This window comes from Gadus morhua, chromosome 7 (assembly GCF_902167405.1).
Source record: "Gadus morhua chromosome 7, gadMor3.0, whole genome shotgun sequence".
In the NCBI taxonomy this organism is placed as follows: domain Eukaryota; kingdom Metazoa; phylum Chordata; class Actinopteri; order Gadiformes; family Gadidae; genus Gadus; species Gadus morhua.
This window is the reverse complement of record NC_044054.1, coordinates 7,083,271-7,155,359: the sequence shown is the minus strand read 5'-3', so window position 1 is coordinate 7,155,359 and position 72,089 is coordinate 7,083,271. Positions and strand designations below refer to the sequence as shown.

The 72,089-nt window shown below is 42.5% G+C and overlaps 2 protein-coding genes and 1 long non-coding RNA gene across 3 annotated transcripts; 2 read left to right on the top strand and 1 right to left on the bottom strand.

Annotated features, from left to right (window-relative positions):
• Window positions 1-29,754: 29,754 nt before the first annotated feature.
• On the bottom strand, window positions 29,755-31,110 carry LOC115547397 (uncharacterized). Its single transcript, XR_003977356.1, has 3 exons — window positions 30,580-31,110; window positions 30,400-30,509; window positions 29,755-29,957 (listed from the first exon to the last, which is right to left on the bottom strand). It is a non-coding gene; the product is annotated as an uncharacterized LOC115547397 (long non-coding RNA).
• A 5,044-nt stretch (window positions 31,111-36,154) lies between these two features.
• On the top strand, window positions 36,155-39,631 carry LOC115546443 (BEN domain-containing protein 6-like). The gene is made up of 7 exons (XM_030359925.1): window positions 36,155-36,652; window positions 36,979-37,142; window positions 37,513-37,596; window positions 37,847-37,920; window positions 38,302-38,521; window positions 38,714-38,897; window positions 39,133-39,631. The coding sequence occupies exons 1-7, from the start codon at window positions 36,481-36,483 to the stop codon at window positions 39,249-39,251; spliced, it is 1,017 nt and encodes a 338-aa protein (XP_030215785.1). The 5' UTR covers window positions 36,155-36,480; the 3' UTR covers window positions 39,252-39,631.
• An 11,397-nt stretch (window positions 39,632-51,028) lies between these two features.
• LOC115546724 (protein ANTAGONIST OF LIKE HETEROCHROMATIN PROTEIN 1-like) lies at window positions 51,029-53,667 on the top strand. The gene is made up of 3 exons (XM_030360424.1): window positions 51,029-51,078; window positions 51,842-52,147; window positions 52,739-53,667. The coding sequence occupies exons 1-3, from the start codon at window positions 51,029-51,031 to the stop codon at window positions 53,631-53,633; spliced, it is 1,251 nt and encodes a 416-aa protein (XP_030216284.1). The 3' UTR covers window positions 53,634-53,667.
• Window positions 53,668-72,089: the final 18,422 nt, after the last annotated feature.

Sequence of the window (72,089 nt, the reverse complement as noted above, 5' to 3'; positions counted from 1 at the left end):
GGCATTGCCGATCGAAGCCGGGCGAGTTACATCCACCCTATAAAACCTTGTGAACTTGCATGGCGTAGACCATGAGGCCGCTGCACAGATGTCGTCAGCTGGCACTCCCCTGAGGGCAGGCCAGGACGTTTCCATACTTCTGGTTGAATGAGCCCTTATACCAGGCGGGATGCTTGCTCTGTAGGCATGGGAAATAACATCTACCAACCAATGGGACAGCCTCTGCTCGAAAGAGGTAAGCCCCTCTTTGCTGCCCCGTAGTAGACGAAAAGTTGGGAGTGTGCTCCCCTTAGTGGCGTTGTTTGGGTCAGTGTAACGGGTTCACGGAGTCAGGACACAGTTCTTTGTGGAAATGGAGCGACCTCCCGTTTATTTCCACTTCGATTAAACAAACTCAAAGACACACGAAGAAAAGGACAATGTTTCAATGTTCAATCCGTCCGTCTCCTGGTCTTACAACGCTCTCTCTGGCTGGCAGAGAGCGTCTTTCTCCTCTCTCTCTCTCTCAACCCCTGACTGAAAGACAAGCAGGCACATAAATACACACTTCCTGATTGGGTCAGATTGCAGACACCTGTCCGCAATCAGACCCCATCACCCCAGCAGACCCGGTGCTCCATACTCCCCCTGCAGGCCAGACGCCGCCCCACCTCCACAGTCAGGTAAGCTCTCCAGGCCCTCACTGGGCACAAAGTGAGCAACGTCTCCTTTTATGCCTGTGAGGCAGAGGCGGGCTGAAACGCATCCGCCTCCAAAACCTCCATATCCATACTCTGGCACCAGCCTGAGAAAATTCTCCATCTAAGCGCATAGCTGGCTCTTGTAGATGGAGCCCTAGCGTTGTTGAGTGACTCCAGAACAGACACATCTAAACGCTCAGTGACGGGCTCTGTACTGGCCACATCCAAAGGCGCAGGGCGACAGGGTTCGGATGCCATATCTGCCCACCTGCTTGTGCCAGCAGGTCTGCCCTGCTCGGCAACTGCAGTAGCTGGAGCAGATCTGAAAACCAGGGTCTCGCTGGCCAACGTGGGGCAACCAGCAGGACTGTGTGCTGGCCCTCCTTGGTCCTCTGCAGAACCTGAGGGATGAGAGGGATCGGAGGAAAAGCATACAACAAGCCCGTCGGCCACTCTTGTGATAGAGCATCCAGGCCCAAACTGCCCCCCTGCCCCCTGAGTGAGTACCACTCTGGGCAGTGGGTTGTCTCTGCTGACGCAAACAGATCCACTTGCGCAACCTCGTAGCGCATCCAGATCTGTTTGACAATTGCAAAAGCTCTTCAACAAAGGATGGAGCCAGATAACACATGGATCACCTACAGCGGCGTGACTGATTACATGTCGTGAGTATAGTACAACCCATATGAAAATTAACGGAAAACTTGTATGATACACACTACAATTTACTCTTGAAAGTGGCCCATTTTTCATTTCTGTCATACATAATATACATACATTTAGGTATAGTATAAGATGTATAGGTTTTGCATCAGCCAAAATGTATGTATATGATGTATACAGGGTGCGATTTGTGAAAAAAACGGGGGGATAATTTTGAGAGACATTTTCTTCAGGAAAAATAACCAGTAGTAATAACCAACAGTGTGAAAACTTATGAAAACAGTTGATCTTGTGACCTTCTGTATCTAAACCTTATACTTAGGCTTCATAACGTAGGCGGTAGGCCTATTTTGAACGTGAACTTAACCACTGCATTTGAAGAAATATTTTCTCATAGCTAATATTGTTTTTAAATGTGCCAAATAAAAAAAAAGATTTTTTTCCCGATATCAGTTCAACAGAAAATATGAAATACCACAATGTGCTGTCAAGACGTTTTTTTAAATTTTTTATGGGTTAATCGGGTAGACCATAGGTCAGACTACGAAAACAGTCTGCTCTGATGACGCACTTCAGCCTCTTTTTTTTGCTTTCCTGTTGGCGGATCGATAGCAGCGTGGTGACCCTGCTTCAACAACATCTCTGCAAATCTGCGGGCCGGGAAGGAGGCAACATCTGGTGCATTTACAGAGATGAAAAGCAGATTGTGCAGTGTGGACACATTCATTCTGTTTCTGCCATCTGTAAGAATGTGGTTCATGGCGCTGAAACCTCTTTCACACTCGGCTGTGGACACTAGGAGCGTGGAGACAGCGGTGAGAACTTTGCGCATGCTCTCTCCTGTGACACCGTGACATTTAAACTCATGGAACTCCTTCAGGAGTATGGGACTGGTTGCGGCCTCAACAGCAAGAGTTTTGTGTATGGCGAGAAGTTTTTCATCGCCTTAGAGGATGCGCTCGTCTTCATCAGATGGCCAGTTTGATGGATTTAGAGCGGCGGCGGCAGAGATTATCCCGTTGTCATCCAGCCTGCGCTCACACGCGACGCCTCTGACTCGCTCCTGGTAGATCAAAATCACAGCACAATCAAAATGAAGACGGACCCTGTGTATTTTGGTTAATTATTACGATGTAATGGTGAAAATACTTTGGGTGGGGGGGATAATTTTTATCCCCACCGAGGATAAAAATAATTCAGCAGAGGGTAGGACGTGTAAACCAGAGGGGGGGATAATCCCCACCATCCCCACCGGCAAATCACACCCTGGATGTATACTAGATGTATGACAGATGTGTGACAGAAATGAGAAATGGGCTTGCTGACTGGAAACTTCTCAAGTACTAGTGACTTAAGAGCTAGATGGGAAAATGCTGTTGCTTTCTTCTGCATTCTCCAGAAACGTATGAAGAAGCTAGACGAGGAGAACACAAGTACAACTCAACCATGTGTGCAACCACTGAAATCGAATCTGAGGAGGAAAAAGAACGTGAAAAAAGAAAAACAAAGTAAGTGATGTGCACTGAAAGTTACTTCCGTCCCCTCACAATTGTACTAGTTATCTATTATTATTCATTATAATTAATAATAAGGAGGTCACAGCAGCATTATTTTATTTTGACTTTGGCCTGATATAAAATGGATTGATTTTTATTCAGGCAAAATCCACTGTATATGGACTCGGACTCTGATGAGCAGTCTGGTGAACCTAAGAATCTACGTCTTTCACGCCCGCCTGATGTGAGAGCTCCAGTAGCATGGTCCTCACAACTGGCAAGAAATGGTAAGTCACATGTATTGTATGCCCCTTTTGCAGATATATTTGCAGGTGCCAGTGCAGCAAAACAAACGGCACATGAGCAATTTCACCATGGTAAGCTCTCAAATGATGGTCAGTAGTCACATAAGCCTCTGTATGTCTTTTGTAAAATAATTTCATTCACTGACTTTTACATTTCTCATTATGTGATTCAGAAATGATGGCAGCATCCGCCGGCGGCGCTGGGCCGTACCACCAGCTGCAGGTCCCACAGAGAGAGGGTATGATGCCATACCTCCAGCAACACTTTTAGTACAGCCGTGGAAACAGAACTCCATAATGAAACTGACACATTAGCGTGACATAAAATTACTCAATAACATATTTTTGTTATGACCTCCTTTGGTAGCTGACAACACAATCTGCCCTCTCAAAGTTTTGTTGATGCTTCCAAATACATAACTCTTATCTTTGTTTTTGCAGGTACCAGTATATTACCATATGGTTCTGTGCACACCCCATTTCGTGAAAAAAAAAAAAGATCTGGGGACTTATAATACTTATAGTTTAATTTAATATTATGGAAACAATGATTAAAGCCTATTTTTTGTGTTTTTTCCAGCCAGAACCGTATTTATTTAAAAAAATATATATTCTGTATACATGTTGCTAATGTCAAGAGATTATAATCATTATATGCATACTGTCTCTATATCTATATCTATTCATAAATACATATACAGGTGCTGGTCATATTATTAGAATATCATGAAAAAGTTGATTTATTTCATTAATTCCATTTAGAAAGTCAAACCTGTAGAATGTATACATTCATTCCAAACAGACTGATACATTATAAGTGTTTTTTTGCCAAAAAGAAGATGATTATAGCTGACAACCAATGAAAACCCTAAATTCAACATCTCAGAAAATTAGAATATGGTGAAAAGGTCAGATATTGAAGACACCTGGTGCCACACTCTAATTAGCTAACTAACTCAAAACACCTGGAAAAGCCTTTAAATGGTCTCTCGTTTTGATTCTGTATGACACACAATCATGGGGAAGACTGCTGACATGAATATAATTACTGAAATAAATCAACTTTTTCATGATATTCTAATAATTTGACCAGCACCTGTATATATACATAATTTCTTCACACTGCTTCGACTCATTTTATGAGCCATATAAAATAGTGGCAACCTTAGAAAGTTCACACCTTTTTATTCCACTCTATTACTCTTCTACTTTGAATGATCAACAACGGTAGGTATACATGTTGTAGGAGTGGAAAATAGTGTGGTAGACTCTTGAATAGGCTGTCTTCATCAAAGAACATCTCAGTCATTTATGCAAGGTAGCCATCACGCACCACATTAAAGATTGCATCGTGACCTGATTGAAACATTCAGGAAACATGTTTCTTGTTCATAGCAACGGTCAATAGAGTTTATGCAAGCCTCTTCAAATAAAATTACACCAAAATAAAGTTTAAATTTAAAGACGCAGCCTTTTTCATCCTGTAGCCCTACTAGCTGGCTGTAGGGCTAGGATAGGCTACTAGCTGGCTAAAATAAGTCTCTGCATATTTATGACAGTGTAGCGTCTTAAATAAACAGTCAAATTAAATTGCTACTCTGTAGTTCTAAACGGGCTACCAACTACATTTGGGCTGATACTATACATTTTTGTGGCACAGGTCTTAGTCCTACAGGGCTCCAGACCAGGGCTCCGAACCGGTTCAAGGAACGAAAACCGAAAACGAACGGAATTTTACGAGGAACGGAAACGAAAACCAAATGGTCTTCAACTGTTCCGGAACAGAAACGTTATTCTGAAATCCCCAAAACCGGTTAATAACGTTTTTTTTCGTTCTCTATATAGCCTATAAAATTTCTCAAAAGCATTTCATGAAAAAATAAAAATATTTCTGGTTGCACTTCGCCGCCCGCTAAGCTCAGTTGTCACAAATTCCCACCACCACCCTGGCGAGAGGCGATTTGGAAGCAACAGTTGCACTGAGCTCTATCTTCGACAAAGGTAACGTGAGCTAAATTAACCGAGTCCACTATATACCGCCTTTGCATTGTTTCTTGTTGGTGGGCGTGCCCTGAACCTGCGTCCGCGTCCAAATTTTATTGAAATTATCAGACAGACCGCCCGCTCCCTGATGACAGCCCACACTGCTGTCTACACACTAGTGGTGAAACGGATCAGTGTGTCCACGGTTCGGTTCAGATAACCGTTTTGGGCCTCGGTTTCGGATACGGTTCGGATTAGGTTTGAATGGTCTTTGAAGATGAGCCCAGATCTTTTCTAGCTGTTCCACTCACATTAATAGTTGGGTGGCTGCGGCGAAGGTGTCCTGCCATATTCGAAGTGCTACCCGAGGAGTAAACGAAGGACGAGAAACAGTGTTTGCATACTGTCCTTTGCTTGTCAACTGTCTTTTTCCCCTGATCATCGCACTCCACACTAAAACCGAAATGATCCCACACGGCTGACTTTAATGAGGCTGGTGCTTCCTCAAATTTCCTCTTATTGTCATTTCCATTCATCTTTTCCATTCATACATTTTCATGGACCGCTTAAAGTTTAAAGCCCAGTTTGTTTTGAACGCTGACAGGCTGAAGGGAGGGGCGGGAAAAGTCTCATTGGCTCGGGCAGCACTGGAGAGAATGCATTCCGCTGGGTCCTAAACACCCTTTGTATCGGACGTAGGCTACAGTAGGCAAAATACGCTACATAAGGCAATGCCTTCATGAAACCGAAATCCGCGGATCTCCAGAATGCTCCGAACTGTGGTAAACGAACCGAACGGATTCGGATACAATTCGAATCCGCTGCAGGCCTACTACACACAGCTATTTGATAAATGGCAGATTATAAAACACTTATTTCAAAAATCGAGTCTGACTATCAATAACAATTAGGGCTGGCCCGTGGTTTTTCCGAGCGAATATTCGAATACTCATTCCAGAAAAATACACAATCAAAAATCCCTATATACTCCCTGGAACCGATTTTGACAGTATCTGCATATTTTGTTGAAGATTTAATAGCTTTTGAACGTTAATTAGTAGGCCTAAGTAAGTTGGAGTTACTTAGTTTTCCCCTTGGAAGCAAACAGCTGTTGTTCCGTGCCAAATCAGCTGTCCTCTGCCATCTCTGCCCTTGCGGGAGCTTTTCTATTCATTCTGGAACGTGCATCTTTTCAGGGAATTTGTACAATAAATCCATAACAAATACCGAATATTGATTGTCTTATGTGTCCATATTATATTCATTATATTGGCCGGGTATTCGCAAGACGCTCTGCAGCAAGCCAGTCACAGTTGATTTGTGCGGCGCCGGCGCTATACAGCGAACGTAAACAAACAACTAAGCTAAGGTTAGCATTTCACTAAGCATTTATTTTCCTCCCGAGATCCCGCTAATGTTGTTATAAAGTAAAGTAACGTCACGTAGGCCCTACGTGAAACAACGAAGCTCCGAATACTGATTTAAGCTTTAAATACTAATTTTCCCAACGAGTATTTGAATATTCGAATAATTCGGGCCAGCCCTAATAACAATGCGGGACAACGTCTTAATTTGTGGGACGTTTACAAAGTAATGGAAATACGGGACTGTCCCGCACAAAGCGACACATCTGGTCACCCTTTTATCGACCTCAAAAATAGACTATGCCCAATAACACTGCCGGAATGTTAAGAACGAACGTTATTGTACGTTCCGAACCGGTTCAGGAACGATATGTTGGTGGCGGAACGCAAGAACGAGAACGTTAAATATACCGGTTCCGTTCGGAGCGGAACGAAATATTTCGTTTTCAAGCCCTGCTCCAGACTAACTTTTTTCAGTAGCACTGTAGCCTCTAACTGCAACTTTTAGGGGCACAACCAGACATTTTAGGGGCACTTACCGTTAATCAACATGCCAACAAAATATTCACATTTCTACTAATCATACATGATTTTTCATTAAATTATTGAAATCCACCCTCTTTCTGATATTTATCATATTATCATTTCATTTTATTTAGAACATTGTCTGTAGGCTGACGTAGGCTATGACGCACAACGCAGAACAATGCTATGCGTGGCGGGAAAATTCAAAAAGTCAAGCTTGTGTGCAACATGTCGTGCAACATGTCGCCGAAAAGATGTATTTCAGATTTTTGTCATCCGATTCCCTGTCAGCAGCCCGCTGTCTCCCCAGCACCCCTGAGGAAGAGAGTTCATGTTCACAGACGCTATTGCTGCAAGACGGTGCCGGCAACAATGGTGCTAATGGTGCCCTCCGGTCGAGTCTAATATAGAATGCGCCGGCAACAATGATGCTAACCCCCGTCCGGTCAATCCTAATATCTTTGCTTTGGCTAACGTGCAACTGCCGGCAGTCACAAGAACTAGTAATTCTGTTGGTGAAGAGCCATGCCAGCCAAAGGAGTTTCACTTCCATCGGTCAAGTGAGATATTTAGCCGGTCATTTAAGGTTGGTTGGTTTGGCCAGTGGACGTGGCTACACTACGTGAGGGAAACCGACACCGCGTTATGCTTCGTGTGCTGCTCTGCAATAGAGAAAAAGCTTGTCAGGGCAGGCGGGATAATTAATGCGGGCAACTTCATTAAAGGAGGGTTTGGCAATTGGCGGAAGGCAGGTGAAAAGTTTCGGGAGCACGAAAAATCTCATTTCCATACAGAAGCCTTGAGCAAGCTGGCGGCTTTGAAAATGACCCCGACTTATGTGCTTAGGTCAAAAGCAGTAGCTAAGGAGCATATGACTGCGCAGACTGTTTTGGAGCTGGCCATTCAATCTTTTTTTTAGCCTGCGAGGGGCTACCGCAGCGAGGCCAGGGGGGTATACCGCTGAACATACCCAGGCTTTCTTGGGAAAGCCTGGCTCAACAGAGACGCAACTCGCAATCAGAGTTAAATGGTACCACAACGCTCACTTTAGATTAAATTAGTTGAACCAGGTTTTCCGCTTTAGGTTCAATGCGCGTTCACATAAAAGGGGCGTTTATCGCGTCATTTGACTCACCCTTATGCAAAATGAATCGAGCGAGAGCGGTGTATTTCACCCAAGGCAAGCAGTGTATTATTATGAACTCCTACGAGGGAAGTTCAAATCACAGCCTAGGGGAACACGGTTGCTCATAATATGGCTAGGGTGGCGTGCTGGCAAAAAATAGCCGTCCGTGTTAATACGTAAGTGGACAGATTCTGCATATTGTATAAAAAATATCATGTATCATCATGCTTTTTACCCCCATAGATGTGGTGCCAGCAAGCTCCTACGAACATGGGGTCAAGTCAAAAATAAATATACAAATATTATTCAATGTGGTAAGTTGTACGCATCCATTTGAATAATTTCAGGTGAATCTAGCCTATGATTTGCAATGGCCTAGGCTCCAACCTTTAATCTCATGTTGATTACCTGTAGCAAATAAAAATAAAACCCAAATGAATACGACTGGGAGGGGGACCGCTCGACCGCCCGTCTCTACGTTCACTTTGTGTGGGACCTTGTCGCCCTGTCGCGTTTGGTGTGAATGCAGTTATTTATTATTTTATTTAGGTTATTATATTATTGAGGTGCCTAAAACGCTGCTTTAACATGTGTAACGCATCTACGCGCCTAAACCAATGGTTCCCTGTGCAAAAATGACAATTTTCTACGCCTCTAATGCGCGTAACGCGTTCAGTGTGGCCGTACCTTTATTGCTCAAAGATGCCGACCAGAAGCCAACCCTAAGGTTGACTTTTGGACATGCTCGTCACAGAAGAGGACCGAGAAGAGCAATTATCGGCTTCTATAAGCAGCCTAATGTTGATTGGACCCGTCCTTTTGAAGTCCAACTCAAGGGTATTGTGGCAACCCGGCCCCAAACCCCTAACCCGCCAGGCGGCCAGAGGGAGAGGTGTTGGATGGCGTATACCGCCGATATCCACCAGCCGGAGCCAAAGAGCAGCCCTTGCGTAACCTCAATCAAGGTAATGGAGAACACCTGCGGCAGAAGATCAGGTACCCTTTAAAAGGCTGTTTGTTGCTCTCCCAGGGAAGGAGACCGGGAGACCAAGCTGAGCGGATTACCTCCAGGACCCGTTACGGACGGGCAGACTCGTGGATATAACGCCAGGACGACGCACGGCGACAAGGCGCGCACCACCAGGACGGCCTCACCGACGAGAGTGACCTCCCCCTCCAGGGACGAGACCGGCCCGCCGGAGAGACAATTCCCCTGGACACCACCGTGGCTCACGGAGTCGCACGTATGATTTTTGCTTTTCCCGCGTTGGGCACCGACCACGCAGGTTTTTTTATTTAATGAATAAACGCCCTACCGGGCTTTGAACGACTTGGCGTGTGTTGATTTCGGCGTGAGAGAGACATTCCTGGGGCCGGGTCGCCACAGTGTGTAAAAAGCATGTATGCATCCTCACATGCGACTACCTTTCCTATATACCACCTGTTTACCACAAGTTAGCCTCCCCTTAATGAGCAAAACATGCACATTATGGTACATCTACTACAACTAGTAACACACCTAAAAGGTGCACTCCTCAAGAATTTTGCATTGTTTTATATATGACAGGAGACTGAATAAGGTCCAAACAGGCCTACATTTACACCTTGGTAACAATGTTAAGTTTATGTAACGTTTCTCAATATATGCAGATATAAGGATGTGCTGATAGCTCAGTTCTTGGTTTATCTCCTTAAGACTACAGTGGTGGGAAAACAATCCTGTTCACTGGAGCGGCAGACCACTTGGTCCATCCACCTCCTTGCCATTGCTCCAGGGGGATCTGTTCCGCCTGGCAGGGAGAATAATCGGACATCCTTTCCTAAATCGGGGTCCACTTTTGACTGGGATGGGCCAGTGCCTTTTCCCTCTGCTGGCCAGCAAGGACATGGGGGGCCATAGATGCTGCAGTTAGAAGTTTGCCCAGATTTGGACATTGTGGAGATTGTCAGCCTTGCAAGTCTAACAATTGAATTTGTTCTGCCTCTTTTCATCTGCCTATGTGTTTGGTAATTGTTGACCGGTGTTGTATACAATTAGAACTGCTTTCTAACAGCTTGAAAGCCAGACTGTCCTGACCTCCGAAAATGTAGACCAGGTGAACAACTTGGCCCTCAGCTGGGACCTTCCCACTCTTACAGAGAACAAAAGGAGGTTGTTGTCACAACAAATCCTCCATCATGGGGTATGAGAATGCCCAATCAGCTATTTACACGTACAGTAAAAGTGTTCTTGGATAGAGTATGCGGCTAAATATTGTTTCTGGTGCCATCTCCTTTCTAAAGGTAATTGTCAGACGAGAGAGGCAAATGGTGCAGTTGCGGCTAAAGGACACTCGCATCCTGAAAGTGTTAAAAGAGCGGCCTGAACTGGCATCTGTCCTGTTCCTCAGATCTGCAGAGGCAGAGCTGGACCCAGAGGTAAGCTGTCGTGCCTACAGACCATGTACAGGAGTTGCATGGTCATGATTTTATAATTCAAGTTTCAGATGATAATAGAACGAATTGTGTGGCCAGAACCAGACAGTGATCTTCTTCTGTCGTATGTCCTTAGACCACGCTCGCCGTTCGGGGGCCGGTGTTGGTTAGGATGTGTCCACAGTTTGTATGGGGTCTCCAGACTCGCATTAGGCACTGTCTGTGTTGCCCCACTTCAGCATTGCTACCCCGAAGCGTCCCACACATGTCCTCAGGCGGTTAAAGGGGTGTCCACTGCGTTCGGGGTAGGTGCTGGACAGGAACGTCTGTGGGATCTTTGATGTAATGTTGTAGGCGAGAAGGTTCCGCTGACCTCCACTGCTCCCTCCATGTCGCCTCCTGGTATTTTCTTGGGCGTCTATTGCAAAGGGGCGCCGGGACTTGAGGTGCATTTGCTGAGGTGTCTCGGTGGTGGTTTTGTGGAGAAGGTGCGATTCACTCGCCTGCGCCTTTCGGGCAAGAGCCAGCATCGCTCCTTCTCGCCTGGCTTCTGCAGGGGCGATTCCTCCGAGGACGGGCAGATGGTTGGTTAGAGTGTCTCGTAGGCATCTGTACAGTCCGTAGGGCGGTGTTTAGCGCAGTGTCCAGTTTGTGGACGTGGGGCCTATGGCACCACACCGGGGCACAGTATTCTGTGCTTTAGAACACCACGGCCTCGGTGGAAATGCGCAGCATCTGTGTGGAGGCACCCCATGTGGTGCCGGATAGACGCCGTATCAGCGACAAGTTCCACGCCAAGGTATGTGGGGAAGGGCTGGAACTGTTGCTGGGTGTTGTCAACCATGATGTTCATTTTGCATGATGTTCATTTTGAACTCCAATCTCACAGCCACGCTGGTTAGGGTCAAGTGGGCGTGGCCTATGTGGAGTAGGCGTGGCCGGTGTGACGTATTAGCTCCACCCACCTTGCCTGTCTATAGGTGCTGCCATCTGTGGCTGGAGTAGTTATTGCAGCTTATGTATTCGATCCTGCTTCCTAGTGGCTATGTGGGGGCAGCTTATGTGCTTAAAATACGTAACAATCCCTCCTTAGTCATCTCAGATGACCATACTATATGATTTTAAGCCATAAACACCATTAACCACACCGAAAACATAGTCAAAGTAGGAAAAAAATCAAACACCACCGACCGAAGCGGAAAAACTCCATAGTGGAGATAAACCACAACGCGTTCCCCTAATACTGAAACGGCATTCACCTAGGTGGGTCTCATAGAAAATACAAGTCATTGTCAACAATACAATAATAAGCATATAACCTGGTCGTCATACAATAACAAAGTCAAAAGGCACATAGATAAAAGCATTCATAGAAATCCAAACTAATACTTCTGGTTATATGTGACAAAGTTATACAATTTTCAGCATGCATAAAACAATTCTATAGAGTATAGGCTTCGCCTTTTAAGGCTATCGCTATTGGGTTTTCCCTAGGCGCGAGCCGTAGCACTGAAAAATTTGTAATCCCCGCCCACCAACAGCGTGGGCCTTAATCACGTCCGCAGTCCACACATATAAGTCTGCACTTAAAAGGCTGCGCATATACTTATAGAATCTAGACGTTACGGGGTCGGCTTAGCTCAGGAGGTAGAGCAGTTGTCTTGTAACCGAAAGGTTGCTAGTTCGAGCTGTCGCCTTGCATGGTTGACTCTGCCGTCGGTGTGTCAATGTGTGTATTAACTGATGTAAGTCGCTTTGGATAAAAGCGTGTGCTATATGCCCTAAATGTAAATGTTATAAGACGTAACTAACATTCTATGTCGTATAGTCTTCGCCTTTTGAGGTTATCGCTATTGGGTTAAAGCGCGAAGCATGATGTGGTCTATACCTCATTGGTCCCGATCAGTACCAGAAACGCAGCTACATACGCGCCCAGTATAATACGTCAGACGTAGCATAACATACGTCATACGTCATGCGTCTAACGGCAAGTCTTCAACGAGCAACTCTAATGTGTCTGATAAGACAAAAGAGCACTCAGCATGAATATATGACTCCACGTCACATTGTGTTAATATGCAAGGGAATTAGTCACACAATGACACTCACTCTGACAAAGCACCTAGTACTGAGTGTGTCATAGAGAGGCGCGACATGTCTCTTAGGTAAAACCTAATAAAAGAGCATGGGGAAGCCCACGAGGCTGCTAATCCTCTAGTCGAGTGAACTCTGATAGTCTCAGGCGGCTCTGCCCCCGCTGACACATAAGCCTGTGTGATAGCTTCACACAGCCAATGTGACAGCCGTCGTTTCGTCAGGGGGATGCCCTGGGAATGTTCTCTAATGCACAAATAACTGTTGAGATTTGCGCAGAGCCTCCGTGCGCTTCACATAACAGGCAAGCGCACGTACGGGGCACAAGAGATTGGCTGTTGCTTCCTCCTCAGATTGATGAGGAGGGATAGAGAAACCATTGAGTGTTATTAGATCTAAACAAGCTAGTAATACTCTTTGGTGTAAAAGCGAGAAGCCCCTGACTGCAGCCCGCAGACGGAGCCCACATTGAGGGGCATGCACTCAGTCCACATTGAGGGGCGGGTACTCAGTCCACATTGAGGATTGAGCAGATTTCCGCTGCCGCCGTAGGCTAAAGGTAAGGCCACACTGCACGCACGTTGGCGTTGATAATCGGCATTTTTGCATAGGGAACCATTGGTGTAGGCGCGTAGACGCGTTAAAGCGGCGCGTAGACGCGTTAAAGCGGCACGTTAGTGGCGTTAGACGTGGCATACGCACGTAATGACGCGCCTACGCGTGACGCTTAGCCGCGATAGCCAACCAGCGTGGAGCTTGACCCGACGTCACTGAGATTAAGACATTGAGTGTGTGTGCATGTGCGTGCGTGCTCACGTAAATTGTCCCTCTGCAAGTTTTGAGCAAAAGGTAATAAAAAAAGATAATTATCCTACAATCAAATTGATTTACTTTATATAACAGGGATACAACCTAAATACATAGAATGAAACGTGATACATTAAGTTCACCTTTTTATTTGCTTGTGATAGTTAATTAAACCTGAAAATGTAAATGTAAGGTTAGATGCTGCAGTGTAAGCCTAGGCTAGTTAAATATTTCTAGAGAAATGCATTATCTTGCCGTGCCATGCAAACAAAATACAATACAGCAAAAATTAATGACTATTGTTTGAGAGAAGGGACCAAAACGAATGGGCCAACAAGTTCTGGGTCATTTTCCAGAGAGCCTATATTCAATAGCATAGCCAAGTCTATTTTACACGGAAGTAATTTTAATTTTTTTGAATATGTCCTTTAAAGGTGGGGTATGGAATTCTCTTTTTTGGCAATTTTTGCAAAATTACATGAAATCCTTATCATAACCCACTTACAGCCACTGGCATGAAAATTAAACAAGTCAAACATCTGTGGAACGGTTGGGCAGGGCTCGAATAACTCCAGCCAATTACTTCCAGACCCACCGAGTGGTATTGGACAGTAAGTACGTCAATCAAATGGTCATACTGCACGCGTGACCCCTTCGTGCACGTACTCAAAGCTCATGACCCAGAGCAAGCTTCTGTTTGTTGTTATCCTGCGGTAGCTACTGGAGCTAGCTGACTAGCTAATCCACATTTGGACCTAGCACTTGAAGACAATTTCCATGGTAGACAAGACGCCGCCACCAGCACTACCACCACCAGCAAACGGAAGGAAAACTATTTTTGAGAGAGCAATTGATAATAAAAACACTGAAAGAGAAAAACAAAAATCAAGAGTAATCCTAGGAGCTGCTTTCCAATGTTGGCGGCAACTGAAGGATGAGAAAGGTCTAAAAGCCGATGCTTGTGTGGCATTTTTCCTGCTGGACAGGTGAGAAGCCGATAATTGCTGAATTATTACATGTCATGGAGTATTTTTTTCATTTACACGACAGTAAAACCACAAGGCTAACGTGTCTTTATGGGATCTAGCCGTTAGCATATGGATCTGGCTAACACAAACAATTACAGTGTTGTGGTCCTTGCGATTGGCTTGTAATCTTTCATAGTTCATAAGTCTGTATTTCCCTATGTAATTTAAAATCAAGCGCCTTCGGGCATTTGTGAAAGTTCTAGGGCTGAACGATTTCAGGAAAAGATCGAATTGCGATTTTCTTCACGATTTCCTTCATATCAAGCTTCAGTGCAATATTCACAATGTACAGTAATATTTACAAACATGACATCATACCATTAAAACATTACATGCCATTACTGTAATGTAAGAATGAAAACTAAAGTTAATGATTGATTTCAAATGTATTTATTAAGAAACTTGCATGTAAACTAAAGTCCTTGACCAACTGCAGTTGTTACAACTGAAGAACTAAGAGACATCTTTGACTGTCTTAACTTAGAAAAGTACTACTTTTTAGTTTTTTTTTTAAGACAGTCAAAGATGGCTCTTTTAGTTAGGGGAGAGCTGGGTCGATTGAAACACAGCGATTTCCTCGAAAACCAAATCTTTCACGTCAAATTTCATCACTACATTCAGCACGCAAGACTGACCAACCCCACGAAATTTCGTGTAATGACGTCCCACCGTTCAAATTTTAACCCCCAAACCTGTTTTCGAGAGAGCTAACTCCTTCCTGCGGTAGTTGTTTCGTAATAAATAGTTGTGTTTTTTGTTTCATGCCATAATAATATGACTATACAACAGATGAATTAGTACTTAAACCTGTGTTAAATTGTGCAATGTCCGATTTTTGAAGTTTAGAGGTAAAAAAGGTTTAAGTGTCGGTAGTCGCTGTCGGGACGATTGAAACACTTGTTTCAAACGCAAGAGGAGTCATGTAATCCGGTTGACGTGGTCGTTTTTGTTTAAAATAAATAAAAGGATGTTCAACTGTGTATCCCTAAACATGACTTAGGACAGGGAAATAAGTAAATTTAATGCAAATTTAGTCGTCCAAAGGAAGGAAGGCGAGTTTTAATCGAAATGTGCCCTTGACAATTGAGTGCTTGAGACGAAGAACAATATAAGTCCATATTTTCAAATTTCAAATAATAACTTTTTTTTATTATTTGGCCTGTGAACATTATATAATATATGTCTTTTTACTTGAAGATAGACAACAAAAGCTTCCCAATTCTATTGAGATAACATTTTTCAGTGTCAATCTTAAAAACAAACAGTTACAGCAATTTACATTTATGGAATGTGGAAGAACGGTATATGTCCAGTTAATGTGGAATAACAGTATAAGTCCAATTCATCATATCAATTCAAACCACTGGAGATCTAATTCCTTTATCTTAGTTTTAATACAGTAACAGAGCCTTCAAGAAAATAACGACTTCATTCTTTCATTCTTTTTATTTAACACCAACCTCACTTAGAGAGCGCATAAATACTCACACCATTCATTCATTTAATAAATAAATACATACATCCAGATCCATACATAAATACCTATATTATTATTATTATTATTATTATTATTATTATTATACATAAATAAATACCTATAATTTTATTATTATTATGCATACCTATATTATTATAATTATAAATATTATCATAATAATAATTATTATTATATATCAGATCGCGAGTCTGGGGATGCTTTCTACTCTTCACATTCTAATTTTTCATTAAATGATTTGGCCTCCGCTGGCATGTAGGCTAGCATTGTCATGAGGTCATGGTGCTTCTCCTTTTTGACAGGGAGAGGGTCCTCGTATGCGCGAGCGTATGTGGTGGAAAACAAGGGAGCTTGAGGTGGTTGTTTCTTCCTCTGCTTGGTGATCAGCGAAGTCTTCCATCCCTCATAGTGGCTGTGGCTGCCTTTTGTGTGGACACACCATGGATCAGCAGCTGAAATCATCATTCAACAAGAAATTCAATTAAGATTACCCAACATATCCCCAACACTGATAATCTCAGAAACCCAACTCATTAGTTTTTACCTGTCACTTTCAACCACATCATGGATGTGATTAGGAAGCCAGTCAGTTTCGTTCTCAGTGGGTGCTGGTCTCCGCCAGGGCTGCGCCTTGTCACCAATCCTGTTTGTGATATACATGGACAGGATATCGAGGCGTAGTCGTGGTGGGGAGGGGTTGCAGTTCGGTGGTCTGAGGATCTCGTCACTGCTTTTTGCAGATGATGTGGTCCTCATTGGATCATCGGCCTGTGACCTTCAGCACTCACTGGATCGGCTGGCGGCCGAGTGTGAAGCGGCTGGGATGAGGATCAGCACCGCTAAATCTGAGGCCATGACTCTTAGCAGGAAACCGGTGGATTGCTTACTCCGGGTAGGAAATGAGTCCTTAGCCCAAGTGAAGGAGTTCAAGTACCTCGGGGTCTTGTTCGCGAGTGAGGGTACTATGAAGCGTGAGATTGGCCGGAGAATCGGAGCAGCAGGGGCGGTATTGCGTTCGCTTTACCGCACCGTTGTAACGAAAAGAGAGCTGAGCCGCAAGGCAAAGCTCTCGATCTACCGGTCGATCTTCGTTCCTATCCTCACCTATGGTCATGAGGGCTGGGTGATGACCGAAATGACGAGATCGCGGGTACAAGCGGCCGAGATGAGTTTTCTCAGAAGGGCGTCTCCCTTAGGGATAGGGTGAGAAGCTCAGCCATCCGTGAGGAACTCGGATTAGAGCCGCTGCTCCTTTACTTGGAAAGGAGTCAGCTGAGGTGGTTCGGGCATCTGGTAAGGATGCCCACTGGGCGCCTTCCTTGGGAGGTGTTTCAGGCACGTCCAGTGGGGAGGAGACCTCGGGGAAGACCCAGGACTAGGTGGAGAGATTATATCTCAACACTGGCCTGGGAACGCCTCGGGATCCCCCCGTCAGAGCTGGTCAATGTGGCCCGGGAAAGGGAAGTCTGGGGCCCCCTGCTTGAGCTGCTCCCCCCGCGACCCGACCCCGGATATGCGGATGAGGATGAGGAGGAGGTGGACGCTTTAGAGTAGCATCAGGGAGCTGTCTGAAGTCTGCACACTGCATTTCTATCACGCTGAATGGCTGCTGCCTGGCTCCCCGGATCATCACGGTGACATCGCTGGGGGTGTAGAGCGTGGAGACCTTACGCCTCTTCTCCAGCGTGGCAAAGGAGCGGTCACAGGGAAGGAAGGAGTGACCAGATACCATGAACTTCTGCTCTATCTGGCTGAAGTACCCTCTAGATACGAGCAGGACTATGAGGTTAAGTACTCTCCAGTTATTGTTCTGCCCACAGCATCGGTCACTATAGATGATAAGTTTCCTTTCCTTCGCCTGGACAAGGGGAGCAAAAGATGCTTCTGCCCACTTCAAAAGGCAGCTTGCCACCTCTATTGAACCTCTGCGCGCAATGCCCTCATGCCAGAGGCACATTGTAGGAGGACTGCCGGTGCCCATCTCCTGGATGCAGAAGTTATAGTTCGCCAGCTGTCGTTGGTAGTACACGTTGGCGTGTGTCAGGTTTGGCGTGTACACTACCCCCTGCATGTCAATACAAATTACATGGCAGTCGTTATTGGCTTTGGCCCACTCTGTGTCAGCCTGCAACTGGGAGTATGCTTTTTCAGCCTTGCGATGGTGAAGCTCACTCTCAGCTGCAATCTTTGATCTTTCTCCGTCGGTTGTAGCCGCTGTTAATTTGGAGAACAGGGCGTCACATTTCCCACAAGTATCACTTCTTGGCTGCCCAAAACAGAGGTTCTGCTGCTTGAAGATGTCCCTATAGAGCCAGAACTTTGCAGTGGATGTTGGATTGTTTTCCTTGTACAGGCGGTACATGCGGAGCAGGTTTAAATCAGGGCTCAGGTACTCCCTCTCCACATCTCCCTTCATCCGTGAGTAGTGGTTCGGTTGCCGTGGGAAACTCAGGATATGCTGTCTTATCTCCCCTCTCACTGCAGGATGAATGCTATGAGGCCTAAAAAAAACACAACTCATGAACAAGGGAAATATAATAAACTATGCTGGTCTGTTTTGCACAATTGATTGTTTCTGTGACCATATGTGTAATTCTAACATAGGATTTTGTTTTAACATACAATCATTAAGATCCACATGTTGAAACGATACAAAGAATAATCATACTTTATAATTGCATAGCACTTCACTTCTGATATCGATCTCAAAGCGCAAAAATATGTTTCCTGACAGCATGAAGTCTTTCACGATAACACTTAGACTAGGCTTGGATAATAACTTACCTGTTCTTGGGCTTTCCTCTTAACTCCTCTAATGGAGATCTGACTTCAGCTACCTGCTCTGTTCCCTCAGTCTGACTGCCTAACTTTTCTTGAATAACCTCTTCAAATATAAGTAACTTTAAGTAAATATGTTATGGAAAATGTATCTCATTAAAAGCATGCATGTAATGAAAAGTTAAATGGAAAACATAAGGCTACATAAAACTTGCCTGTAGGCGACTGTTGGTCAGTTGAAAGACTGACATAAATGTGAGCTTACAAACGCTCAGTCTTTTGCCTCCTTGTTGGACATGGTACTTAAAGGTGTACCTCCTCTTTGGAACTTCAGTGTCAGGCCCACGTGGTCGTCTGCGGCTCACCTCGTGCTAGAGGTAAAAGTAAAGTAAAAAGATATTTACCATAGTGTCGCATGCTAGCGGTTGTGTAGAGCTGTCAAGTTAAGGCAATTACCGTAATTTTCGGACTATAAGCCGCGCCTTTTTCCCCATTTTTCGAGTCTGCGGCTTATATAACGGTGCGGCTAATCTATGGATTTTACAGGTTACAGACGAGTCCACCGACTTTAACTCTATCGGTGCGGCCACACCAAACGCGTTACTCGCGTTGGATAACGCGAGTAACGCGCCTAACCTGACGCATGATCATTGTGTGGTGGTTCAACGCTTCCAACGCGTCAATGCGCCAACGCAGCTAGATGAGTCCATGTCCATGCAAGTGAACGGAGCGTTCCCTCTTCGTCATAACTATCAAACCAAACATCCTTCACATTCACAGAGCGAACATTATGAAAGTAAAATGCACATTTCTCACTAAAAATGTTTCCATAAACGCATTTAATGGCGTAACTATGTTACTATTTCCACCCAGAATAAAGATAGTCGTCGGCCGTGGCTGCGCTGGAGTCCGAGGTAGGAACCCCAAACGCCGCCGTGTTTGGGTGATAGAGCTTAGATCGGGTTAGATTAAATAATCTCTGATATAAATAACAATAATCGGGTTAAATAACTTCACATGGCGTGTCTGGTGTGTTTCCAGCAGAGAAATAGTCCGCCAAGACGTTGAGGTTGCTTAGCATCCAGACACTCTGTCCATGCAAGTGAACGGAGCGTTCTCTCTTCGTCATAACTTTCAAACCAAACATCCTTCACATTCACCGAGCGAACATTATGAAAGTAAAATGCACATTTCTCACTAAAAATGTTTCCATAAACGCATTAAATGGCGTAACAATGTTACTATTTCCACCCAGAATAAAGATAGTTGTCGGCCGTGGCTGCGCTGGAGTCCGAGGTAGGAAACCCTAACGCCGCCGCGTTTGGGTGAAGAGTTTAGAATAGAATAGAATAGAATAGAATAGACTTTATTTGTCATTGTGCATTGGATACACAACGAAATTTGTTTGTGCAACAACTAACAAAAGTGCAGTTGTGCTGGGTGGAGGGTAGGAGTGAGTGTAGTGTGATTATTAAGTTCTGTGATGGCCCTGGGGATGAAACTGTTCTGCAGTCTGGAGGTGCGGGCTGTAGTGGCCCGGTAGCGCCTGCCAGAGGGTAGCAGGGTGAAGATCGGGTTAGATTAAATAATCTCTGATATAAATAACAATAATCGGGTTAAATAACTTCACATGATGTGTCTGGTGTGTTTCCAGCATTCGTAGTGTTGATCAGCAGAGAAATAGTCCGCCAAGACATTGAGGTTGCTTAGCATCCAGACACTCTGTCCATGCAAGTGAACGGAGCGTACCCTCTTCGTCATAACTATAAAACCAAACATCCTTCACATTCACCGAGCGAACATTATGAAAGTAAAATGCACATTTCTCGCTAAAAATGTTTCCATAAACGTATTTAATAGCGTAACTATGTTCCTATTTCCACCCAGAATAAAGAAAGATGACGCGACGCTTCAACGCATGTAACGCGTCTACGCGCCTATACCAATGGTTCCCTATGCAAAAATGCCGAGTTTGGACGCCCCTAACGTAACGCGGTTGGTGTGGCCGTACCGTATGGGCTCTATGACCGGTCAGCGCCCCGCCACCAGTGGCGGGGCGCGGACCGGAGGAGTGCAGAGGTAGTGGGGACAGAAAATGCAGCTGCAATAGTTTGCTGACCTGCAATAGGTTTCATCTTTTTCTTTGGTGGCATTTTTGCGTTCTCTCTTCTCTGCCTGTTTCTCGAGAAAAACGGGATCTTGTTGGAAGCGCGATGTATGCGCAGGCGCCGTTTGGGCATAACAATATGGCGGCTGCCGCTCAATGTAGTTTTCATCACCACCACTGGATTATGTTTCATATATTTCATTACAGCACGTCCCCTAAAACGTTACAACATAATCGACACGAATGAGCACAGCATCGAGCAGTGGAAACGTGGGTTTATTTACTATGAAGTTCGTATTTTTAATTGTTGAAATGAAATCAGCGGTGACGAGTTGTTTTGGTAGCGGCTAAATTAGCATGTCGCGATACTTTGTACAGGGGATCACGTCTGCGCCGAGTAGATGCGCAGAGGGTTGAAACAGCGCTTGTCCGGTCTGCTCACAAGAAGGTTTCTTTGGCCAGTTACTGTGATTAAACACGAGTTGTTTAATGTTCACAATGTATCGTTTTTCATGGGGAAAATGAGATGCGTCCCTGGAACGCATGGATAGTGAGTTTAGTGCGTCCTTTCAGATTTTAATGCGTCAGGGACGCAGGACGCGTACCTAGCAACATCACTGCACCCGCGGCTTATAGTCCAGTGCGGCTTATCTATGTACACATTATTCAATTTAGCTGCTGCAGCTTATACTCAGGTGCGCCTTATAGTGCGGAAAATACGGTAAGTATGTTTTGGTTGGGAGAATGAATAACCAATGTGTGTGCCTTTTAGGGCCTAGGCCTACATGATGCCCATCATCCATCATCCATCCTCACAAAATGTAACATTTACAGTGATCAGGCATATGTGCAGTCTTAGTGAACTGAAAATGCAAAAAAGCTAGATATTTATTGGACAACCGCCACAAAATCGTCATAACCGGGGAATCCCGACTTCTATGGGAATGAATGATACAGCTGCACTCTTTTTGATTGACAGCATGTGTCGCGATTGGAGAGTTTCAAGTTCAAGGATGTTAACGTTCGTCTTGGCAATGACAGGTGAAGTCGAGAGGCAAGGGAAGTTGCAGCTCAAATTATCATATATTTGTGAGCAATAGCCTACAGTAGGTTTCTATTCGTTTTTGTACATATCCTACTGTAATTAAAATCGTAATGTGCAGTTACGTTACAGAGTTAGTGTCTTGCTTTTGTTTCAATTCTGTATTTAGGCTAAGTTGTAGCCAGATAGCTCGCTATAACTTATCAGAGCTTCCCCTATACCAAAGAGGAGCAACTTGTGTATATAGGCTAAGTCTTAAGGGCCGGTTGCTTCTCTTTTATGTAACACGTTTGTTATTTCATGGACCTATTTGCGTTGCATCGTGTAGTTTGCTTACCTGCTCCAAACCAGAAAGAATGATAGCCTGCTGCCTCTCGTAAGAGACAGCATAAAACTCTGTAAAGAGCTGAAGCTTTCTTTGCTCTGTTAGACTTGAACACAGTCTGGAACACGTCTCCTTGCACACCTTGCCCTTAACAGAAACAAAGTCACTTTAACGTTTTTAGCTATAAAACACTGTAGAGCTAATAGCAGCCTTTATTAAATTTACAAGCTAGAATATAACACTTTACACAATCAATGAATGGTAATTAGGCTACTATGCTAGCCTACGTGACACAGCTGGGCTGGCGTTCGGAGACATCAAACACACCTAATACGTTTCGATTAATTTCTCCGTGATTATAAGAAGTAGATACATGCTTTAAACATCCACTGAATCCTCATTTTCTCAGCTTTAATTTTGACCCATTCATGACTTGATCCGTTAAACAGACTGAGCTGTATGAACAGTAGTAGACGTTCAGTACACGCCCCTCTGACTGTAACCGCTAACGTTAAGTAGATACTTTGTACATAAACGGTTCTTCCACTCACCTCTTTCGGTGGACTTTTCCCTCGTTTCAGGACTCCTCTTCGGTTCACGTATGGTTTCCCAGCATCCCTCAAAGTCTTCCTGGCTCTGTCCTTCCATTCATTTATGTGTGCTTTCCTTTTTTTGCCAAGGTTTTGCCTTTTAATGTCTGCAGCGGACACGAACGTTGCCGGCGTCTCCATTTTCATCAGTGGACATAAACGTTTTTTCCGCGTGAGACTATTTTAAAGTTTAAAATACTAGTATTTATCGCGCGACCACCACCCCCAAACTGCTTCTGTATACAACGTGTCACACATACATTCATGTTATATGGTTATCTCGTTTTTTTTATTTTTTGGACTTATACGGTTTTTCGTCGCATGGGTTCAATTACGCACAGGCCAAAAATATATTTTGACCTATTTATATTATGCGGAATTATGTGAAATTTTAGCAATGACGAGTACACTACTATGTTGTCCGGTATATTGCATAAAAACAAGAGTAAGTTCAATAGTTTATTTTTAAAATATGCTGTCTAATTCGTCCCGCATGTGTGTTTCAAACGTCCCGACTAGGTGGGGTGTTTGAAACAGATGTGAACTTACTTTCAAAGTGAAACACAGCGATTTACTCGAAAACCACGCAAGGCTTTCATGTCAAAATTCGTTACTACGTTCAGCAAGCAAGACTGACCAACCCCGGGAAATTTCGTGCAATGACGTCACGCCGTTCAGATGTTATCCCGCAAACCTGTTTACGAGAGCTGTAAGTAAAATGTAAGTGTCAGTAGTCGCTGTCGGGACAATTGAAACACCTGTTTCAAACGTCCCGCACATATGCGTAATTACGCGAACATTGCACGATCATTACCTGTATAAATCACAGAATTAATAAATGTTTTGCAATGAATAACTACTGCTTTGAATTAATAACATATTTTGAATGAACAAAACGTGTTAATCACATGCATCAACAGATTATTACTGAGTGAAAAATGCCGTGCGTGAGAAGGAGAACCACCTCCCGTGGGCTGGTTCCTGCATGGGTGTATGCCAGGGCCTGCAGCGAGGTCAATTCTGGGAGCTCTGAGGCAGGCAGCGTTGGCAAACATAAATCATGTGACGTTGTCACGCTACCTCAAGCGGAGGGCAGTGAAGCGGCTAGGTCCCCTGGCTATAACCCGCACAATAGGGTTTTTAACGCAGCGCAGGAGGGAAAGGTCAGGGACTTCCCGAAGAGGGCAGCAGCCATTTATTTTGAGAAGGGTCCAGCTGCAGGCTTGGGCGTTCCCGTCATGACACAAAAACGCCCATCGGGCGTTCCCGTCATGACACAAAAATGCCCATCAGGCGTTCCTGTAGCGTTTCATCGATCAATCAAGAAGAGGTGAGTGAGTTTCGCAAGGCATGCTGGGTATGCTACCCTTCCTTTTTTGGCGGTTTTACCTCGTAGTAACTTTCCAGAAAAACGAAAGGGTTATGATGAGAGATTATGTCAGTAAGTATGACATTGTTTATTTGACAACATTGGCTGTGAAGTATTCTCATTTAAATCACTGATTTAGCTGTGGTATCGTTGTATCCGAATTCGAATCCGATATAAATACTCGTGACAAGCATGGTTCGGTAGCAGCGAATGCTATGCTATCGTCCATAAACGTTGCATACTATTCAGAAATCAGCAACGTTTAAGACGGTTTGTAGGTAGAGGGTATAGTTTGCAGCAAAGGCTTTGCCGATTATTTTACTGTGAGGTTAACATTACCAAAGTACATTGTTAAGTTGGATGTTAAGGTGTCAGCTGGCATGGTAAAAGGCATGAAATCGCGGCCACTCTGCTTCGTTGTGGTGACACACGCATCGGATTAAACTGTGCATGTAAACGTACTAGTACGTCTAAACTAACTAGTATGTTTACATGCATGGCATATCAGAGAATTCTGTCAGTTCGGTCGCGGCGCAACAAATGAATAAAGATCGTTAGCACTCTGAAAAACAGATGACAGATGTGCCCTTAGTTACTACTTTATTACGTCTTTATTTCGTTGATGACCAACGTTTAGGAAAACATGTACTTTTAATTCACCCTTGGGTGAAATCGAAGCGTAGTGTGTACTGAATGCGTGTTGATGATGATGCATATGAATTGCAACTTACACGTCTTCCAAACCTTTTCAGTACCCTGGCACATGCTTTGTCCAATGGACCATGGAAGGGACTTTACTTGGCTGACGAGGTAAAACGTGTGGCTGGCGCACGATTCATTGCATCTCGTAGAGTAGCATTCAATGGTAGACAGGCAGGCCTCTAGATTGTTTATTATGATTTAATGAAGCGTTCCTATGTGACGCTGATGGGCCCTGGTTGCTGCTAAATGCTTGTTGAAAGTGCATTGTGCACTTTTTGTATGTAGCTACAAAATGAGGGTGGATATCACTTTATAGTTTATAGGCATTATATACTAATAAGAATCATTGACAAATCACATTCCCCTTTTACCACCACAGGACGCACCTCACCAGTATCAGAGCAACAGCTGAGGGGTGTTTATGCTGATGGTGAGATGCATTATTTTCAGAAATGATGACTGATGACTAGTTTGCAAAACAACTAACTCATTTGTATGTTAATTTCAGTACGCAATGTATTCTACCCTCAAAAGCAATATGATTTCAGTGAGGTGAGTTCTTTCAAATCTCAATCAGATGTGTAGCATGAAATATAAGGCTTTTAATAATTTAGTCATCCTTACTGGAGGCTACAATTAACATGCATCATAGGTCATACACATTACTTTGTCTTCAGGTACTGCACTTACTGGAGGAGATGGCTACATCTTCACAATAATTTACACTGCCATAGTACACTGCTAAACAGTACTGTAACATGGATTTGTATTAGGCTATGAAGTCATTTAAAGCATAACTTTACTTTTCAGGGGGACATGCTCTCTATCAGGAGGTGGTGGTTGGACTGCTGTTGGAGACCTTTATGCTTGAAAGGTTCATATACTGTGTCCATGTTGCTATTTACTTATTTTTGGTGCTCAAGAAGATCGTAGCCAATACACTTGTCTCTCTGTCTCTAGCCCTGCAGAACTAGCTGGCTCCTTCTCACCCTCTCCATCTCCCCATCTCAGTCACACCTTCCAATCACTAAGCAGTGAAAGGTATTACATACCATTTCCATACTTTTCTATTTACGTATATTCTCTCTTGCTCTTTCTCAGACTTTTGTTTAATGGTGTGGGTAGTGTTGGTCTGGGCTTGTGTGATTGAATTGAAAGTTGATTATAATCCCTGTTTCTCTCCCTCTCTCTCGCTCTCCTTCACTCTTTTTCGGCTCTCTCGCTCTCTCTAGCCCTGCAGGACTAGCTGGCACACCAAGCTCACCCTCTCCATCTCCCCATCTCAGCCACACGCTCCAATCTGGCACAACAGAGGACAGGCCATTCTTACCACCCGAAGTCCTTCAGCAAATTGTACAAGAGACGCTGAGACTGGACATGGCGATGCTTGGCGTGTTCAACAGGGTTTCAAACACATTCCGAGAACTAATCAAGCCTCTCCATCCTTCAATATATAAATGACAGTTTGGCAGGGGACATTAAGCTTAATAAAGACAATCTCATATACATAACGGTTAGAAAGATTTACAACAATGCAGGCTGTGGCAGTGGCCTTGCGCTACGCCTCAAAGGCTTCTTAAAAAAGAAGAATTGGCCAAGCGCACCCTGGTACTGAGGCACGTTGCATATGGCAGGTTTGTCATAAAAGATGTCTGCATAGCATAATGTTCTTTTATTACTCCTTTTTCGTTTTATTTGGGACGTCATTTTTGCAATCCCTTTAATTTGTAAATGTACATACTACTGTAGTAAATGTATCTGCCCAGAAATGCTGGTATTTTATTACTCCTTTCTTTTTTGTTTTTGTGACAAATGCTATACGATGTATAACATACATTTGTGCCTACGATGTATGTTGTAAGGTTAATTGTTACAGAGCAATTACTGTATTTTGTCTTTATTGAAAACATTCAGTGGGAAAAGTAAGTGAACACTTGGAGTCAAATGGCCCACTGTTTGAGCCTTCATAGTGTCTGGTAACTGGATTTGAACTGCACACAAAAACGCCACAAAGGGATATGACCTATTGTCTTGCTCCCTTTTATTTTTTTAATATTTAGATTTGACCATTCTCTGTAAACCCTAGAGATGGTTGCTGTACGAGTGTATGTGTTGTGTGTATGTATGTATGCTAGCTGCTGGAACACCTACATTTCCCTGCTGGGATGAATAAGATAATATCTTATCTTATCTTGTATATCAAACCTGATGCTCTGATAGAATTGAAGAGAAGCTCCAAATGATCCTGGCTGAAGCGGTAGGTCAGGACATATTGTTGCTCTTCCAGGAGTTGAGGAATCATCCTCATCAGAGTGTCAATGTTTATAACGAACCCCATGACAGACAGGTACCTTAAATTTCCAAAATGTTTTGTAGAACTGATCATGGCAGACATGCTGGAGACTACATTAACTTTAAATTATCAACATTGCTCATTATATTACCAACTCCACCTACAAATATACAGAACTTCTTTTAAACCTGATGCAGAACAGCATATCATGAACTCCGTGCAAAACAGCAAATTGTGAACTCTGTGCATAATAGCATATCATGAACTCCATTCAGAACAACATGCAATAAGTATTTAAAAATTAACCTCTTTGACTGGTGAAGGGGTTTACCATCCATCATCACCAAATCTAGCAAGTACTTCCTAGCCTTTGACAGGAACTCAAACTTGTAACACCAATTGAGGTTCCCAATCGGTGCTTTGTATCCTCTAGCATGAGGGTTTCGGCTATTAAATACGTCAAAGAGCCTGTCAATCATCTAAAGAAATGTTTGGGTTTATTCATATATCTTAATCACTGTAACAAGTTATTCGATGCTAGAGCTTTGGCAACTAGAGGGAAAAATCAGATGATCTATAGGTATCAGATATCCAACTTAATTGCCTTTCAGTCAAAATTCAATACATATTGGCTTAAATGTGGTGAACATATGAGGCTGAAAGTAGGAAGTGAGTGGGAGAGGCCTGCTTGTCAATACACTAATTACGTTTTGTATACTGAAAAAACATTGACATGCTATACTGGCATGCACGTATAGCACGGAGTGACAATTGGGTTCAAGGGATTCATAACCTAGTGTTGCAGTACCTGAAGGAATTCCACTGTGGCTTCACAGTCATTCAATTGTTCGTAGCCAAGATCTTTCAGAGGGCCACTGCAACCGAGTTGCTTAATGTCTGTGCCGCGAGGGAAACCTTAATAATAAGAAATGTATTTTAATTGTATTGCATATTACATTTATAACAAATCTCAGTATATTAACCCCCCCCCCCCCCCCCCAACACACACACAAACACAAACACACCTTCATTTTTTGGTTGTTGAAACTGACATGAGTATCTGTCAGTTTGTTGGCTGCATGCAGCCCTGCCTTTTTTTGCACATTGTTGAGTTCAACAATGTGCTCGATCCTCCACTCGATCCTGCCACTGCCACCCTTGATAGTCCGCTATGACTACAGAAATTGAATCAGAATTATTATTTATTATTAGTCGCACTAGTACAACCACGATGTAAACGTGGTTTTGGCAGCTACTGAGGGATACGCCCATCAGCAACTGCATGAAGATATGCGAAAGAGTAGTATATGATATATGATGATAGTGCATACAGAGGATGGGAATATAAAGACCACCACAAATACCAAGAGAAATGTATTACCTCAAGCATATTGCGTGCGAGCTTGAGCATGTGGCACGTATCCATTATGACAAATACCTCATCACCTGAAGAGGGATGGGTAAAGCTGGTCTTCAGGGGGTCTTTCGGGTTTCCCTTAAGATTAGTTCCAAGCAAGTTGCACATACCCAGGTTGGTGGCATGTCCATCCATGGTAACACTCACTACTTTGATGGAACGGTCATGTAGTGCCTCCAAAGCGTGGACAACAAGCTCTTTTTGTGTGTCTGCTGTGAGTGTTGCAGTAAAGAAGTAGCCTATCGGTGCCTTCCAATGGCCTTTAAGGCCAACGACCATCAACACTAGAGCCTCTGTGGCAGGATCCGTTTCGTTACAGCCGTTGCCTAGGTCCACATATCCTGACATCCGATTAGTCCGAGGATTGTACTGCAGATGCTTCTTTATGGACATGGCATCCAGCATTAATGTCACATGGCCATGCTTGTCAGGGTCTTCTTCCAATTTACGCCCCAACATGTTGAGCATCATTATATTCAGGCCCGGCCTCTCATCCAATGATGACAACCACCTTTAAAAAAATTTAAAAGTAAAGTACCTATCATATTATCAGGCCAAGGAATCATCAATCATTTTCCTCAAGCAATTCATTATGATTTTAGATTTTGACTACTTGGCAATTCATTTTAACCTCTCTAGCCCGGACCATATAAAATTGTTGTTTAGAACTAATAGAGGTTGGTTTTATTTAATTCTCGAAGAAAACATACGATACCTTTGCAATGAGCGTGGATGAGGGAGTGGAAGTTGCAGCGTGCTTCTGAGGTAGCGGTATGCCTTGGGTCCATGCAGGTGTAATGTGATGGCAAACTCCCTCTGTTCTTTGCTGTATTCACTGGCCTTTTTCTCGAAAAGGTGCAGTGGGAGATCTAACAATGAATAAAGAATTATTTCCACCGGTTATCAAATAAATTACCAATATATATTATGATTGGTGTTGGTATTCATAGCCTAGTGTAGATGTCATCTCGCCCAAAGTGTAGAGCAGTTAAAAATGAACAAACACAATTTCCAAACAAATCGGCCGCACGAGCACAAATTCTACTTTGAACACATAGATTACGCATTAATATAACAGGGATATGTTTCCGGGACATACTGTAGACATGTATCTAAGGAATCAGACCCATATGTCATTTTACGTGCATACAATCCAACCCTCTGACTTAGTTCTTCAGTCATCAAGTTTTTCTCCCTCAGCTCCATCAGCACATCCTGCAAGGAACTCTTTGCCCTCAATTCACGCTTCCTTGTATTCGCCTTTTCCCTCTGCAGTCTGCTTTCATTGTCCTTTGCCTTAATGTACCCCTCCTTAAGAGCCAAAGGGCAACTGGACAGAGCATAAGTGTGGTCCTAGTAAAAGGGAGGAAAAAACACCTGCTGTCATACTCCAAGTGTTATTTCTGTTGGCTCGAAAACTCCCCATTGTATGTGAAAGTATTTATTACTACTACCCCAACACATGTTAAAATAATACTTTTGGAGTTGAATTCAACTGGGAAATGTTTAACCCTGAAATTTTAACAATGTTGTCATAGGCAGACATCAAAGCACAATAATACAATTAAAAACAGACAGATTTATTTGTAAGTAGAGCTTTATCAAGTTTTGATTATTTTATGAACAATGAATAATGTCACTGAACAACAAAAAGACTAATGTTGAGGTAAGTATTACTCATCTGCCTGATCCCATCTATTAAACATCTAGTAAAATGTCAACCCCCCAACCCCATGTGATGAAGGAATGCACAGTGCATGTAGGGGACGTAAATAATCGTTCGAACCCTACTCACAACAAGCTGAGACTGAGGCAGAGCTGCAGGTTCAACAGGGGCATATTGAGGGATGTCCATTGGTAGGCTCTCCTTGAATTCGAGGTGGTCCGGTCAGTGCTGGCTGTTGACTTAAGTGAAATAACATAATAAATCAATAAGTTTCACTGACATACAAGAAAGCCTAAATAGTATACCTACTTTTAGAAGATGAGCGGGGAAGGCAAAGATGGATGGAACAACACCAAGTCTGATCCTGACAGTTTGACCAGTCCGGTCAAAATGCTCTGGCTTGAAATGTTTACTGCAGAGCATGGTATCGTCATTGGCAGCAAAACCCTGTCTTTTAAGAGCGACTTCCCATTTTCTTCGCTGGTCACCGGCTTTGGGAAACCTTAAGGAATAAGAAAAAAGGCAAGAGCAGTTACAATTTAGGTGATGGCATTTACCAAAACCAATTTACATTTAAACTCAAGCTAGGGTTAAGGGGGGGCAAATCATTTCACTCTCACTATTGGCTACTTTTGTCTCCGTGAAAGCGGGAGTCTAAAGTCAGATGATCACTTTGAAGTCAAACAGTAAAATTAATAAATAAAGATCTCTCGGTCTAACTCTGTCTATAAGTCTGACTGTCTGCCAGACGAAAAAAAACATCGCCCCTGCCATACGAAACGGTTGAACGTGTAGGCCTATATGAAAACATTGCAGTCGTGTAACCGTTAGACGAGTTTGTAAACGTTCACACCCCTAAACCCTAAATAGTTAAATTGGAATAAGGTTACCAAACTTAAGTTACAGGGGAAATTGAATTGTGTAAATAGTAGAGTAAGCAGATGTTTAACCAGCGATAGTGCTACTAGCGCAAACGATTCACTTTCACCATAGTCCTCCACAATGTAAGCTAGCTAATGATGACTAAAAAATGAACTTAAAAAATGTATCTCACCTGTGGAAAGTGATTCCCTCTTGTCTGGTGTGTACTGAACGTCGGTGTACACACCCGAAAGCAGCACAATGAACTGGCATTTTTTTTTGAGCTGAGAAATTAGCTGTGACCATATGTATCTGTGGCTGTCTGACAGTCTGAGAATACCTACTCAAGACCCACACAAGATGGCGGCTCCGTTTGCCGCGGCTGAGAGGGGCGTGGCGTATCTAGTGTTCTATATATAGGGCCCTATGAAATCTGCGATAACGAAAACGCGGACGGAATCACGGAATTGGACAATAAAAACGGAATCAACAGATTTATTTATTTTTTTTTAAATTATTTTATTAAGCAGGAAAGTATTAAAAGTAACAAAGTTACAATTTAAAACGGGCCTGTCTTAGTAAAATAACTGATTTCCAGCAGGTTCCTGTTCTTCAGCACATATAACATGCAACAGGGACAAGGCACATCAGACGTCACATTTACAATATGCAGCGGAATGCAGCGGAATTCGCCATTATTTTGGTGAAATTCAGTTTCGAGGGAAAAGGGAAACAACACAGGTGACATTAACGTCACTGAATGTTTAGCAGTCACTCGCACAACAATGTTAAAAAAAAATCCCCGGTCCACCACGCAAACAATAGGTCCCGCTCCTAACAAGAAGCCGAAGAAGAAGTTGAAGTGCCCGTAATTCGGTTCTAACCCCAAATTCAGAACCGAACAATATCCAAAACACTTCTATCACTCAGTTGTTTTGTAATATATGTCAACATACTATCGATTGGAAACGCAAAGATACGTGCGATGACCACTTGAAGTCCAAAATCCATATGAAAAACAATGAACGCCGTAGCCAGGGCACGCCCCTTCAAACAACAATTTGAGTTTATAAAAAAAGAGTTTATAAGCACTTTAATATTTATGTCATGTTTTTATTTGAAGCACTAAAAACAGTGCAATGTTGTGATGTTTTAATAAATGTAGTCTTCTATCTGATTAAATTGTATTTGTTTGCGCTTATTTGACACTCGTTCTGATGATTTTAAGTGTAAAAACGGAATTAATGAAAATTAAAACGGAAAAAACGGAATTTGGAAAAAAATAAAACGGAATTTGGAAAAAAATAAAACGGATTTCATATGGCCCTATATATATATCTATGGCCGAGCCGATATGGAACTTACACCGACAATAGTATAGTATGTAGTCAAATACAATAAATAGATCCATTATGTTGATCAAATATGACTCCTGCCTTTGTAAAAAAAAAATAATACAAATAAATGGGGAAAAAATATTGTAAATGTATGATACCTATACTATCTTCACTACAACACTTTTTTTTTATTCTGCAGATACCTAGCCACTGGGGACTCCTACAGGACCATCCCAAATAGTTTCCGTGTCGGGATCTCCACTGTCTCCAGCATTGTCCCTGATGTTGCCACTGTAATCTGGGACTCTCTGGTGGAGGAGTTCATGGCTGTGCCCAGCACAGATGAGTGGAGGTCCATTGCAGGGAGGTTTGAGGAGCGGTGGAATATTCCTCTTTGCTGTGGAGCATTGGATGGGAAGCATGTGGTCATTAAAGCCCCTGTTCACTCAGGATCCCAGTTCTACAATTACAAGAGAACTTTCTCTCTTGTTCTCTTGGCGGTTGTAGACGCGGAATATTGTTTCCGGGTGATTGATGTCGGGGTCAGGAAGAACCAGCGATGGTGGGATTCTGGCTAACTCTGCTTTTGGTGCAGCTCTTCAGTAGGGGTGTAACGATACATCGATGTAGATCGATACATCGATTGATTGGCGAACGATCCAGCTGCATCGATGCAACGCCCAAACATCGATGCATATCGCTGTATTACACGCTTTTATTATTATATATCTCCTTTCGCGGGTGTTTGTGAAACTATTTCTGCGCAAAGCGCCAAGCCGCTCGTATCCATTCACCGGTTAAATGAGGCAACAGTGAGCACATGTGTGAGCGCGAGGATGTCTAGTTTCGTTTTGTGTTGCCAGATTGGGCATACGTCCCGTTCTTCCAGCCTAACGTGATTAAAAGTAGCCAAATCGGGCTGAAAAATGTGCCCAATCTGGCAACACGGACGGCTTATCTTTACAGCCAAGATGATTCCGAGGGATGTTTTGTTTTTAGAAGACAACTATCCACACAGATCGGTTGGTAATGGTCTACGTTCAAAATGAAAGATCATTACAGGCTCTTTAATTTAAGCCATAAAAAACCTTTGGCACTTAAATGCAATTATGTGGCACTTTATTATTTGTATTAAAAATGGATTGTTTTTGTTTTAAATATCCGGAAGAGCAAAGAAATAAAATGATGAAATTATAATTAAGTTGATATGAGTTGTGTTAAATGGGCATATGATATCGGTCTCATATCGATCGCATGCCCCTGAATCAAATCGTATCGTATCGCGGCAGACTTTTGATATCGGCAAATATTGTATCGTTGTCCAATGAATCGATATAATATCGTATCGTGATGAAACCAGAGATTTACACCCCTACTCTTCAGTCTGGCACCCTCCAACTGCCTGCCGACCTGCCACTACCAGGAGCTGACCACCGAGGACCACAGCCGCATGTCTTTGTGGCTGATGAGGCCTTTCCACTTTGGAAAAACCTCATGAGGCCATTCCCTGGTCGCAACCTGGCAAGAGAGCGCCGGGTTTTCAATTACCTTCTGTCCCGAACTTGGATGGTTGTGGAGAATGCCTTTGGGATCCTTTCTTCCCAGTGGAGCCCATGTGAAATTTTACCATGGTATACCATGGTATAACATGGTATACCATGGTACATACCATGGTACATCATGGTACATAACTTAGTACCCTGGTATACCATGGTACATAACTTACTGTATCATGGTATATCATGGTACATTGCTCGATGCCATCGTGTACCATGGTACATGAGTATAATGTTCCATGGTAAAGCATGGTACATCGCTAAGTACCATGGTACTTAGGCTTAATGTACCACAGTATGCCATATGGTATGTTGGAAATGTTAAATATTCAAAACAAATCGGATGCTGCCAGTTTCGACACCATTTTGTGTATAACATGTTACATCGAAGGGAATACACTTCACTTGGAAATAATCTGCGTGGATCTACTTTACAAAATAGATAACGAAACCAAGAGTTTCTTGAATAAAGCAATCTGAAGATCTAGATCTATATGTCAGAAAGTCGATATAAGTGCTGATATTATATCACGCATGATGTAGAATGTTTGTCAAAATTAAACTAGCCCATCAAGAGTCCCTGCCAAAGTCAGTACCCCTCGCCACTACAAAGTCCTCTATTGTCCTGGGCCCCCTTCTCTATCCCTTGTACCTTTCATAATGCACAATATCATGTTACATGGAACTTTTACTATGAATGTATTTTCTTAAACAGCACAACGGTACATGTGTAATAACATCAAGACACAAGCATATCCAATTATAAATGATTTATTTTCTGTCAAAAATGAATATACTTTTGGAGACACAGCAAATCACATTTTATGAAGATGTACAATTGATCATTGATGTATTTATTTAAACAGCATCAACGTTTATGTGTGATAACTTATAGATACCAACATATCATCCACTTATGTATGCTTCATGTACGATTAAAATCAGTGTACTTTAACAGACAAGTCATATGAAGGACATGATTATAAAATAGTCGTGCACAATACGTTTGGCTTCACATTCCTCATTAGAAATTCTCTTTTACACTTTTGCAAATTGCAATGTAGTGGAAGCAAACATTTGGCACGGTAGGAACAAAACACAATCCATAATAGAAATGACATTTTAAATGTTAAACCGTTTACTCCTGTACACACCATTTGTTGAATCATATGTTAATAAAATAAGCAACATGAGTTAAAAACTTACTCTGAAGTTTACTAACATAAAGTTTTGTCAATTTGACCGAAAACTCTCTATAGAATAGCTATATATGAACGAATGAGCAGTGTAGATTATCACAAAGAAACTTATTTTTAGTCCCTTTCAAATGCAGGCATTTTTACAACGGGAACACGGTTAGCATGTTCCACAAGAGTACACTTGGCCTTCACTTCCCTTGAGGTGCACACCATCAAACGTCCAGTGTTCTCAACCTGAACAAGGAACTTTGACACATTGACATTGATATCACCGTCATAGACGACAAATTGGTTTTGCGTCGGAGACAACTCATAATAATATATAAGCAACTCTGAGCATGAACAATCTTGTTCGCATTGACAGACTTTGGATAAGACTACAAACAAATAATTCAACACCATGCAGTTCAATTCAGCCAATTATAAATTGACCCAATGCACCATTGATGAATAAAAATCACTATATTGCATCAATATTAAACAAAGAATATACAGACTGAACATTAAGATATGTAAAATGAACATTCATAAAAATGGAATTTCATCAATTTCAGATCATAAAATGACTAATTGTATCCAGAATGTTTAGATTTGAATACGTTTTTCTTTAACTAAGTTATTTAAGTATCACATGGAAGATTTTACTTACAAGGTTTATTACTTACACAGTAAAATATATTAAATCTCATGTAACAGTGTTCATCTTCAGAATCTGATGATGACGATGACGTCGGTTCCGTCCTCGCCGACTTCGGAAGCTTTCGATATAACTCAGTAGTCCGAGGAATATCTTGTGATTCTTCAGATAAATATCGCTTATAAGATGGCGGAATCTTTCTCCCACGATCCATTACTCGATCCCACTCTTAAAAACAACTACAGGTAGGTCGCCATTGCTCTTTCTTCTCAATCAATTTGAGGCAATCCTCGTTCTGGACCGCACTCCAGTTTCCGGTCGCAGGTGTGCGCATGTGCGATGAAATCTGGTACAATGCGGAATATTGAATATCAAATGCTGATTTTTCGCGCTTGGACCATTACTCACAGAGCTATTGAGTGTAGTCAGTTTGCAAATTGCATATTCATTTTTGCATGATCCTGTTAGACCGCTAATTATCACGTGTGATTCCGAGTTTTAGGACCTACCGCGCTTATCCGGAGTGGAGCTTTTTAAATATTGTGGCGGCCTTTCGCAGCGGAGCACTAACGGTCGCGGTTCGAAGTAGTCTGACTTGAAGAACTATCAATATTAACACGATGGTAATGTTGGCTGTGTTTGCCTTTGATGATTTTTCTGTCGACATTGGTGAGCTCTCCTGGATTGAGGGAGAATTTGACGAGCAGAATGAAGCACAAGAATATGTCGTGCGATGGAGGGAACGAAATGGAAAAGTTAAACTTTGTTCGGCCAAAATAATGGCAACCGGAGGTAAGACTGACAATTACATAAAATCATGTTCTATTTGGACCTATAGTAACTTATAACAGTACCATATATAGGCCTACTTAATTATATCAGTTAGATGTAGGCCTATCTATTAATTTACTGCAGTGTGCTCGTGCAGTAATTTCCGTAAATAATTTACACCTATGCATGCATATATATATATATATGCATCTACTAGGCCTATCGCCTAGATCTAGTTCTCATGCAGCTAAGCTTGTTGCAACTTTATTAAATGGAAGTTAATTATGACTTCTATGCATACGACTAGCATTATCTGATGTTCTTTCTATTTAATCCCGATTTAATAGAGGATAGGAGAGAACTGGTCGAAGTGAGGAAGAAAGCGGAGTTAGGCCTTCTGGATGTGGCAGTCACACCTACATCTAAATGTGGAAAAGGCCAAAGGCGAAAAATTCCAAATTCAAAGAACGTGGAGCCATCTGAGGATGGAAATGATGAGCATGTGGCCGAGGTAATGAGGTATCCATGGAATCTTCTTATGCAGATTTTAATTAACATTTTTAAATATGTATTGTAGTTCATTCTCATTTAATATACAATTTAGTATGTTGATTTAATATTCCAAATATTATTAAAACTATATAGCTTTAATAATTGTCGACCAATATTTTTTTTTTTAACTAATCTGAACAAAATGGTCAAATAGTCTCATAGTTATCTTATATCTTATCATTACTTCTGATATAAGCTTATTTATCTATCCTTTATATCAGTGTTTTGGTATCCTTTATCTTAATAACAATCTTATAAGAAGCAATTTAAATGCTGGTGCATATGCAATAATGGCTATTATATATGTTAATTACTTTTTTTTATTGCAGCCGAAGACCAAGTCAAAACGCAAGCAGGCATCAACTGCACAAAATGCCAGCAAAAGTATTTTGCAGAAGTACAAAAATGCACAAGTGAGATTTCTCATATGTTAGGCTGAAGCTATTCTGAGGGAATATGGTAAACATTTGGAATTAACATACAAGTGGTCCTATGTATAAATACATGAATAACTGTTTATTGTAGATCATTTATTCTCAGAGGCATATACATATATCAATATTTCTTGAGATATGGTTCATGAAAACCTGTTTTATTTATTGCAAACATTTTCAATCACTTAGTTTTAACTGGGCTTTTGCAAATGAAATTCATATCTTTCAGTTGGATATTGACAACTCTGCCATAACTGCAACTGAGACCCCATCTGGCTCAACTGAGACTCCTTGTGGCAAAAGGTAAATGGAAATTAGGACTTGCTAATTAAAGGTTACTTGATGCCATGCACCTACTGAAATATCTATTATTTAATGTAGGGTGACTCCTTGAATGCTACAAACATAATATATGCATTACCATAATAATTTAAGTAATTTTGTCTCAGAAAAGGAACTAATTATTGTGGTCTAATCTGGTTCATACCATAGCACATATATCAGTAGTATGGGTTTCCTTCATATGGGGCTGGATACATCCAGTTTTTATCATGATTGTCAAGTGCATGGAATTTGATTGAATGGTTATTTGACCAACCAGACATGGATATTAGCAAGGGTAACAGATTTATTGTATATCATCACGAAATAAGTAAATAATGCAACATTAATTTACGTATGCAGATGTGCTGAAGCAGTACGACAAATGCAGGCAATGGTGAATGAAATGAGAGGCATCAGACAAGAGATTCTGGGCATAAGAGCAGAGATGCTGGTGAGATCGGCAGCGCCCTCAGTGGAGCAGGCACGAAGGTGTCAACCGCCTATTGCGGCCAATACGGCCAAACCATCAACACCATTGGATGTAACCAATGAAGATGAATCTGCCTCAAATGATTCTGTGGTACGTATTTAACTTTTTTTCTTGTGTGGCTATGTTTATGAATAATAATACTCATCTCCTAGCTGCAGGACTTGTATTGTATCCATACACTTATATATAAGTGTATCTACTATGTGTTGACATAATCTTGTCATTGTTCCATAAATGGTCATATGTTGGGAAGGAAACCAAATCATGGAGACTTTTTTTCAGATCATCTCTCAATCTGTGAAATCGAGATCTTCACGGACCTCGGCACAAAAATTTGTGAATGACCTCATGCACGGGATTTACTCAACGGAATATATGGCGACACACAGCGTGTCGGGGTTATCCTCAACGAAGGCAGCCAACGTCAAGGCGGCACTGCCTCGTGACCATGTCATGGAAATTATTGGTAATTAGCAATTGCCTTTCTTACCTATTTTCGCTAACCTTATGACATATTTTATCTGTAGTAACATTGATATCCCAAACATGCTATTTGTGTTGGTGGTACTCTCGCATGTGATCTGTGACTAGTATATATAAATACATGAACCACCAAAATGGTTGTGTTAATTAATCCTTGCATTCAGTTGTCAATGTCTACAAGGGGCAGTGTTACTGAATCTTTGTTTTTTTATGCACAGCTGAAGCACGCAAGGTCTTCCCCGAGGCAGCGGAAGCTGACATCAGGCGCTTCATGAGGGAAAAATTGTCGAATGCAGCCAAAATTCTGCGGCGTAAAGAGAAGTCTGACCGGACTTAATGCTATGTATGGAGATTTTAATCAGAATGTTAGCGAAAAGTTCGATCTGTAAGTACTACATTTATATATCAACAGCTAAGCCAGTGAGTTCAAACAGGACACAACATGTACATCTGTGATAGTCTTGATACTGCAACTGTACTTGATAGAATATCATGTTTATGTTAATGCACCAGTTCATGTGTGGTTTGTCTTTTGTTTTAAATATTGCACGGTTGTGGTATATTTGGTCATATAGGGAGGAACTTATAAATTCATGTAGCTTATATTTTTTGTAGAAAATGGATAACCTTTGTGTCATTGGTTGAGGTTATATGTATTTTTTATTCTGGTCCTCTTGAGTTGTAATATAATTAAATAAAACGATTCATTGTATCTAAGCATTTGTGTTTTTTACGTAAAGCCTAGCTTATACATAACCAAAGTCGTGCAGGAAAATATGGTATTGTTTTGTTTTAATTTTCAGATTATCTAAGTTCTATGATGCTGTTGCCAAGCATATGATACAGAGCCAACCTGACAGCTACCACTCCTTGTACAAAGGTATGGCACACTTACTATGATACATTTACTATGGTAAACTTTGGTAAAATTTAAGGTATCATGGTAAGGTACCATGGTAATTACCATAGTAAATGTACCATGGTAATTACCATGGTAAATGTACCATGACAAGGTACCATGGTAAATGTACCACGGTAAAGGTACCATGGCAAGGTACCATGGTAAAATGTACCATGGTAAAGGTACCATGGTAAAATGTACCATGGTAAAGGTACCATGGTAAAATGTACCATGGTAATTACCATAGTAAATGTACCATGACAAGGTACCATGGTAGAATGTACCATGGTAAAGGTACCATGGTAAATTTGTCAAAAATCCCATGGTATACCATGGTATACCAAGGTACATTTACCATGGTACATTTACCATGGTACCTTACCATGGTACATTTACCGTGGTACTTGTCAAAAATCCCATGGTACAAAATGTACCATAGTTTACCATGGTACATTTACCATGGTAAACTTTCATATGGGAGGGTCTACAGGCGTGCCTTCGAGGTCAACGTTGAAGTTGCGGAGAAGTGTGTGAAGGCTACCTGTGTTCTCCACAACTTCATGCGGAGGACCACCCCCCCCCCAAGTGCATTGAGGGGGAACATCCCAGTTGGCGAGGTGGACCCACTGCCAGGTCTACGGAGAGTTACTGCCAACAACTCAGAGAGGGAAGCCATCAGGATTCGGGAGGCCTTCAAGTCCTACTTCTCTGCTGAGGGAACCGTCCCATGGCAAGACAACGTGTAGCGCACCAGCACACCCAAAACGGCTCTTTCAAGAGCCACCCAAACAATACTATTGAGCAAACTTCCTGAAATTACTTTATTGACAGTGATCTTCTGACTTAATGAAGAATGTCTCCTTAACATACAACAGTAATATGCCATTATTAACTAAGTTTGTTAATGTTAAAGTTAGTTTATATTTTGTAATCAGGTAACTGACAGTCCTGAGCCGTCTTGCTTCCCTTCTGCTTGCCTCTGTTCTTCTTCTAGGGAAGCTGATTGGCTGGCCACCTCATTGAGGGATTGAACTCACCTGCAGGAAGCCGAAGAAGCAGAAGATGGGGGGAATCCAACATGGCGCTCTCGCTCTCCCACCTGGAAGGCTGGTGCTGCCTGGCACCCAACTGTGTTTTGTTTGGGGTTGTTATTCTAGCCCTTTAGCATACTCATAGTTTAGTTTACTGTAAACACAACTCTACACTACAGAATGCTGATTTGTGGGTTTTTTCGAGTTACTAAATAAATGTAACGTTCATTTAACTGTTGCTGCGTGGACCTCCCGTTCTTGGTTGTGCTCTTCAACGAGCAGGGCACAACATAACTGACAAAAATACCTTAAACAAAGGCCCACTATGCAACTTCGGGAATATCTTCGCTGTTTTCTTGGTTTTGGCACGCACATTACTCTACACAGCGCCCCCTACAGCTTCGTAGTAGATATTTCACAACACTGTCGTAACAACTCGTTGACGTCCCTTCCCCATGCACTTCTACGCGAGCCATGTGCATTTGTTTTCAAAGAAGCCGGCGAATGCGTGGAGCCATGTCCGAAGTAGATGTTCATAAAGTGTAGGCAAGGTTATACATTTTTAAAAGGGTGTATTTGCATTGCAATAAACATAAATCCATCCTTTTTTATAGTTCACCGGGAGAATTGATACCCTAGGTTATAATTGTTTTATCTTAGGTTGAACAGAACAATCAGTGTAAGAGGTTTGGCCAACATAATAATCGAAATAAACAAGAACCTGGATTCGGGGATTCAGTCTGTATCTGGGGGACAGACGAACAGCAAAACACCCATGGAAACAAAGGTGTTTATATGGTTGCAAGCAAGCTAGAAACATACAGGGCTCACAACAAAACGGTCGAGAAAACAATTTTACAGGGCTCACAACTAAATGGTTGAGCAAACACATTTGTACAGAGACTATCAGAATCAAGAATACCACGAAGACAAAGTTCACCCAAGGGTACTTTCAATTTCAAAAGCAACACGGCCGAGTCGGCGTCTGATTTGCAGTCTTCTTTTTCTTTCAGTTCACGCTATTCCTGAAAAGCTTGCCCAACGTTTACTCGTGTCTGGCCTCTCTGTCGGTCAGTCTCCCTTTTCTCTTCTTCTGTTCCTCCGACATTGGGTTTCTCTGTCTCTTTTTAGTCGGCTGATCTATGATGAATATAACAATCCCTTAGTTACTCGTGTTTATATCGAGCCGGTTCCGTGTTTGGGGGTCTGTGCCGTAAAGCAATTCTTTACTGTAGTGACCCTTGCACAGAAGCATACGGCCGACATCTTTCTTTATTCTGGGTGGAAATAGTAACATAGTTACGCCATTAAATGCGTTTATGGAAACATTTTTAGCGAGAAATGTGCATTTTACTTTCATAATGTTCGCTCGGTGAATGTGAAGGATGTTCGGTTTGATAGTTATGACGAAGAGTGAACGCTCCGTTCACTTGCATGGACAGAGTCTCTGGTTGCTAAGCAACCTCAACGTCTTGGCGGACTATTTCTCTCCTGATCAACACTACGAATGCTGGAAACACACCAGACACACCATGTGAAGTTATTTAACCCGATTATCGTTATTTATGAGTCCTTAGCCCAAGTGAAGGAGTTCAAGTACCTCGGGGTCTTGTTCGCGAGTGAGGGTACTATGGAGCGTGAGATTGGCCGGAGAATCAGCAGCGGGGGCGGTATTGCGTTCGCTTTACCGCACCGTTGTTAGGAAAAGAGAGCTGAGCCGCAAGGCAAAGCTCTCGATCTACCGGTCGATCTTCGTTCCTATCCTCACCTATGGTCATGAGGGTTGGGTGATGACCGAAAGGACGAGATCGCAGGTAAAAGCGGCCGAGGTGAGTTTTCTCAGAAGGGTGGCTGGCGTCGCGGGATAGGGTGAGAAGCTCAGTCATCCGTGAGGAACTCGGATTAGAGCTGCTGCTCCTTTACTTAGAAAGGAGTCAGCTGAGGTGGTTCGGGCATCTGGCAAGGATGCCCACTGGGCGCCTCCCTTTGGAGGTGTTTCAGGCACGTCCATTGGGGAGGAGACCTCGGGGAAGACCCAGGACTAGGTGGAGAGATTATATCTCAACACTGGCCTGGGAACGCCCCGGGATCCCCCCGTCAGAGCTGGTCAATGTGGCCCGGGAAAGGGAAGTCTGGAGCCCCCTGCTTGAGCTGCTCCCCCCGCGACCCGACCCCGGATAAACGGATGACGATGAGATGAGATGAGATCGTTATTTATATCCGAGATTATTTAATCTAACCCGATCTAAACTCTATCATGCACCCAAACACGGCGGCGTTTGGGTTTCCTACCTCGGACTCTAGCGCAGCCACAGGCGCGTTGAACCATTTTTGTGACACACAATGATCAAGCGTCAGGTTAGGCGCGTGCGGTTGGTGTGGCCGTACCATTAGTCGATTGATCCATGATGAATGCAACAATTGCCTCGCAACTGGCTGTTTATATCTAGCCGGTGCCATGTTTGGGTGTGTGTCTGTGCCGTAAAGCATTTTCGAAACTACAATCTGACTACATTTTCGAGGATACTTCCGCTGCGTCACATCCGGATTGTGTCGGTCCGAACAGATCAAGTTGCATATGCGCTTTTTCACTGGAGAGGCGACATGGGTAAATGACACACCCACCAATCGACCCAGAAATGGATGCAGAACCATCAGCATAACTCTCAACCTGCATACTTAATGTAATTTTGGCTAAAAAAGTTGCATAGTGGGCCTTTAAACAAAGTTGCTTGAACCCCAAAATCTGTGGCACAAAATAATTTGCAACATTTCCCTCAAGCAACATAAATGGCCATTCAATAAAGAATATGAAGACACATTTTTGGTATAATTTATTGGTGGATTTGTGTGTGTGTGTGTGTGTGTGTGTGTGTGTGTGTGTGTGTGTGTGTGTGTGTGTGTGTGTGTGTGTGTGTGTGTGTGTGTCTGTGTGTGTGTGTAAACAAACAAAATGGGCATGGATCATTCCCTGAAACGATTGTCACCCCAGAACTTAGTCATCGACTGGTCCAAATTGATTGATCAAATTAATCTCTACTGGATTATGAACAGTTTGCCTCGTGCAATGATGTATACATTTGGAATTTAATTTGTTCCTTTGCATTGGGTGGCAATCGTTGCAGGGAAGGAAGTATTGCTTTTAAAAAGTGCTCATCCTCTGAGAGGACAGGTGGAGGCACAGGGTGCGTTGTGCTTCCACAGCACCTCCAGGAGTAAGGTCTCGATCTCCGTCTCCCTTTTTCTGTTTTGAGTCCTCACTGTTTCAAATGGAAACAACATTTTTGGGTCAGGTAACAGACAAAAATACATTCAAAATGAAAGGCTATGAGTACATAACTAGTCATACTCATAACATACCATTCATGCATAGGGACCCTTATGACCACATAAAACGAAGTGTAGCATAAAATAAATGTAATTTCTCTCATGTTAAATGACATACCTGGGGCAATAGGAGGTGTGGTGACAGCAGCAGTTGGTGGTGGTGGTGGAATGGGTTCAGAGGCAGCAGCAGCCTCCGGCTCCTCATCATCTTGAGGTGACAAGAGGTAGTTATCAATCTATAGAAAAAATCATGCTGTGTATGGGCGTGCATGTTTGTCTTCGCTTATCGACCAACCTCCTAGGTCACATGCTGTCCCTGCTGCTGCCTCTGAACCGTGGTCCTCGACTGGCTACTCTGCAATCCTGTCTACCTCGACCCCCAGCATCATATTGCTACTGGTCTCCCTCGGAGTAACAAATGGGCCGGGGAAAGACAGGATTGCAGAGTACTTCCAATTCTTCAACGGGCCTGCTGCTGACCCACTCCTCTTTCCTGCCTCCTCCCTGCGTTTCACCCTGAGGTACGTGTCCCTCAGGACCTTCCACCTTCGTCGGCATTCCTCCTCTTGACAAGAAAAAAGCCTGCGCTGTGTGTGTAATTCGAACTGAGCTGTTGAATGCTAACTGCTCACTAAGTAGCTTGGTCCAATTGATAGCTGGAATAAAGTAACTTTTAAAGTAAAGTAAATTCAAAAAGACTTACCAGTTAGCCCGACCTCCTCGCTCACCTTCAGCCAAGCCTTGGCCTTGACCGTCCGGTCCTTGTAAATAGCCAAGGTTGTGTTAAAGATCACCGGGTATGCGGAGACTGCAATTATAATCTTCTCCTCCATTTTAGCGCTTTGATCTGGATCAGGTAGTGAACTCTAGGTCACTCCAAGGGAGTAACCCTGATTGGCTGTTACGGCATGTCACTCAGTGGCAACGCCTCAGTGGCAACGCTGTTGAACGCTGATTGGCTGTCATCACGCGTTTGCTGCCGAAAAGTTGAAATATTTCAACTCGAGAAGCATTTGACGCGCCGCAAAATACGTGAACGCGCCCGCCGCCCGTGCCCGGCAGCGGGCACGGGCATGCCGCGCTGCAAATCAGATTTTTCACGCGCCGCAAATCAAATTTTGCTGCCGGTTTTCTCGGCAGCAAATGCTGCGGCAGCAAAGCAGCAACGCGTCTCTACATTCACTTTGAATGGGATTGTGCCGCGCGTCAACTTTTTGCATCTTTTGGTGTGAACGCAGGGTCTAAATTACAAGTGAAATTTAATACATATGTTGGATGATCGAGCTGTTTTTTAACTTTGAACGTAAGTTGACATCTGTTTCAAACGCCCCGCCTAGTCGGGACGTTTGAAACACACATGCGGGATGAATGAAACAGCATATTTTAAAAAGAATCTATTGCCCATACTCTTGTTTTTACGCTACATACCAGACAACATACTAGTGTACTCGTCATTGCTAAAATTTCACATAATTTCGCGTAATATAAATAGGTCAAAATATATTTTTGGCCCGTGCGTAATTGTCAAGATGCACATTTCGATTAAAACTCACCTTTCTTCTTTTGGACAACTAAATTTGCCTTAAATTTACTTATTTCCCTGTCCTAAGTCATGTTTAAGGATACACAGTTGAACATCCTTTTATTTATTTTAAACAAAAACTACCAGGTCAACAGGATATCACGAGACCTGTTACATCTGAAATCCGGAGTCTCTGTGGACAGGTAAGTGGCTAAACTTATTTTATCTGATAAATATTGTGTAATAGTCTGCACATTTACATGAACATTATGTTGAAATCATAATAAGCAGAACTTTGACACTCTAGCTGATGGATGGTAATGGCCATGTGTCTTGACCAAGAGCAAGGGTGTAGAAGGCTAGCCTATAGCTTATACCCAGCAGTTCTTAAGTGTGCATGTCCACTAAATTAAATTATTATTGTCATAATTTAATGTAGCCATTGTTATTTTCGATGCGTTACAATGATGGACGAAAAGTAGGCCTACCCTGCAAAATATTTAATAGCCAAGCTCCCACTCATAGCCTAACCCAGGCCTCATAGTTAGTTAGTTAGTTAACCAGTCTATAATGTTAAGTGAATTGTGCTGTAGGCCTACATTTACAGTATTTCCACTGCAAACTAGTGAAGACACATGGACAGTATAGTAGGCTAAATATTTTTATTCTTTGTCACACAGGTGTCACAGGTAGTGTGCACTCCCGTCGGTGCAAGCCTCATGCGACCACTTGTAGCAAAAGACACACTGGACCCACTCTTCCCCAGGCATCGAGGCGCTGAAGAGCTCGCAGCACACGAGGCAGCTGAAGCCCTCGCTGGATAGGCCTAAATAAGTTGGAGAAGTAGAGGCAGTAATAGTGGTGAACTCTGCTGCCTCCGGAACAGGACACACTAGGCCTAAGGTGGGGCTGACTCCATCAGCGGGCCAGGTGATGGTGGGAGGAGCAGCTGAGGTGGCAACAGGTGTGACTCCAGCAAGGGGGGCGGCATCAGGAGCGGGCGAGAACAGCCTCTTCTTGGGAGCCCGAGAGGAGGGAGGCTGCTTGGCGGGACGACGCTGCTTCACAGTTCCCTGCTTTTCCGCCTCTAAAGCAGCCCTCACCGGGGTGTCCGCCCCCTCTCCGCTGAGGTCACTGACCCGACCTGCTTCTGCCCCATCTGGGCGACGACACGGTCTGGCACCTGGACAGTGGTGACCCCTGTAAATAGTTGTGTGAGCATAGTTGTATATATATAGTTATGTGTATATAGTTGTGTTTTATGTTAATATAGTTCATATTAAATACCGGTTTCATCAATGTTCCAAATATCCTTGGCCTGGAACTGGTGCCGATCCAGCACAGTCTTTAAATTTTGGTGGAACAAGTTGACATTTCTTTGGTTGAAATTTGACAACCGTTGTTGGCTAGTGGCCTCTGGACGCCGAAGGGAGAGGCTGCCACTGCGCTCCATGTAGGAGGTGAACCAGTCCTTCCCCGCCATGCTCTTCCTCGACCAGGATGCAGGGAATGGGCAGCTGAAATGCACTGCCAGCTCAAAGGCAAATTTTCTGACCTGAAGGGGTCATAAAAAGTTGATGTACATTTCTGTGTTTATGTTTGTTATTTGTTCATATTTATTAATTAAAGCATGTGCATAGCATACATGTGTGCCTGTCCTAAAACTTATGTAGCCCTTTTCACAACACTGACCTCATTAGGGGTGAGCCCAAAATAAACAATATCATCCGACTGCAGACACAAATGGGCGTTCCCGTGTCGTGGGCGTTCCCGTTCACGCAGACTAAAACGCCCCCCCCGGCGTTCTCGTGTGGTGGGCGTTCTCGTTTACGCAGGCTGGAACGCCCCGTTCTTCTTCGTCGATCTAGTAGTATGGGCAGCAAAGAACTGACGTTAGCGCCCCCTTCTTCGATCTCGTAATACGGGTACGTTAGCCAGCTAGGCCTACAGAATGTTAACTTACATTTATGTGTCGGATCTCGGCCCAAACTTTGCATCAAACTTGATGCAACACGATCATTACAGGGAGGCTCCATGATCTCATGCTCATTATCTTCTGGGTTAGTATAGGTAGGGTATTAGGTATAAGTGAGATGTTTGATATAGTTGTTTAAGAATATGCCCAAATTAAATAATGAATAGATTAAAATAACACTTGGGACCTTATGCAGTAGAGATGCGCGGTTGGCGGTTGCAACCGCGGACTCCGCGGTTAAACCGCGGATCGGGCGTGACAAAAAATAATATTTTAATTAAATTCGGGCGGTTGGCGGTTTAACCGACGAAATTCAAAAATATATACACATTGTTAAATGTCGTTACCTACTTCCAAGCACATTTTGAAATAATCCAATTCTCATCAGGCAGTAAATTGGCCTCTCTGTCTCTATCACACACACACACACACACACACACACACACACACACACACACACACACACACACACACACACACACTAACGGAAGCAAAGAAGTTTAAATTAAGTGACGATCCGTCCCATGTCGCGTCTCCACAAACCTGCAAGTTATGAGACAGCTGTCAGTATTGGAAGAAGCTTTAACGTCTCGTTGATGAAACTGCCTGGGTTATTTTGTTTCGTATAAGTTATATTTTAAAACAGCCAGTCATTGTAGCCTACCACTCGTGGAATATGGAATTTCAAAGAGATGATGGAGTGATTTGACTCAGAAGTGACATCAGGCATTGGCAGCGCGAGATGTGCAGAACAAGTTAAACTTCTAGCTCAGTAACATCAACACCTAAGAAAGAAGGTAAGAAAAATAGTCGGAAAACTTTGATTTTCAAGGCAAGCAGGCAAGTGTTGGGCTTGTTACAGTAGCCTATATAGCCTTCAATGCGGTGAAATTTCGGAATTAATAGGCTCGAGTCGGCGTTTCCTTAAAAGGCTATCTTTCATTTTGCAAAAAAAACAACACAGTAGGCTATATTACCATATTAAAATGGTGTACCAAATTGCGTTTTATTACAATGATAAAAAAGTGTAGGCCCACTAGCCTATGGTGAGGTCAGGTTTGCCGATGTGCTTGGCTATTTTAAAGTTTCTCCCTGTGCATCGATCGGAGACGGACGTCACTTCACTGATAATATTCTGGGGATAGGCTACAACATAGCCAATTGGCTTTCATACTAGGGACTTTATCCTTTAAATATCTTTGCGGCATTGGATCAGTCTCCTTTCAAGAACAGGCAAGAACTTTCTAGCCTCGCGTCAGCAGCGCATATACCTAAAAACAACAGGCGGATGGCGGGCGGGTGCGGTTTTGAAAATTGGTCAAAAAAATTGTTGCGGATGGATGGCGGGCGGATCAAGCGTTTTGTGATGCGGTTGCGGATGAAATAATAGCCCATCCGCGCATCTCTAGTGTGGTCTACTATAACTATGGAATAAGTTAATTGCCTCAATGTAAAGTAGCCCTGTGTTGGTTTTGATATCCTTCCTACTCTACCACTCATGTCTCCTCTATTCATATAAGGAAAACACGATTTACACGACACAATTTAAATATCTTAAAGGGTTGTATGTTGCTGTTTGTTTCTCATTAGGAGGCTGGAATAACAACCCAACTGCTGGACAGTTCCAGGGTATCTTCCGCAAGCTCATGTTCAGATGTGGTGTCAAGCCTGTGGATTCTAGCAACGTGAGAGGACAGGATGCCACTGTCACCCTGTCAGCTGAGCACTACACCAGAGTCTCCCTCTCCGCTGCTGAGATGTCCTCTGCAGATGCCGCCACTGCTGAAGAGCTGGTTTCTCCATTTCTGAACATTTCTGCCCTTGTAGGGGACCACAGCTACCTCCCGACTCGCTTTGGTGCTCTAGTAGACAACGCACTGGTTTACATTGCTGGGTTCGTCGTCCGGTGTATTTTTCGCAGCCTGTCCTGTGATGTGTGCCGTGCCAGCCTGGTGACAGATACTTCAGCTGTCCCATTTGACCAGAGCTACCATCTCCTGGAACTTCGCAATAACGGTGGGCTGATGATTCCTTCAAAAGGAACTGTAAAGGTCAGTAAAAACATCCATCAGCTCCTCTGTACACACAGCTAGCATGCTGCCCAACGATGACCAACAGCCCAACCCATCCTCATACAGTCACAGCTTTAATATTTTCTAATTCTCTTTTTGAAGGTGGTGAGAGCTGCGGAGAGGGCCATTCGTCAACACTCTCCAGGGAAAGCCCCTGATGAGGTTGTTGTAGCCCACTTTGTCAGAGAGGAAATCGGGACAGAGGACGTCTTTGCACTGGGGAGCCATGTCCAAGAAAGCCAGTTTGGCATCGACAATCACCTGTCCCTCCTCCTGTCGCTGGTTGTCTCTGTTTTTCTGCGAATACGGCTGCATCATATCGCCAAATTAACCTCGCTTACCTGGCAGAGAGGAAATTCCCGAAAGAAACTCGGAAAAACCATCCTGTTTCAAGGATTTTGAAAACGACACATATAGTTATAGTTATATGTATATATATATATATATATATATATATATATATATATATATATATATATATATATATATATATATATATACATGTAGTTATAGTTGTTATATATATAGTTCTGCATATGTGTATAGTTATAGGATTTTGAAAACGACACATATAGTTATAGTTCTGTATATGTGTATAGTTATATATGTGTATATATATATGTGTTTTTGCATATATTTGTGTGTATATATATATATATATATATAGTATTAATCCATATATGGATTGTATATTGTAAATTATAAAATATATAGTATTTATTTTATTTAAGTTGTATATGTATGGATTGTAAATATCAAATATAGTGTCATAAAGAAAATTGTATATAGATAGATATATAAAAAGATGAGGAACACAGGAAGTTAATTGATTAAATATTTGTCCTTTTCTTTTTGTTTTGTATTTTTCACATGTTTAATTTGTATTTGAATGTCTGAAATAAATTCAATCAATAGTTCCAGTTGTATCTCAGTCTGGAGGGTTGCTGGTTCTAGTCAACAGTGATGCAGTGTTAGAGTGGTTTGAGAGTTATAAGCTAAATGGATAAGATATTTGCTTTTTGAGAAATAAAATGTTAATCTGAGGCCAGCAGAAACATTTCTGATAGTAGATATAATCAGTGGCAAGTTAAATGTCCTGTGTTAAAAAGTGTGTTTCTTGTATAACAGAGGAAAAAAATCTGCCTACCACTTAAAATCAAACATGGAATATCAACTATGATGATTTTAGTGTCATCCACTGAACCATCACCGCTCAAATTTGCTACATGTTTGCATGAATTTTCCATAAGGTGTAATGCACTAGGCAGCGGGTTGACCCATTCAAGATGGCCGCCGCGGTGGCCGTCAGCCGACCGGAGCTCAACATTGCCGTGACGTATCTAGTGTTCTATATATCTATGGGCTCGGCTTCCAGATCGGCTCGGGGTCCGTCGTCTGCTGATTACGTCACACAATATCATTGGCTGTACGCTTGAATGGGCGTATACATTGTGATTGGCTGTACGTCGGACAGTTGTGATTGGCTGTTTTGTGATGTAGCTCTGGCTGTCGTCATAGCAACCACGTAACTAGATGTACTGTACTGTACGTTGGAGAGTTTTGTTTCCCGGAGATGGCAGCAGCTATGGAGAGCTTTTATGCAGAAATTAAGCATTTCCTAGAAACTAGTGTTTACCACACCTTAACCAACACTATCTCGAAACCAGAGAGCAGAAAGGCAGTGATTCGGAAAGCATCAATAACATACATCAGTGGTTTTCAAACTGTGGGGCGCGCCAGAGTTCTTCAGGGGGGGCGCGACGTGAGAAAAAAATAAACCCGAAGAAAAACCTGTACTGTAGAAGTAACCTAACTAAATCAATTTTCAACCGTTTATCTTCGTGCAAACCATTTAACAAATCTACACACTTGTATCTTCAATAATATCTAAACAGAATTTTGTTATCATTTAAAATTTCTTTAGAATCACAGTTTTATGGTGCGGCCACACCAAACGCGTTACTCGCGTTGGATAACGCGAGTAACGCGTCTAACCCAACGCTTGACCGGTGTGTGGTGGTTCAACGCTCCAACGCGTCAACGCGCCAACGCAGCTAGATGAGCCCGCCCATTTTCTCCCGCTCATTCTCTTTCCAAAGCTCCACAAACATGAAGGCCATCACCATCGCTGCGCTGTATGAGTTGTGGAATTTGGAAGAGAGAAATAAACCCAAACGCCGTCGTGTTTGGGTGCATGAGATCATGCGTAGGCGCTCAGAGCTGGGTGAGTTTCACCACCTCCTCCAGGAACTCCGCCTGGATGACGGCCGGTTCAAGCGGTATTTGCGCTTGACTGTCCCCTTGTTCGATGACCTGCTAGCCCGGGTTGGTGCCAGGATCTCCCGTCAGGACACCAACTACAGGCGCTCCATATCAGCGGCGGAGCGCCTGTCCATCTGTCTCCGGTAAGTTGCGGTTTCATAGGCTAATTACTCTATTAAAATCAGCACATTCTGTAGTCATATACTATCGGAAAGTGCATTCATCTTTTTCCAATGTGTTGTTTATATTTGAGTAGTGACCCATTTATTCAAGCATCGTGCACTAGGCACACCCATGGCATAGGCCATTGTAACATGAAAGGCAATATTCATTGAGTTAAATTCAACACAAGGCAAACGAAAGCGTGCTGACATGACATGGTGGTGATATGAGTTGCTTTCCCCATTGCGCCTACCTGCTATTCATTTTTCCTGTCAATGCTCCACCCAGTGTTTCAACCTAAACGCAAATCTTCATGCATGCATGTCACCAGAGTTTTATACAAACAAAATTAAGGAATGCATCATGGCTCAACATATTCATTCATATCATACTATGCAAGTAAATTCCACATTGACCTCCTTGTCATGCTTTTGAAAGTAAAATAAGATGATGCAAATCCACTGTAAACACTAGTCAAGACATTTACCTGTGCAGTGAGATAATTGGCCTACAGATTTGCTATACAACTGAAATTATCAATAAGGCTAAAATAAATAATTCATGTGTTGCAGATTCCTGGCTAGTGGTGATTCGTTCCGGACGATCGCCAACAGCTTCCGGGTCGGGACCTCCACCGTGGCTTCCATCGTCTCGGATGTGGTCACGGCTATTTGGGACTGCCTGGTGGAGGAGTTCATGGCTGTGCCCACTGCAGAGGAGTGGAGAGTGGTTGCAGAGCGGTTCGAGGAGCGGTGGAACTTCCCTCTCTGCTGTGGTGCCATCGATGGGAAGCATGTAGTTCTGAAGGCCCCTGCGAACTCCGGTTCGCAGTTCTTCAACTACAAGGGAACGTTTTCCATCGTTCTCTTGGCAGTTGTCGACGCAGACTACTGCTTCCGGGTCATCGATGTGGGGGGCTACGGGAGAACCAGTGATGGAGGAATTCTGGCCAACTCTGCGTTTGGTCAGGCCCTCCACGCTGGCGATCTCCAGCTCCCTGCTGACAGAGCACTGCCGGGGGCTGAGCACAGAGGACCCCTGCCTCATGTGTTTGTAGCGGACGAGGCCTTTCCGCTACGGACCAACCTCATGAGGCCATTCCCCGGACGCGTCCTCCCACCAGAGCGGCGCGTCTTTAACTACCGTCTGTCCCGGGCTCGGTTGGTGGTGGAGGACGCATTTGGTATCCTCTCCTCTCAGTGGCGGATCTACCGGAGGGTCATCGAGGTCCGTCCTGAGCTGGCAGAGAGATGCATCAAGGCCACCTGTGTGCTCCACAATTTCCTCCGCAGAACAGCACCAACAGCAGCAGTGAGGGAGTGCATCCCGGGTGGTGCGGTGGAGCCTCTGCCAAGGCTGGGGAGAGTGGCTGCCAACAACGCCGGGAGAGAGGCCATTCGGATCCGCGAGACCTTCACCTCCTACTTCTCTGAAGAAGGAACCGTCTCGTGGCAGGACGACATTTAGTGCAGTGCACAAGCAACCCCAAAACGGCTCTTTTAAGAGCAACCCACACAAAACAAAGCGGCAATTCCTTCATTATTATTAAGTTGTTATTAAAATTGTTATATGAAGTAGCAAAATGTATGTGTATTTGTGTCCGTGCATGCTAGATCTTAAAATCACTCAGAAGAGTTATTAAAAATATTTTATGTACAAAACGACTAACAAAACAACATAGAACAATATATTATAAATTTAAAACAGAACACAAGAACAAGAACATTAACATCTTCCTAAAAAATAAGCTGTTTGTGAGAAAGGATTTACCTCACTAACTACCTTTCTCACAAACAGCTTATTTTTTAGTCACAGCAGCCCAGTTCGTTCCCTGGAGAGATTGTCACCACCACTGTTGCAAATAAGCATGAGCATATTTAATAATTATATGGGTTCCAAATTAGTGCGTCTTGTGGCTTCAACTACGAGCTTGTGAATTTCAAATTTCAACTCAGCACAAGCTTGGCGTGGCAATCTCTCCAGGGAAGGAAGTATGCTCTGGAGGAAGAATGCGTCCTCCGAGAGCTGGGGTGGGGGGGGTGGTGGGGGGGTCTGGGCAGCCTCCATATGCAGGGCCTGGAGGATGGCCTCTTGTATTGGGGTGCTCCCGCACGGTACCCTCCTGGCATTCTTCCTCTTCGTCCCTGTATGAAAGTTAAAACACCATTTGTAAGTTAGTGCAATACTACCTTCACAAGTGAAAAGCCAAAACGTTATCAATACACATGCGGTGGTTGGTTGGAAGTTTAGTCACTTTAAGTTAAAGTAGTAATCCCATAACAGTATACAAATCAGAAATTAAAGCTATAATACAACTGTGTCCTGTACATACCGCCCGGTGGTCTTGGGTCAGCGGCAGGGTCAGCGGCAGGGACAGGGGCAGCAGAGGCATCGTCAGTGTCAGAGTCACTCACTGACGGCTGATCTATGTTATTCAGAAAGAAGTCATTTTTTTGGGGCTTGGAAGATATACAAGTGATCTATATTACAGCACATTAAAGATGGTGACAGAATCGTGCAGCACCATAAACCTTTCCTCAATACAGAATCTGCCCATAATGCAGAAGCTACACGTGTACGTGTCTTCACTTGTCAACAAACCTGCATTGTGCGATAGCCCTGCTGCCTCATCGCACTCCTCATATGCCTCTCCTGCCCCAGACAGCGAAGTCTCTGCAGCCCCGTCATCCTCGATCTCATCCTCTGCCACCCGAGGAAGGTTGCTAGTGGTCTCCCTCGGGGTGACGAATGGGTTGAGGAAGGACAGGACCACAAAGAACTTCCACTTCTTTGATGTACCTGCCGCTGACCCGCTCTTTTTTGCCTCCTTCTCACTCCTTTTCTCCTTCATATATCTGTCCCTCAGAGACTTCCACTTTCTGCGACATACGTCCACTGATAAAAACAGAATATACGTATTAAGTTGTGTAGCCTGACAAGCGGGACAATCTGTTGTAGTACTATCACCTCAGTGCTTACTGGTGCTACCGCAAATTTGTTTCACAGTAAACACAACCGATAGCTGAAGACAAGCAAAATAAACCCTCACTGAACTTACCAGGAAGCCCAGTCTCCTCGCCCACTTCGACCCACGCCAGGTCCTTCTTGTTTCGATCTCTGTACGACACCATCGTGGTGTCGTACAGGATTGGACGAGCACAAACTGAAACAATGACTTTGTCTTCCATCTTCTTTCTACTTTTGTGCGTCCTCCGTCCTCTATGCAGTGCCAGTGACGTCGGGTCAAGCTCCACGCTGATTGGCTATCGCGGGTGAATGATAGAGCTTGGATCGGGTTAGATTAAATAATCTTGGATATAAATAACAATAATCGGGTTAAATAACTTCACATGGTGTGTCTGGTGTGTTTCCAGCATTCGTAGTGTTGATCAGCAGAGAAATAGTCCGCCAAGACGTTGAGGTTGCTTAGCAACCAGAGACGCTGTCCATGCAAGTGAACGGAGCGTTCCCTCTTCGTCCTAACTATCAAACCAAACATCCTTCACATTCACCGAGCGAAGATTATGAAAGTAAAATGCACATTTCTCGCTAGAAATGTTTCCATAAACGCATTTAATGGCGTAACTATGTTACTATTTCCACCCAGAAAAAAGAAAGATGTCGGCCGTATTCTGTGCAAGCTCACTACTCTCTGCCAGTGACGTCGGGTCAAGCTCCACGCTGATTGGCTACCGCGGCTAAGCGTCACGCGTTGGAGCGTTGAAAGTTCAATTTTCTGAACTCCGGGCGTTGGTGCGTTGGGCGCGTTACTGCGTTTACGTGCGTAATTACGTGCAACTGCCGCGCCTAACGCCCCCAACGCAACGCTTCAACGCTTCAACGCGTGTACCGCGCCTAAACCAATGGTTCCCTATGCAAAAATGCCGATTTTCAACGCCCCTAACGCGAGCAACGCGTTTGGTGTGGCCGTAGCATTAGTTTCATACCGCTTCGTTTTCAGCTGTTTTCATTGAAGACGTCAGCCCATTCTGATACTTACTTCTAGACATCGTAACTCATTCATTTTTCAACCGTTTACCATCGTTCAAACCATTGAACAAATCTACACACTTGTATCTTCAATACTATCCAAATGGAATTTTGATAGCATTTATACTTTTTTCAGAATCACAGTTTTAGTTTCAAACCGGCATCGTTTTCAGTTGCTTATAATAATTTAGGTCACCATAGCAACGCCGGTAAACAAACCCCGCCGAATAGTCGAATCTCTGGACTGAAAAAGCAGATCTTAATCAACTCTGAAAATTCAGAGTCGGGGACCCTGAATGAAACTGTGTAAACTGGCAGTTTACACAGATTAAGATGTTGAAATGTATTTAAAAAAGGTTAAGCTAAAACATGCTTGGATAAAGTTGTTAAATTGTGTTAAGAAATGTGTTTAAAAACGCACAAAGAAGTTGTAATGTTTCAGAAATATGTTTAAAATGTTTAAAAAATATGTTTCAAAAGTTTAAAAAATATGTTTCAAATGTTTTAAAATTATGATCAGAGATGTTTAAAATGTGGGGGGGGGGGCTCAGCTGAATTATTTTCTCTGAGGGGGGGCTCACTCTCTCACACTTTGAAAACCCCTGACATACACAATAAAAGGTAAGTCACACAGTGTGAATTAACTTTACTTAACTTAACCTTCCAACAGTACTTCAAAATAAATGTAGCATGTAAGATAAAACAAAAGTATTATCATACTACCGGGCAGGGCTGTAGTGGTTCAATTAGAGGCGGGTAAACTATGAATATTGTGATCAGACCGACCTCGACACAACGCAACGCAAAGTGTTGCGACTCTAAGGCTAGCCTGGCTTTATATTCCATTATGTTATCAATTAAAGTTATATTAAATCAATCAATGACAGTCAATGAATGTGTTTGTAGTTTATTCAAGTTATTCAAATTTCAACAGTAAAGAAAAGTATGTGTAGATTAAGAACTATCTATCTATGGCATGTGTGTGTATTAGTATGCATTCTTTTCACAGTAGTGCCCAGAGGGCCTCCTTGTCCTCCACGTCAGGTCCTGCCTTGCTGTGTTCTGGGGTTCATGGCTCCCCTGTGCTTCACCAGCCAGGACTTCACATACGTGTTGGATTGAACTTTGTGATTGGTGGGCCATTCAGTTGAATAAACATCAAGGACAACACTGTGACCATGTGCAGACTGCATCTCAGGGAGCACACAATGATGTTCATTAAGCTGAACCCCCTCTCACACTCAGCAGTGCTAACTGGAATGAGATGGTCGATATTCAGGAGTGGTGCAAGGTTTTCTGGAATGATGCTTGAGTTATCCTTAAAATCCCTATAGCCTTCAAGAATTTTTCTGTCATCAAGTCTGAACCTTTGTGCAAGTTGTTTCAACTTGGATTCCCCATACGGTTCCTCTAGGGGAACAGGCCAGTTTGCTGGGAAAATAACTTTAAAGAAAATAAATAATAAAATAAAAATATTTATAATATATAACATAAGAATATTTATAAATATTTTTATTTTTATTGGTTTAACCGCCAACTATGGAAGCCCATTCCCGCCAGTAAAAAAATAATAATAATAATAAAAAAAAATAAAAAAAATCCCCATTGTAAGTCATAATTATGAGATAAAAAGTCGAAATTATGAGATAAAAAGTCATAATAATGAGATAAAAAGTCATAATGAGATAAAAAGTCATAATGAGATAAAAAAAGTCGAAATTATGAGATAAAAAGTCGAAATTATGAGATAAAAAGTCGAAATTATGAGATAGGAAGTGCGCATGCGCTCTAGGTGCGCTGTTTTCAAGGGTCCCTTCATCGTCACCATCATCGCTGGCATCCCCAACCATGCAAAAGACAAGCAACCCTGAATAAGCTAAGAATTACAGCTATGGTTACTTTTGTTAAAGTCTTTCAATAAGTACACCGTTACAACTAAACGTATTAGATCTCTGTTCCTCAGTGTGCGAAATACCCGTCCATATTCGGGGGGGGTCCCCATCTCCCGATTTTTGCGCAATACCGATCTAAATGTTGTCAATATGCAGTAGGCCTATCAGTACAATATTTCATGAATGCAAGCCAAGACAATCAGTCTATAGTCTACATGACATCGCACACGCACACACTAACACTTTTTCATAATCCAACATAGTATTCATAGCAACACTGACATAGGAGGTTGCATTGGCTAAAGTTGTTTGGATACACGTTGTTTTATAACAAGAGGCAAAGTTGTGCATTACAATGCAGACACGACAATAATTGGCACCAATCTGGTGCACTTACAGAGCAATCAACTGAATAAATGCCGCTGAATTAATCGGAGACTGGCACGCAATCCGTGCACTTGCAAATGAGAGCCTGCAGTGTATAACCCATGATCGTGTGACATTATTTAACCATCCATCTACAGCAAATATGATCAGACAGATAGGCCTACGTATTGAACACATAGGCCTACACAAAGCACATTCGTCTAACCGTGGATGTGAATCCAAATTGTGTGGGTGATACATTCAAGCGCTTTTGCTTGCTAGCCATTTTTAGTATAACTCGACAGTTATACTAGTCTTTACGCTGTTTGGCGCGCATGGCTAATTTGCATAGAGCACAGGACTGGCTGGCTCCGCTCGGCAAAAAATAGAAAATGTTTTGAATTCTGAATACTGGACATGGTGAGCATAAAACATTAAAGTGACCATCAATATATATATTATATATATATATATAATTTTTTTTACAAAATTTGAGACCCCCCTCAAATTTTGCTTTTGAGGCTTTCAGGGGGGCTCATGGGTCCCCCCCGTATTTCGCACACTGCTGTTCCTGTAGCTTTGAAAATGTAGGCCAGCTATTTATTTAGTAGGCTACGTTCACACCAATATTAAAAACAGTGTCAGTACAGGTCTGCATGCGTCTGGTTATACTACGTAATGTGCTGTAGACACAGAGCCCTCTCCGTTGACGTAGAGCCTACGTGCGAATCCAATATTTTTTGACTATCCGTCGAGGCAACGGAGACGGACGGAGACGGCAAGGGCTGTTATTAGTCCTCTAACAAAATCATTTCCGGAATCACTTTTCCCGGTTTGACTTGCACCTTATTTACTTTGTACATTGTTTACTTTGCACATTAAGGACTAATAAAACACCAAATAATATTAGACAATATTATTTCAATTGCATGGTTAATAGTCAACATATAAGAATGATCGGGAGGCGAATTGCATTGCGTATCCGACATCCCGACGGAGAACTGCGAATGCTCGATGGGTCTCCGTAGTCACGCCTCTTGCATACTACCTCCGTCGACGGATGGGCGAGGGCGTGTCTGACGTATGGGGGAGTAGTCTTTGTGGACGCAGCCTGCCGCCAATCAAAAAATTAGCACGTAGCTCTTCCGCTGCTATTTGACACATGTAAACAAACAATCCATCTCCGCTGATCACAGTGATGGAGGAGTGAAAACACCGTGCACCTTGTCAGAGACACAGTTTGGTAATCTGCTACTCACAATAATACTCATAATACGCATGTGTTGAGCATAGACTGTAAAATAAATTCAGTGGTGGGGAGCCGTTATGTCATAGTCTCCACGGGGTAAGGCTTTGCTAGTTTACACGGTGACGCTGTAGTTATGTATTCAAAAATGTCAGCCCCCCCAAAACACTGTCGAACCTTAATGTCCTGTCTGTCTGTAACTTAATGTTGTACTGTTGTCTAATAGTTCTCTCTTGAGAATGAGACCCCTGTCTCAATGAGATTACAAGTATAAATACAGGTTAAATAAAAAACAACAAAGCTTCATGCAAGCTAATTATACCATTCACAAGGTGGCAACAAAAGACCACTCTATTACAGTCTCAAACATATTTAGACAGTTTGAAATGTAGCCTACCTAATAATTCAATGCTCTGTTTCCATTATTACCAGTATGGGTAGCTTTAGAAAATCAGAAAACCAAGAGCCATTCTTCATAGGTGAAGAATTTAGAGCACACTAAGAGGTTTTGTCTTTGTTTTCTATTAAAACATGAAATTGCCTGTGACGAAAGATTATTGTGTACAGATCAGCTGTATTTAATTTATTTAAGTAATATTAAAGTTTAGATTTTATTCAACAAGGAAGCAGAGGTTTTCTGAACAGTCAAACAATGGATGAGCTAAGTGATTACTTAAGATCCCGGCATGTGCCAGAGGAAGACATACAGCGAATGGAACAGGAGAAGGTAGTAAATATAGGAAATACTTAATTTTGACAAATCACACATGAACATTAAAAAACCGTTTGGAAGAGCTTTGTAATTAATATCTGGTGCTGTATATGCAGGTTGTTCATTGTTTTAATTTCCTAAAAATTCATGAAATATTTTCTTTATTTTACTTTATTTTAGATTGATTCCAGTGTCATACACTTGATGACAGATGACCAGCTAGGAGAGTATCTGCCATCCTATGGTGATCGGCTGGCAGTTTTTGGATTCTGCAGACGAAAGGAAAAATAACCCAGCAGTCGCAAGTCAAAAATCTTTGAGCGTCTCAGAGGAAGGCTCTCAAAAAACCAAGGTGATCACGTGTCTGAGAGAGAGCATCAAACACCTCCAAAGAACGCTAAGAAAAGTCAGAGAAAAATTTAGTTGGGATGGATGCATTTCAGAGAAGGAGAATTTGTGCAGGTACGCACCAAAAAGGGTGGGGGAACCAGAAAAGAGAGTGTCACAAAGGACAGTAAAAAACAGAACTTGATTGAAAAGGCTCTGAGGTTGTTTTTTCCAGATGGGAAAAATCCAGAGGGGAGCCTTGCTGATTTTGACATTGATTTAACAGACTTCCAGAAGCATTCATTGGATGGTGGTATCACAGTCGGGGAACTATATGAGAAGACAAAGTTACCTATCTTACGTTTCTATTTAACAACCAAGAAAAGAAAAAATACCAGTGACATAAATCTGGAGGAAGACAACAGTGATGCAACTGAAGGTGAAACGACACACGACAGACCTGATATCTATGGCTACTCTCCAGACACGTCTGCAACAGACGCTGTAGAGATAAGTACTGCAGATGTCATCTTTGTTGGAAACAGCACAGTATTTCCAAATGCAAGCAGTCAAAGTGTTTCCCTTCTTTCCACCACCACAGTCGACCAAACTGATACATGTAGTTTGCCAGAAGGTGAAACATTACTTCAGGTTTGTGCGTTAGAAGACAGCGACATTGTAACTTTCCACACAGAGAGCTTTTCTGGGATGGAGTACTCCAGTCTTGACGACACCTTGCCTCTCTCTCAGGCACTGTCTACTGAATCACTCCTGCCTCCTTCCATGAACATGTTGCAGGAACAAGCCAATCAAAGAGAGAGAGTGAAGAAAATTATTGTTCTTCATCGTGGACAGATTCTTAGAGAACTTATTCAAGTGTTTTCTGAGCAAAGTATCCTGAAGGATGACTTGAGCTTTAGAGTTATTCTTCCCGATGGAAAGTTTGAAAATGCAGTGGATGATGGAGGTGTTTTTAGGGATGTACTGTCAGAATTCTGGAATGACTTTTATGAACAGTGCACTCTGGGAAATTGCTTCAAAGTGCCATACCTACGTCATGATTTTGGTCAACAAGAATGGGAGAGTGTAGGCCGAATTATTACATTTGGCTGGCAAAAAGAGAAGTACCTTCCTGTAAAACTTGCACCTGTACTTCTGGAGCAAGCTGTTTTGGGCTTTGTGGAGAGTGATCTTGTGGACAACTTTCTCAAGTATGTCTCAGAGTCTGAGCGAGTGATCTTTGAATCTTGTTGTTCAGATTTTGAAAGTGTGGACCAAGAAGAATTGTTGGACATCATGGATATCCACAACTGCCGGAGGCTTCCAGCAGCAGATAACATTGAGCAAATCTTGAGGGAGCTTGCTCACCAAAAACTGATTCAAGAGCCTGCCTTTGTCATTGAACAGTGGAGCAACATCCTTGCACCTGTTAGGTCAGAGCTGAAAGGGATTGCAGCAGTGTATGAATAACTACAACCAACATCACGAAAGATCACAAAATCAATTACCTACCCTAGTACCCAGAATGCCCTGGAGAAACAAATGGTCAAGTATGTAAGTGCATACCTTAGGGAGTCAGACATCCAGCACCTCTCATTTTTCCTCAGATTTTGCACTGGGTCAGACTTGTTCACAGGAAAGAGCATCACTGTCAGTTTCACACAAGTTCAGGGATTTCAGAGAAGACCAATTGCTCATACATGTGGCTGTTACTTGGAGTTGCCAGTCAGTTACGACAACTACCCAGATTTTCGACATGAAATGAACAAAGTATTAGAGAGCAACGTGTGGGTAATGGACATTGTCTAAGGTACAAAGATTTCAGCTAAAAGGAACTGGACTGCCATTAGATGTTCATGTTTAGGCTTTGTAAGATTTTAGACTTTTGGCTTATGAAGGAAGTACTACAGCTACAACTGTTTAACCTGTCACAGCTTTAATGTACTGTCCACATTTTTCTGCTGCTTTTGCCACTTTTGTTTTGTTGACTTTATTTTTTTAGATGGTCAACATGTGTTTTTAAGTGGTATGTTTAAATGCAGAACAATTACTGTGAATACTTTATTGTTTATATTGCTAGACTTCACCAATAACCTGAGTCTAAATTATCTTTTTTCAAACATATGGTTATTAAATGGATCACATTGTAATGTATAGGACTTTTGGAATCTAAAAGACAACAACCAGCTTCACAGTTCTTTCTAAGAAAACACCCCTTTACATCAGATACACTCAATATTTAGTGCACAGTACTAAATGATCAAAGGTCAAAAGAAATTGCTTTTGAGTCTGCTAACTTGCATTTGTTTTAAAATTGTATTTCTTTACCCGTCATGTTCAAAATACTGTTGTGAAAAATGCGCTGTAATTGTTTAAGTAGTTTGAAAAACTTTACCTAAGCAACAAAAAAGATAAACTGTCAGTAATTTTCTTACTGAATTTAAGTTCAGAATGTTATTTCAGCACCTTAATCCCAACATAGGTTGATTGAAAGTGTATTTGATTAATTTGTTTGCAACAAAACAAGTACATGTCACATAGTAGTCCAACCTTGTAATCATTTACGTTTTCTCTTTTTAATTTTACGTTGTAAGCATATTTTGTCTTACTCCATTCAGGTTCTGTTGTTTTTATTCACCAAAATACAGTTTGGCATTTCAAAAACATTCAAACAACAGCCTAAAGATGGGTTACTTTCAAATCTCCCTGCTGTTAAATTAAATTGCAGTTGAAGCAGAAACATGCAGTTTTGTATACTGTGTTTGTTTAAACATTTGAATAAATGTATTAAGTTATTACATGTGTGGATTTTGCATTTTTACTCAATTCTTAGACATTCAATGTTAAGAAAACAAAGTGATTTGTTTGTTTACATTCAGTATTTCAGTTCGTCCTTGAATGAAACGGGAAATAGAAGTTAATGATCTAGATCTAGTTCATTGTTGATCAGCTGTCTGAGTTCAATATACAGGTTAACTGTTTCAAACACATCATTTGTTAATGTCAGATTATATTCTGACATCAGTTCAACACAGCTATGGAACACATCTTCATCACATGGGAAGTCCTTGAAGGCACACTCTTCAAGGCAGACTTGAACCCTCGCCAGGTCCAGATGGTGCAAGCAGTCTCTGCCGCCGTACAGGTGAGGGACAGCATGCAATATGGAGGGACGTCCATGGGGTGATCGTGAGTTGTGGACTCGACGGATTCTGTGGTTGTTCCAGGTCGATACAACCTCATTAAGCTCTTCCTATAGGCAAATCATATACAGTTTATATAAATAGTAGGCATTGGTGATTACTGTCTAAGTCAAGTAGTCCTGACGGTGCGATTTGTCTTCTGATCATAACATGGTGGGTTGGCACAAAAATAAAATTGCAGCAGTGCAATACATTTTATATTTCACAGCTATCAAAATGTAAAGGGGCTGTTACATCATTATGTCATGCCATTTTTTACACAGGTAGGCCTACATTTTAAAAATATGCCTACTGCTACTTGGAATACCTCAACCCACATTATTATTGCTAACCAGAAACAATAACATAAGTATTAATCTTTCTCTGCACAGAACATAGGCAATAACTTTTATACATATGATCATTTGTGGCTCTTAAAAATATTATTAGCTCCCTTCTTTATCTCATAATGTGTGAACTACCTGTATTGTTTGAAGAAAGCAGAACTGGATCAAAGACTTGTCCAAGAAGTTGTCCGAGAAGTAGCCGTCTGCTCTCAGTTTGTCAAATAGGTCCATCCAAAACTGGACACATTCACTTCGCAAGGTCAGCCACCATCGTTCAATTCGCTGGTTTCCAGTGCTTGGACCAAAGGTTACACTGTCTGTTTCAGATTGGTTAGCAGGTGCATAAACCGTTGCATTTCAGCCATATTGCCATTCTCTGTTCCTAAATCCAGTCTGAGTCTGGCAGGGCACCCACCAGCATTGATCACAGCATCCATAAAGTAGCCAGCGATGATCTTTGGGTCACTGTTTGTTTTATAAGCTTCAAGCCATATCATCATCCTGGAAAACCCATCAATGCCTCCGCTGATAGCAATTCCAAATGGCTTAAGCTTGTCATAGCCATCGATGTGCCAAACATAGTTTGGACCACAGCTGTGGTAAACACGTCTTCGCAGTCTGTTTCTTGACCTCAGATCAACACCTTCACCATCCAATAACTGTAGCAATATTCGAACTGTTTCTCTGTCAGTCACAATTCCATGTAACCAACATTTTTGATGCATCCACCTGTAACCATGGCACTGACCAGATGTTTCTAGTTGCTGTTCAATGAAGGTTGCCAACTCAGCCACATCCGTTTTATTCTTTCTCCGCCAGAGCTGCTTCTTGCTTAAAATCCTTTCAAGGGTGCGTTTGCTTAGTACAATCCCATGTGATTCAGCAAGCAAAGTAAGTATTTCATCAGTTGTAAAGCCACGTTTAAAGAAGTCCTCAATGTACTCACAATCCATTTCCCTAGGCTTAAGAGCTGCTACTACGTCTGCTGTGAGAAAGTATCTCATTATTATGACTTTTTTATCTCATAATTTCGACTTTTTATCTCATACTAATGACTTACAATGGGGATTTTTTTTTTTTTTTAATTTATTAATTATTTTTTTTTACTGGTGGGAATGGGCTTCCATAGCCAACCGCCCGAATTTAATTTTTTTTTTTTTTTTTGTCGCGTCATCCGCCCGATCCACAGTCCAGCCGCGGAGTCCACGGCTGCAACCGCCAACCTCGCATCTCCGAGGTTGATATGGATAGTAAAACTCTGACTGACTTTCGCTCATTTTGACATGGGCAGTACACGGATAGCATGACTACGCATTGGCCAATCTGAATGCTCGTAGTCATTTAATAGTTCGTCAAGTAAAATTGATTTATAAATCACAAAAACAACTCATGTTAATTGATCATCTTCAGTCTTACTTTGTACTTGAGGCCTTTTTCGGGCATCTGTTGGAGTGGGAGCACTCGAAGGTCTTTTCAAAAATCGCCTGATATCCATGGCTAATTAATGACAGGTAGGCAGGCATGATAATCCACAACGCTTAGGGCCATGTGTTTACATACTTCCTGTTTACATATTTTCCTGGATCCTGATTGGTGTCGCCGCCCTAGCCGCAAGGCACTGATTGGAGGGTCACAGACCATAATAGCAGAGGCCTACAGCGCAGATGAAAATGATTCAGATTACAGCGTTTATTTGTTCAACAATATGAAACTTTGTCTTAGGTGTTTTAAAATGATACCAAATTTATTTCCGATTATTCCAAAGGCATAATACAAGGCACAGGGAACTTTGAGGTGCGTAAACGCTATTTAGAGGTGCGTAAACGCTATTTCCTAAATTCCAGAGGTGCGTAAACGGCGTTTACGTGCGTTTACCCTCCACTACAGCCCTGCTACCGGGTACTAAAAGCCATCCTAAATAAGTAGGTTTAAGCCTAGATTTGAACGTCATAGAAAATATTGTCTGTTGCATCTTGTCTGAGGTGTCTTATCATAGCCCTCTTCCTTTACTTTTTTCCTTCCAAGTAATATTAGTAATATTAGCTGTTCAATTCAATCCATATTTGAAACATTTCAAGGCCTTTTGGACTTTCTGGTGCTGCTTTTAGTCATTATATAACCTACCCAGTTATTATACATACATAAACACTAGGGGTTTAACGTAATTGGCGAACGATCCAACTGCATCGATGCAACGCCCAACAACGATGCATATTGCTGTATTACACGCTTTTATTATTATATATCTCCTTTCGCGGGTGTTTGTGAAACTATTTCTGCGCAAAGCGCCAAGCCACTCATCCGTTCACCGGTTAAACGAGGCAACAGCGAGCACATGTGTGAGCGCGACTAGGCCTATGTCTAGTTTCGGCTTGTGTTGCCAGATTGGGTATACGTCCCGTTTTTCCAGCCTAACGTGATTAAATGTAGCCAAATCGGGCTGAAAATGTACCCAATCTGGCAACACGGACGGCTTATCTTAACAGCCAAGATGATTGTTTTTAAGAAGTTTTTAGTTTTAAGAAAACTATCCACACAGATAGGTTGGGAATGGTCTGTGTTCAAAATGAAAGATCATTACAGGCTCTTTAATTTAAGCCATAAAAAACCTTTTGCACTTAAATGCAATTATGTCGCACTTTATTATTTGTATTAAAAATGGATTGTTTTTGTTTTAAATATCCGGTAGAGCAAAGAAATAAAATGATGAAATTATAATAAAGTTGATGTGAATGTAAGAGGTTGTGTTAAATGGGCATATAATATCGTCTCATATCGATCGCATGCCCCTGAATCTAAATCGTATCGCGGCAGACTTTTGATATCTACAAATATCGTATCGTTGTCCAATGAATCCAGTGATGAAACCAGAGATTTACACCCCCAAAAAACACTAAATGAATGTTGTATTTTCCTGCTGCATCAGACGAGCAGTTGTATTACAGCTTCCAGGGAAAACCACGCTTGGTGGTGTGTAACCAGGAGCAAGTCTGTAATGCCTTAAAGGAGTGCCATGACAATCTTGGCAGTGGGGGTCATCCAGGGAGACGCAAAACAGAAAAAGTATTGGCGTCCTACCATTGGAAAACACTGAGGGAGGATGTAAAAAAATGGGTGAGTGTTATTAGTACTGAAAGAAATGTTAATTAATTTGATGGAACGGTTCCAGATTGATGGGTAAGACAACTTTAAATGTAACTTCCTACACAACATTAGTTATGCATTAGTTAACCTTTTTTTTCTGTCACTGTCACTCGAAAGCCACGGACAGAGGTTTGCATACTGGACAAATGAGGCCACAGCATTGCTCCAAGGATCACTGCAGCCAATCTACAGGATCCCGAAGACCAGAAAAAGGGATCATGAGGTGAGAATGATGTTGATGGCAGAGGACACCCAGTGTTATGCTCCTTTTTGTTATAGACTCTTTAATGCAATTCAGGTTTCTTATTCTTACATGTCTATATTGATACATAAATAATTTTCCCTCAAAGGTTCAGTTTGAAAAGGCCGACAGGTGCTTCATATTGGAGGTAATCTTTCTTCTTTTTTTTAACTAGAACCTGTGCACCTAAACATCAGGGGAATGTGTTAATAAGCTTGATTTTTCCTGACCTATATTTTACAGATGCCAACATCTGTGCTTGATGAAATCCTCAAAGAGGTGGTGCTCCAGGAAGGAGATAATGTCTACCTGACATTGGCTCTGGTGTGTACCACATTCAGAGACATTGTGTCCACCAATTATTTGAGAAGACGGGCACATTTTCAGTGGCTTGACAGTAAGTTATTTAATAGCAGTGGTATACAATACTTAAGTACTGTGGTGTTTTGAATATCTCTATGGAAATGTGCTCTTTTGACTCACAATTTTTTGGATGTGGACGACTATATAAAAACTGCACACCAGGTATACATCTTATACAGTACTTGATGGTGTTGGTATCTGTGTGATTACACACAGTATCATAACTATGCATTGATCACATCTGTAGAGGTCACTTGTCAGTATGTTTTTTCTCCTTCCTTTTTGTTTTACAGGATATGTTGGGACGGGAAAAAGGGGAGCGCTAGAAGCAATCTATTCTGAAGCTGAAAATCCGGGATACTGCAATCACTTCTGCAGCCAATTGTAATAGGTAACCATAAGTTTAACACAAACACAAATCCTAGACTAAATTATGTCACTGAAATGTATGTAGAAACTAATTGAGTGATGTAACTTATTTAAGGACCCTTAAGATACAGTGCCGTCAAAAGTATTCAAACCTTACAATAAAAAAACTACATTTCCCTCAGTGATCTCCACTCTATGCCCTGTAATGACAATAATTTCATTCATTAGGGGTCCAAGCCAACAGGTTGGATCCCTATTGTTTTTGTAAGGATTATTAGGGGTCCAAGCCAACAGGTTGGATCCCTATTGTTTTTGTAATGATTTTTATTATTAGGGGTCCAAGCCAACAGGTTGGATCCCTATTGTTTTTGTAAGGATTTTTAGGGGTCCAAGCCAACAGGTTGGATCCCTATTGTTTTTGTAAGGATTATTATTATTATACTTCCCATCTAGAAGTGGTACCACAGCCCAAACAGTAAATGGTGCACACGCGCCAATTGCATCACTAGATCCAGGTCCGTGAACACTACGCAGACGACAAAATCCAGACACGCCGGCCACTAGGTGGCGCTATACCAAGGAATACGCGTTTGGGGCTATAACTCCCACACCGAACCTCCCACAGTCAAAAACTTGTACGCACATATTCACTGGAGTCTGCTGCATCTTTTGGCATAGGCCACGCCCATTTGCGTCTAGAATTTTTTTTCGCAATATCGTGAAAACCGCAAAACTGTTTTTTCCCTACTCCTCCCACATTTCTCGACCAATCAACACCAAACTTTGCACACAACATCTTCAGACGCACACGAAAAGAAATACTCAAACACTTTTTGATCCGACCTTCGATTACGAAACGGTAGCGTTTTGAATATTGGTTTATTAGCTAAATTTGACGTGGAAAATCAAAAATCCAAAAAAACCAAAATTAGACATCGGATCGAGTCCACATTTTACACACTTGTCGGGGCTAGCCTTAATGTCGTTCGATAAAAAATTCGGAAAATTTCGCCATTAGGGGGCGCAATAAACGAGGAAATTGTATATCTTCTAAAAAATTTCGCCGCGAAAACGCTACACTGACTTCTCGCTACTCCTACCACAGTCAAATCCTTTGTATCCACAGGTTCAGGGTAGCGTTTTGAACACATGCTTCGCGTTGTGCCGGCGAAACGCACATTTCTTGTCGCGTTGTGCCGGCGAAATGCACACTTCTTGGACCCCTGCATAACTGCTTGCAGTTCTAGTTCCTATTATTATTCCCCCGTAAAAGTGGGAATACAGCCCAAACCGTAAATGTTGCACACACGCCAATTGCATGACTAGATCCAGGTCCGTGAGGACTACGCAGACGACAAAATCCAGACACGCCGGCCCCTAGGTGGCGCTATACCAAGGAATACGCGTTTGGGGCTATAACTCCCACACCGAACCTCCCACAGTCAAAAACTTGTACGCACATATTCACTGGAGTCTGCTGCATCTTTTGGCATAGGCCACGCCCATTTGCGTCTATAATTTTTTTTCGCAAAATCGCGAAAACCGCAAAACTGTTTTTTCCCTACTCCTCCCACATTTCTTGACCAATCGACACCAAACTTTGCACACGACATCGTCAGACAAACACGAAAAGAAAAACTCAAACATTTTTTGATCCGACCTTCGATTACGAAACGGTAGCATTTTGAAAATTTGTTTATTAGCTACGTTTTACGTCGAAAATCAAAAATCCAGAAAAATACCAAAATTAGCCATCGGATCAAGTCCAAATTTTACACATATGTCGGTGCTACCCTTAGTGGCGTTCGAAAAAGATTTCGGAAAATTTTGCCATAAGGGGGCGCAATAAACGAGGAAATTGTATATCTTCTAATTGGCCAGAGGAATGCTCTTCAAACTCAAGGGAAACCATCAAGGGGCAAACCCGAGTCTACATAGACAATATGGCCAAGAATTATTAATGTGGGCGGGAGTTATTTGGCAAAGGAAAATTGTCTTTGGAAAATTAAAAATTTCGCCACAGGGCGGCGCCAAAAAACGACGACATTGTCTATCTCCTATTTGGCCAATGGAATGTTCTGAAAACGCGTTTTAGGCTATAACTCCCACACCGAAGCTCCCACAGTCAAAAACTTTATATCCACATGTTGTTCACGGTAGCGTTTTGAATACTTGCTTTGCGTTGTGCCGGCGAAATGCACATTTCTTGTCGCGTTGTGCCGGCGAAATGCACACTTCTTGGACCCCTGCATAACTGCTTGCAGTTCTAGTTATTATTATTATTTCCTGCTAGAAGTGGGCCCACAGCCCAAACCGTAAATGGTGCCGACACGCCAATTGCATGACTAGATCCAGGTCCGTGAACATTACGCAGTCCACAAAAATACAGACACGCCGGCCACTAGGTGGCGCTATACCAAGGGAAAACGCGTTTGGGACTATAACTCCCACACCGAACCTCCCACAGTCAAAAACTTGTACCCACTTATTCACTGGAGTCTGCTGCATCTTTTGGCATAGGCCACGCCCATTTGCGTCCATAATTTTTTTTCGCAAAATCGCGAAAACCGCAAAACTGTTTTTTCGCTACTCCTCCCACATTTCCTGACCAATCGCCACCAAACTTTGCACACGGCATCTTCAGACCTACACGAAAAGAAATGCTGCATTACTTTTTTGATCCGACCCTCGATGACGAAACGGTAGCGTTTTGAACATTGGTTTATTAGCTACGTTTTACGCCGAAACGCAAAAATTCAAAAAATACCAAAATTAGACATCGGATCTAGCCCACATTTTAGACACATGTCGGTGTTACCCTTAATGGCGTTCAATAAAAAAAACGGAATTTTTCGCCATTAGGGGGCGCAATAAACGAGGAAATTGTATATCTTCTAATTGGCCAGAGGAATGTTCTTCAAACTATAAGGGAACCATCAAGGGGCAAACCCGAGTCTATATAGAAAATATGGCCAAGAATTATTAATGTGGGCGGGAGTTATTTGGCAAAGGAAAATTGTCTTTGGAAAATGTCGCCACAGGGCGGCGCCAAAAAACGACGACATTGTCTATCTCCTATTTGGCCAATGGAATGTTCTGAAAACGCGTTTTAGGCTATAACTCCCACACCGAAGCTCCCACAGTCAAAACCTTTATATCCACATGTTGTTCACGGTAGCCTTATGAATACTTGCTTTGCGTTGTGCCGGCGAAATGCACATTTATTGTCGCGTTGTGCCGGCGAAATGCACACTTCTTGGACCCCTGCATAACTGCTTGCAGTTCTAGTTATTATTATTATTATTTCGTACGCCTTAGAAGTGGGCCCACAGCCCAAACCGTAAATGGTGCCGACACGCCAATTGCATGACTAGATCCAGAATCGGCACCGCTACTCAGATAACAAAATCCAGACACGCCGGTCCCTAGGTGGCGCTATACCAAGGAATACGCGTTTGGGGCTATAACTCCCACATCGAACCTCCCACAGTCCAAAAACTTGTACACAGAGATGCACTGGAGTCTGCTGCATCTTTTGGCATAGGCCACGCCCATTTGCGTCTAGAATTTTTTTTCGCAAAATCGCGAAAACCGCAAAACTGTTTTTTCGCTACTCCTCCCACATTTCTTGACCAATCAACACCAAACTTTGCACACGGCATCTTCAGACGCACACGCAAAGAAATGATAGACACTTTTTTGATCCGACCCTTGACGACGAAACGGTAGCGTTTTGAATATTTG

What these genes read in the sequence shown, in the direction of transcription:
- LOC115546443 (XM_030359925.1), top strand. Translation starts at nt 36,481, where the DNA reads ATGGTAATGTTGGCTGTGTTTGCCTTTGATGATTTTTCTGTCGACATT. An exon ending in ATGATGAGCATGTGGCCGAG is followed by an intron (nt 37,143 to 37,512) that starts GTAATGAGGTAT and finishes TTTTTATTGCAG; the next exon opens with CCGAAGACCAAGTCAAAACG. An exon ending in AGAAGTACAAAAATGCACAA is followed by an intron (nt 37,597 to 37,846) that starts GTGAGATTTCTC and finishes CATATCTTTCAG; the next exon opens with TTGGATATTGACAACTCTGC.
- LOC115546724 (XM_030360424.1), top strand. Translation starts at nt 51,029, where the DNA reads ATGGCCGCCGCGGTGGCCGTCAGCCGACCGGAGCTCAACATTGCCGTG. An exon ending in GAGCTCAACATTGCCGTGAC is followed by an intron (nt 51,079 to 51,841) that starts GTATCTAGTGTT and finishes CTCTTTCCAAAG; the next exon opens with CTCCACAAACATGAAGGCCA. An exon ending in CGCCTGTCCATCTGTCTCCG is followed by an intron (nt 52,148 to 52,738) that starts GTAAGTTGCGGT and finishes CATGTGTTGCAG; the next exon opens with ATTCCTGGCTAGTGGTGATT.